The sequence below is a fragment of the Papaver somniferum genome, chromosome 6 (genome assembly GCF_003573695.1).
Source record: "Papaver somniferum cultivar HN1 chromosome 6, ASM357369v1, whole genome shotgun sequence".
Taxonomy (NCBI): domain Eukaryota; kingdom Viridiplantae; phylum Streptophyta; class Magnoliopsida; order Ranunculales; family Papaveraceae; genus Papaver; species Papaver somniferum.
The window spans coordinates 49,887,060-49,959,148 of record NC_039363.1 but is presented as its reverse complement, the minus strand read 5'-3'; the positions used below and the strand labels follow the sequence as shown (position 1 = coordinate 49,959,148).

The following is a 72,089-nucleotide window of genomic DNA, read 5'->3' as shown; positions in this document are numbered from 1 at the left end:
GACTTATGCACATATGAGTTTCCACAACAATACTTATGTCCATCAATGATTATGTAATCTAAACTCTCATTCCAACCATTGAAACATTCTTAGAGGACGTTATATAGTTGTTACACCATTTCTCGTCAAAGCAATTTTCAAAGTGATTGAAACATATCATGACTTTCGTCACTAGGTAAAGATAAACATGGTCGAAGCGAAACAATTACCAACACATATTTCGAGACATAGATAGGCGAGGTATACTCGGCTCAAAATACCAAATGTGTATAATCCAAGTCTATGTATATAGCGTACGACTTTTTGTCTCAAGAAGTAGGAGATAGAGTAGATATACTTTTGAGTGACAGATAAGTTCAAGTCTTCACATACCTTTTCGTCGAGAAATTCCACCGGTTCCTTGAGTAGTTCTTCTTCTTGTATGATGAATCGCCATGAAGTCCTTGAGCTCAACTGCACTTTATATCCTAGTACGAGACTTAGCTATAGTAGACTAGAAATCAAGACTTATAGTTTTGATCACTAACATTAACAAACATGCTTGAGATAGCAACGCATGCGTGTTCGACCGAGCAATGCTCTAACAATATCCCCCTTTGTCAATTTTAGTGACAAAACTGTCAATACATATGGAATACAAAAACGATAAAGAAACTTTAGTATCTCCTATTCCACATGTCTAATCTTCAACATTCCTCGAAATCTTCGTCACTTCCAAGTACTCCAATGATCCCAAAGGTTGTAAGTTTATCATCACCGTTGTTGAAGATCCGTAGCTATAACAATGAGAAAACATCGTTATTGATCATTGTTATACAGTGTCATAGTATTATTACACAGTCTCAAAGTCCAACTGTATCACAACTTCAACAATAATACTATGGTGATATGTAACACTCCCCCTTAGTCAATTCTCCATCTCACATGGAAACCACTCCCCCTTACACAATGATCCGAAAATCATATGTATTTATAGTGTGAACTACATATTAATTCTCTCCCTTTTTGTCAATAAAATTGGCAAAGGTACAAGAACGGGATCATAATGAAATTTCCGTAAGAGACATTTCATGACTAAAAGAAAAAATACATACCATCTAATTTAGATGCAATCATATAGCCGAAGCTAATATCATTCATCAAGGAGTTTAAAGATACAAGATAACCCCTTTAAAATTCCACAGCCGCACACCCCTCAAGATATGACCACTAAGCACAAGTTCAAAAGAACTCTCCCCCATTTGATGTCATTCCCAAGGGAACAACAAGAGCGACCTTAATTTCAAAAGAAAAGAAGGATTTTTATTAGACGCCAAAAACCATGAGAATGATTTTCTATATCCAAAAACTCAATCAAATTAATCACAAGTAAACCCATGATTAATTTAATCGGAATACGCAATCAAATTAAACACAAAAGTGATCAACTTAATTGATCATGCTCGACATAAGAGAACTTATGAAGCATACGACTAACATACCCATCAAAAAATGAATAGTATAGTCGTTCATATACTTAGAATAAGAGGAATCTTACGGAGTATGAAAATACTCAACTAGATTAATTACAAGAGAACCAATAATTAATCTAATTGGAATACACAATCAAACTAATTACAAAAGTAATAAATTTAATTGTCATTTGTTTTGCTCGACATAAAAAGACTTATGGAGCAATAACTAAATAACCAAACAAGATGATTAATTTAGTTCAAGAATGCTCAACATAAAGTACCTTACGGAACAACCAACAAAGCTAATCAAACAACAATCAACTTGGTTGTATCGTGCTCAACCTAAGACACATTACGGAGCCTCACAGTATTACATAAAATATGGATCACTGAAGATCAATACTATGGAATACACAAGGATTCATTCTATCTTCCATCACTATTTGCATAACGATTTTTAATAGACATAATCCTTGAACACAAAAGATTTTAACCTATCTTCCATCAAAAAATTGACAATATAGGCTTAAATTTTGTATATGTCAAAAGTCTATTCATCCTTAAATCAATACATGAATACCGATCATGAACGACTTTACTTTTAACAAAATATGGGACAACATATTTCACGGACGTAAACACCAATATCCCATAACAAATTGCAATGTAACATATCATAAAGATTAAATACTGCAAACCATCATCCTCCAAATATTTTTAAAATTTAATACCAATAAACCTAAAAAAAAAAAATCAAGAAGATGAAAAATAATAGCTATGTGTAGTCACAATCATTGCTATTCAAGCACTAGTTATTCTTCTAACTAAACCAAAAAGAAGACGTACTAGGCAACAATATCTTTGATAAATTCCTTATCATTCCCGAACTCCTTGTCGTCAACAACCATTGGAATATAAGGTTCGTGGAGGAAGGAGTCAATACCAACAAACCGTCTTGGCTGATGATGTCGAACCAAGGCCTTCTGAATTTCCAAAGATCTTAAAACGCAAGCCTTTATTTCACTAATCTCCTTTCTTACTTCCTTCAAATCATCAAGAACATCGGAAAACTTCCGAGAGTTAGAAGGGACAACCCTTGGATTTCTTGTATTCCTACTCTTTCTTTTCAAGGAAGGAGTTACTGGAGATTTCTCCTTTTCCTTGATTGATGGCTTAACAATCATATTAACATCTTTTCCATCCAAAGACATGATGCTTAGAGAACAGTTATAAACAATTGTTTTCATGTGAGTGGAATTCACAATCTCATTAAGCAGTCTCAAGATATAAAAGATATCAGAGAGGAAAAAGGAATGTAGGGTTCACAACCTTTAAACAGGTTCGTGGACGCCCAATTCTAAACCCTACAAAGAGTAGAATTGTCGATAATAACCCTTTACTTTATTTGATAGACAGGAAAAACAAACCTAAGAAAAAAAAACTTTCCCTAAAGCCTGAGCGGTACACAATCTTATCTCTTTTTGATTAGGCACATGAGACAAGATTTACCAAACAACACAATTAATTTGTGCTGTGGTGAACAACAATTTGTCCACCATTTTCTTCTTGAGAGGAATCCTCGGACTTCTGTCTATCAAAGAGATTTGACCATACCTTATTCTCTAATGGTCTTATCTTGTCTTTGGAAACCAACTTCTTAGACGAAGATAAAATCCTACATACCTCAGCAGTCTTCTGAGCAAGTTTAAGCTTCCTTGACAATCAATTTGATCTTCGTTGAACTTTGTTGGCGTGCCTTACTTGATGTTTTTACTTGTAACATCTTGATAGTTCATGACCCTTCTGAGAACAAAACGATCACGTCAAACTTGGATAATATTCAGGCATCTGTGGTGTGAAAGCAGCCAGACACGTATTAGATCCTGAAACATTACAACAAGAGTTTTCAAAGGATGGGTCAATTGATTCTTCCAGCTTGATTGGATTCTCTTCTTCACCGAAACCATCAAGGTTGATATATGTATTGATACAATTATCAAAATTAATGTTTTCACATAGAAGATCAACACTTGATTTCCTATCTTCATCAGAATCATAGATTTCAGACATCTCATCAAGTGTTACAGCAAGACCTTTGTTCCCAGTGTATTTTCTACGATTTGGGCACTCGTTTGCAAAATGACCAAAACCTTTACACTTAAAGCACTGTGGCATATCCTCATCATCAGCCTCGTCAGCATCCCTGTTTTTAGGAGGGACGTGATTGTGAGGTTTATCTGATGACCTAGTTTTGTCTCTTGAAAACCGTTTACTTCTCTTCAATAGAATATCCCTAAACTGTCTTGTGATCAAGGAGACTGATTTATCAAGATCTTCATTCGAAAAATCACCCTCAGACTGATCATCCTCAGAGACATAAACACCTTTACTTATATAAAGTAACTTAGTGTTCTTCTGTGCTTTAAAGGCAACATACTTTCCGATTTTGGATGTATGCTCATGATCAAAGATCTTTAGTTTTCCAACCAATGTATTTCTGGAAAGATTATCAAGTTTATTTCCCTCAACGATGGCATGCTTCTTAGACTCGTATCTAGATGGCAGCGATCTGAGAATTTTCATCATAATGTCCTTTTTAGGAATAGTCTTACCCAATGCAAAAGATGCATTAAAAATTTCAGACACTTTGTGATTAAACTCATCAAATGTATCTTCATCTGCCATACGAAGGTTCTCCCAATCGGAATTAAGTTTTTGAAGACTAGCTTCCTTTTCACTGGAGTTACCTTCAAATACGGTTTCTAAGATATCCGAAACATCTTTATACCTAGTGCAATTTGACACATGGTGCTGAAGATTTGGGGTAATGGCATGTATGATGGTAATCAAACCGTCGGATTTTTGCTTTGCAGCAAGTATCTCGGCAGGATTATATTCACCAATATTCTTGGGAACGTTTACATCTCCAACTGCCCCAACGGGAGCATCATATCCATTAACAACATATACCCACGATTGAAAATCACGCGCTTGAAGAAAAGCTCGCATAGAAATTTTCCACCATAAATAATTAGAGCCATCGAAGACTGGTGGTACGTTAATAGAGATAGCACCTCTGATCATAGAGTCAGATCGCTACAAACACATACTTTTGAGGTCTTGAACGTGTTTTCCTGCTCTGATACCAATTAAAAAAGCGTGGGTCTAACAACAACACCCAATATTTCGCTTAGCAATTTGTATGGACAAACTCGAATATACATTTAAGAGAATCAACAAGACTCAATCAATTAAAAGTACATCAACGATTTTATACCTCTCTTGATTTGATTTCCTCAAACAGAAAATGCGAGTACTAATCAAATACAAGGAATAACTTGGATGGTACCAAAGACCAATATCCAAGGATCAATCAATGACAATCAACAACCAAAGGTTGGATTACTCTAATTTATGATCTAACGCACAACCTGTATTATTTCAATTATAAAGATAAAACAATATAATGCGGAAACTGAAATAACACAGACACCAGAAATTTTGTTAACGAGAAAAACGCAAATGCAGAAAAACCCCGGGACCTAGTCCAGATTGAACACACATTGTATTAAGCCGCTACAGACACTAGCCTACTCCAAGCTAACTTTGGACTGGACTGTAGTTGAACCCCAATCAGTCTCCCACTGATCCAAGGTACAGCTGTACTCCCTACGCCTCTGATCCCATCAGGATACTGCGCACTTGATTCCCTTAGCTGATCTCACCCACAACTAAGAGTTTCTACGACCCAAAATCGCAGGCTTTAACAATAAACAAATCTGTCTCACACAGACAAGTCTATCAAAGGATCAATCTGTATCTCACAGAAAAACCCTAAAGTTTTTGTTCCATCTTTTTATAATAATCAAGGTGAACAGGAACCAATTGATAATCCGGTCTTATATTCCCGAAGAACATCCTAGATAAATCAATCACCTCACAACAATCTTAATCGTGTGTTAGCGAAACAAGATGTTGCGGAATCACAAACAATGAGACGAAGATATTTGTGACTAATTTTTATATCTTGCCTATCGGAGATATTAATATCAAGCCAATCAATCAAATTGTACTCGTACGATAGAAGATGCAAGATCAGATCACAAAACTACGATAAAAGTAGTATCGGTCTGGATTCACAATCCCAATGAAGTCTTTAAGTCGTTAACCTGGTCTTAGAAGAAGAAAACCAAAGGTTAAAGGAGAAACGACTCTAGCACGCAAACTAGTATCACAGTGAGGTGCGGGGATTAATTTTGCAGAGTTGTTAGATGTACCCTTATATAGTCTTTCAAATCAGGGTTTCTCCTTGGTCACAAAGCAAACAATATCCACCGTTAGATGAAAACCTGATTTAGATTCAAGCTAATATTTCTCAACCGTTAGATCGAAAACTTAGCTTGTTATACACAAATGAAATGTACGCTTCTAGGTTTGTTAACCGTACCCAAACGTTACATTGTTGGCTCAACAATAGTTAACCAAAAGGTTAGCCATATGAGCATTTCATACCAACCATATTCTTCTTCACCATAACTAGTTCAAGTGACTCAAATGAACTAGTTAGAGAGTTTTTCAATTGCAAGGAAATCTTATGTACTACACAAGACACAATTGAAGCCAAGATGATTTGATTCACTTGAATCGGTTCATGAACTTTATAGCCACGGTTTACAACTTGAATTCCTTAGTCTTTATAAGTTTAAGTTCAGAAATCATTTTCAGATATATAACCTTCTTAAGTTCGCACACTAGGTTCGCGGACTTAAGAAACCGGGCAGAGTTTACAAACTCCAGCAGAAAATCTCGCCAAAGACTTTCCGCCGGTTTGCGGACTGGATTCACGGACTAGTACTCACATAACAAGTTTGTCAACTCTAACAGAATTTCTTGAGATGAGAAGTTCGGCAGTTCGCGGACTGAGTTCGAGGACTTGGCAACAAGCCATTCTTCTGGTTTCTCTTGATCAACAAAGTTCGCAAACTTTGTTTCAAGGAATATGACTTACGCACATATGTGTTTCCACAACAATACTTATGTCCTTCATAGGTTATGTAATCTAAACTCTCATTCCTACCATTGAAACATTCTTAGAGGACGTTATATAATTGTTACACCATTTCTCGTCAAAGCAATTTTCAAAGATATTGAAACATATCATGACTTTCGTCACTAGGTAAAGATAAACATGGTCAAAGCGAAACGCTTACCAACACATATTTCGAGATATAGATAGGAGAGGTATACTCGGCTCAAAATACCAAATGTGTATAATCCAAGTCTATATATATAGCATACGACTTTTTGTCTCAAGAAGTAGGAGATAAAGTAGATAGACTTTTGGGTGACAGATAAGTTCAAGTCTTCACATATCTTTTTATCGAGAAGTTCCACCGATTCTTTGAGTAGTTCTTCTTCTTGTATGATGAATCTCCATGAAGCCCTGGAGCTCAACTACACTTTCTATGCTAGTCCGAGACTTATCTATAGTAGACTAAAAATCAAGACTTATAGTTTTGATCACTAAAATTGGCAAACATGCTTGAGATAGCAACACATGCGAGTTCGACCGAGCAATGCTCTAACATCTACGACCCAAAATCGCAGGCTTTGACAATAAACAAATCTGTCTCCCACTGACAAGTCTATCAAATGATCAATATGTCTCCCACAGATAAACCCTAAAGGTTTTGTTCCGTCTTTTGATAATAATCAAGGTGAACATGAACCAATTGATAATCCGGTCTTATATTCCCGAAGAACATCCTAGAGTTATCAATCACCTCACAACAATCTTAATCGTATGGTAAGGAAACAAGATGTAGCAGAATCACAAACAATGAGACGAAGATGTTTGTGATTATTTTTTATGTCTTTCCTATCGGAGATATCAATCTCAAGACAATCAATCTGACTGTACTCGTACGATATAAGATGCAAAATCAGATCACACAACTACGATAAAAGTAGTATCGGCCTGGCTTCATAATCCCAATGAAGTCTTTAAGTCGTTAACCTGGTTTTAGAAGAAGAAAATCAAAAGTTAAAGGAGAACCGACTCTAGTATGCAAACTAATATCACACGTAAGGTGTGGGGATTAGTTTTGCACAATACTAGATGTCTCCTTTATATAGTCTTTTAAATTAGGGTTTGCAATCAATGTTAGCTTAGTAACAAAGCATTCAATATTCACCGTCAAATGAAAACATGATTTAGATTCAAGCTAATATTTCTCAACCGTTAGATCGAAAACTTAGCTTGTTATACACACTTGACAATGCATGCTTCTAGGTTTATTAATCGTAAACAAACGTATGCACTTGTTGGTTCAACAATAGTTAACCAAAAGGTTAGCCATATGAGCATTTCATATCAACCATGTTCTTCTTCACCATAACTAGTTCAAATGACTTAAAAATGAACTAGTTAGAGAGTTGTTCAACTGCAAGGAAATCCCATGTACTACACAAGACACAATTGAAGCAAAGATGATTTGATTCACTTGAATCGGTTCATGAACTTTTATAGCCACGATTTTCAAACTGCATTCCTTAGTCTTTTTAAGTTTAAGTTCAGAAATCATCTTCAGATATATAACCTTCTCAAGTTCGCAGACTAGGTTCGCGGATTTAAGTTACCGGGCAGAGTTTACAAACTCCAGCAGAAATTCTCGGATTTGAGAACTTCGCTGGTTCGTGGACTGGGTTCGCGGACTTAGCTTCACGCAAGTAGTTTGTCAACTCCAGCAGAAATTCTCGGGTTTGAGAACTTAGGCAGTCCGTGGACTGAATTCGCGGACTTGGATCACGCCGTTCTTCCGGTTCTCTTGATCAACAAAGTTCGCAAACTTTGGTTCAAGGAATAGGACTTATACATAAATGCCTTTCCACAACAATGTTTATGTCCACCATTGGTTATGTAATCTAAACTGTCATCTCAATCACTGAAACATTCTTAAAGGACGTTATGTAGTTGTTACATCATTTCTCGTCAAAGAAATTTTCAAGATGATTGAAACATATCATGACTTTCGTCACATGGTAAAGATAAACTTGGTTAAAGAGAAAAGCTTACCAACTCATATTTCGAGATATAGATAGGCGAGGTATACTCGGCTCGAAATACCAAATGTGTATAGTCAAAGTCTATATATATAGGATACGACTTTTTGTCTCAAAGAGTAGGAGATAGAGTAGATATAATTTTGAGTGATAGATAAGTTCAAGTCTTCACATACCTTTTTGTCGAGAAGTTCCACCAGCTCCTTGAGTAGTTCTTCTTATTGTATGATGAATCTCCATGAAGTCGTTGAGCTCAGCAACACTTTCTATCCTAGTCCGAGACTTATCTATAATAGACTAGAAATCAAGACTTATAGTTTTGATCACTAACATTGACAAACATGCTTAATTCTGAGAGTTTTTAAAACTGGACTAGGTCCCGGTTTTTTTTTTGTATTTACGGTTTACTCGTTAAAAAATATTTTTATGTCATTTACTTTACTTATAATTGTTTAGTTATAATAAAGTAAATTACACTTGTATGTTATCCAAGCACTTGATATTGATCTTATAGTTAAATTGGTCTTGTACCTTAACTATTATCTAGTGGTTATCTTGTTGTTGTATTGTATCGACTTCTTTGTAAATAGACAATCACACAAGGGATAAGACTTATAGGTTGATATCGAAAAGATTGTGGTGTACTTGGTACCCTTGTCATTCAATTGGTATCAGAGCAGGCAAACAGGAAAAGATATAGCAATTTGTGTTTGGTGAGTTCCAACCTATAAGACTATAATATAAAATGGTTAATGAAGAACCTAAAGATTCAGTTAACGTATCACTAGGTTTTGAGATACTATGTCCACGGTATACTCATAAAGAAGTCGGTTTGCTTTTCCTCATTGTTTAACAGTTCAATGTTGTTAGTTCATTCCATGAACAAACTAAAGGGAATATTAACGAAAAAATCTTAATAAGGAAACAAACACCTGCAGTGCACGTTTCATATTCGGAAGCAAAACACACGATTGAGTTTTTCATTAATCTTACTGAAAAATACAATCTGAAAGATAAAGTTTATTTTCCGCTATCCAAGAATATTATCAAAGACACGTTGATAAAAACCATGTCTCATGGGAAATCCTTGCTTCAAGATGTACTTTAATGTCATTTACCTATTGATAGGATGATATCTACTTGTATTTATGACAGTCAAATTCAAGAAGAGTTCCTAAAACCCCACCTTCTTGAATTCGAATCTAAGTTATCTGATGTTCACTCAAGAATCAGAAAACTTGAAGAGTTGTTAGTCAAGACATGTTGATCTAAAAAAAGCTCATGTGATTCTAGTGTTAAGGATCGCTTGACTAATGATAAACATCTAGATTGAAATAGCCTTATCACCTGTAACAATCAGAAGAAAATTGTTTCAGAATTTAATCCACTGACTATTGTTCAGTTGCTTAAATCAGTTCTCAACAACTGTAGCAAAAGGAATTATTTTTCTAGAAGATACAAAAGTTGGCGTAAAGACAAACAAACTAGTGAGTTTAAATCATATAGTTTTGTCAATGATCGTGTATCAAATTCAACTGATTTTGTGAAACAATTTCCTTAGATGTTGTCTTCGGAATCCAAAATATTGCAAGGTAAACTAAAGAGTCATGCTACTTAATGATCAAGGGTTTACAAATCACACTTACAACTTTGTTCCTTTTTGGATAGTTTTGTCAGTTAAATCAGATTTTTTATGCAATGATTTGCAATGTTAGGAAACAATTAACCACAAGGAGTTGATCCATAAAAATAGATGTCAAATAACATCAGTCAACTCTTGTAAAGTTGGTGTGGTTAGAAAAGACACACAAAAGACTTGCAAGTATACAAGGCCAAGTTTTAGTATAGAGAGTAAGCAAGGGATCAGTCCACAGGGAGTGGGAGCATACGAGAAATTTTCCTAAGCTAGCAATGGAGACAAGGCACTATGGCAGTGAGCAAGGCAAAGTAATATGGCAATTGCAAAGAACCAAAACAGTTAACAAAGCAAAGATGACAAAACAGCATGGAACCAAGGCTGTGAGCCAAGGGCAGGGGTGAGTTTGTGCACTGATTTCAATGCACAACATGCTTCAAAATACAAGAAATAAACAGCAAGATAGCTAAGAAATTTAGCTGAGCAGGGAGCAAAATAAGACTGAAATTGTAAGTGACTGAAATAAGGTATTGTGGTCTAAGCTAAGGCTTAGAGTCCACCTTTGTGTCCTAGCCAAACAATGTGATCCTAGGTTGAGTTGAATATCCTATGCATACATCTAGAATGGGAGGAAAACTAATTTGCTCACTAGTTTTCCCCTAGCATTGACTGTCTTTTGACAGAACAATCAATCACAGGCACTATGAGCATTAGTCTCTTCCCATTGCTCAATCAAAACAGACATCAAGATAACTATCCTAGCAATTCACCATTTGACAATGCACTAGGCTTCATCTGAGCCTCATCCTAATGCAGTTTAGCTCATGCTAAACATGTAACTAGCAATAACATTCATTGAGTATGATAATTCAAGCAACATTCAACATTCGAGATAATTGAAAACAACATGCACACATTCACTGTTAACTGCATAAGAAGAACTGAAATTGGAATTGCATCAAAATAAATTTGTTTCCATTCTCTACTGGCTAGTCCAGAGATGCCGAATTTTACAACCCCTAACACCCTTTTATAGTTACAGCCAAAAAAAATCCAAAATCCCCAAATCAGTGAAATTAGGGTTTTACAAAAAATCCTTACCTAATCTCTGAAAACGATTGATAGCTCTCACCCATGCTTCCTTGTCGTCTGCTGATGCTACCCATGCCTTCGATTTATCCTCTAACCTCACCTATTTCATCAACTCCTAACCTAGGGTTCCTGTGAGATGAAACGATTAGGAGGTGATGTAATAAGTGGCTAGAAAAGTAGGTCTTGGTTGTTAGAAGTGATGATGGCTCGAGTGGTGGTGATTGAGTGATTTGGGGGAGAAGATGGTTGAGTGATTTGGGGGAAGAAGATGGTGGTGATGGAGACAGCGTCGTGTTGCAGAAGAGGGGAAGAAGGAGATGGCTCGATGGGTTTTGGGCTAGGGTGTGTTTGTTTTGGGTATAGGGTTAGGTTGTTCGAGTGTGAGGCGGGTACAACAAATCTTGATGTCTGCGAAGCTGAGCCGTGGGATAATATCTTCGGGACGGATCTAACGGCGAGATGGAGACATATCAAGAGCGACCGTTGGATGCTGATACAACGAAACTGACGGCTCAAGATGGAGTTAGGTGCTGTAGTGTTAGACAGGATCTTCAGACTTTGATGTAATGGCGATGCTGCGACCGTAGGATGCTGAGATGATCCAATCTGACGGCTAGAAAGGGAAACGGGTATGGATATAGGAAATGGACTTGGGTGAGGGTTTGGGCATTGGGTATGCCAAGCCCATATCTTCTTTAAGAACAATTCTTCCTCTTCAAGCCCACTTCTAGCCTTTTGGTCTTGTGCACAACATTCTTCGCGGCTTCCTTGTGTAATTCCTCCCGGCTTTTCACTATTTCTGCTCTTTTCGCTCCGCTATTCATCCAAACTTTATTTATTACCTAAAAATGCAAATTAATTAATAAAAATATTTATTCTTGAAAACAATGAAAATACAGAATATGGGATAAAATGTAGAATTAATGCACAAAAGATGAGTTAAATGCCAGAAAAATATATAGAAATATGCACTTTTTAGCACTCATCAAATACCCCCAAACTTGAATTTTACTTGTCCTCAAGTAAAACAAAACTAAGGAAATCCTACTATACCATTGTCGCTGGTCTCTCGAATGCATTTAGCGTATGCACTAAGCCTTTTAAACCACTAAGTGTCCCTAGTGGACGAGTGAAGTCTCGTGAAGGTTTGCTTAGAACGTACCTACAAAGTTCTAGGTCAAAATAAGCTCAGATTCCATCAAATGTGATATGTGCAAGTCAGTTTAAGCTCACAGCAAAATGGAGATGTCAATTAGCTATCTAAGGCACAATCCTAGCACTGATAACAACTAAAGACACGTGATAAGAGTGTAAAGTGTATCTACACATGTTTCTAGAATGACCTGAAGTTATGACTACTAATCACCAAGAGATAGTTTTTAGGCTAAGAACCGAATTCTAAGCCAAGCTAGCTGTCCGGCTTTACGAGAATTGTGAATGTTCACCCAATGAGTTGGTGATATTTCAGTTTACCCGCGTTATACATCGATGGCTGCACCCTCCTTGCTTATTACAAGACTATTTACAATAAAAGATAACTCTTTACATGACTCTTATTTACATTGATTACTCTCTTTATTTTGGAACAAGAGAGAACTATTGTCTTTAACATGACAAAACATAGAATAAATAAATACTTGATACTTTTTTTTTTTTTTGATTTTTTTTTTTTTGATTTTTTGATTTTTTTTTTTTTTTTTTTTGAAGAAAAACTTTGATCTTTACAACATCATGACACTTTTGATACATGAACAAAAAGAAAAACATAATTACATGACTCTTAGCAAGAGGTGGCCCTTATCGAATGCATCCGGTCAAATTCTATGGTTGCTTTTCTTAACGTATCCTCCAACTTCTATCCCAGCCACCAAAGAACAAGCTAGTCAAGTCTCATTCAGTATTCTAAAGTGATTGGCAATCTAACTTCCTATCAAACACCTTGAAGATCGAGGCTATACATGTATTGGTAGATCGTGCGCGTGCAAGTTTCTTATCACTATGTGAATTGTGCTAGAATAAGGGTGCCTAAATATCTAGACTAAGACTCCTAATAATTACATATTTGCACAAGAGTCAACATTTCAAGGTAAATGAGCTCCATTTTTATGATTTTTTTTTTTTTTTTGAATTTTTAAATTTTTCAAAAAGAAGGAGTTCTTGTTTTCAATTATGGCATATTATCGTGGTATCTACTCTATACCCCCAAACCAAAACTAAACATTGTCCTCAATGTTTAAAAATATGGAAAGAATTAAAATGCAACATATGGAAAGGGACATGCTGAGTAGAGTAAAAGGAGAGAGAATACCCGATTTCGGCGAAAGCAGAATTAAAACTCCGTGATCCAAGGAAAAACTCCAACAATTCGGAGTCACAATGGATGAGCACAAAATATATACAAAAGGAAATTTAACTAACACATATCTACAAGAAAATTTGGTTTTAATGGGATTGGACTTTTTGGGAAAAATTTGGTTTTGTCGGGAGTGAAAACTTTTTGGTTTTTAGGGAAAAGGTTTTTTGGTTTTCAATGGGGAAGAAAACGCAGACTTATGTACAAGGGTGGACCAGCTTAGTCCACATGACTGGGTCCTACAGGTTGGTTGTTTCAGTGTCGGGTGGGAATGGTTCAAGGAATGGTTTTAATCTCTGCCCGTTGACTTTGAAAATGTTCTTGTTGGAGACATCTTCAAGCTACAGCTCCATGAGGGAAAACTGTGCGTACTAGGTACGGTCCCTTCCATCTGGAACGCAGTTTTCCTGGAAAAAGATGTAACCGGGAGTCATACAGCAAGACTTTCTGACCAGGAGTGAAGGATTTGCTAGAATACGCTTGTCATGAAATATCTTATCTTCTGCTTAATAACCTGGCACTGTCATAAGCCTCATTTCTCAATTCTTCCAACTCGTTGAGTTGAAGTTTCCGTTGAATTCCAGCTTCGTCTAGAAAAGTTCAGTTGCTTGATTGCCCAATAAGCTCGATGTTCTAACTCCACAGGAAGATGGCACGGCTTTCCATACACTAGACGATAGGGGGACATGCCAATTGGTGTCTTATACGCTGTTCTATAGGCCCACAAAGCATCATTCAATCTTATTGACCAATCTTTCCTAGACGGGTTAACCGTCTTTTCTAGAATGTGCTTGATTTCCCTATTAGACACTTCCACTTGTCCACTGGTCTGAGGGTGGTACGGAGTAGCAACCTTGTGAGTTATTCCATACTTGCGTACTAAAAACTCGAAGTGCCTATTGCAGAAATGTGAACCACCGTCACTGATGATAGCTCTCGGGGTACCAAAACGTGAAAATATGTTTTCCTTTAAAAAGGAAAGTACCACCTTGTGGTCATTTGTTCTGGTTGCGATGGCTTCTACCCACTTGGAGACGTAGTCAACGGCGACTAAGATGTACAACTTGCTGTCAGACATGGGAAATGGACCCATGAAGTCGATCCCCCAAACATCAAAAATCTCAACAATCAGAATAGGATTCAATGGCATCATTTTCTCCTTGAAATGCTTCCCAGCTTCTGACAACGTTCACAGGCAACACAGTAATCATGGCAGTCCTTGAACAACGATGGCCAATAGAACCCACACTGCAAGATCTTTGCAGCGGTTTTCTTGGCACTGAAATGGCCTCCACAGGCTTGGTCATGACAGAAAGATATCACATCTTTCTGTTCGGTGTTGGGGACACATTTCCTAATGATTTGGTCTGGGCAGTACTTAAACAAATATGGGTCATCCCAAAGGAAATGTTTAACTTCAGCCAGGAATTTAGAGCGGTCTTGTCTCGACCAACGTGAGGGCATCCTACCTGTAGCGAGGTAGTTAACAATATCAGCAAACCAAGGAAGGTCTGAGATAGACATCAGTGTTCATCTGGGAATGATTCTCTAATCAGCTCAAATTCATCAATAGACTCTAAAGTCAATCTAGACAAATGATCAGCAACCACATTCTCACAACCTTTCTTATCACGGATTTCGAGATCGAATTCCTGTAATAATAGTATCCATCGAATAAGGCGAGCTTTAGCATCCTTCTTGGAAAGAAGATACTTCAAAGCCGCATGGTCTGTGTATATGATGATCTTAGACCCTATCAGATAAGATCTAAACTTGTCTAATGCGAAAACGACGGCAAGCAATTCCTTCTCGGTAGTTGAATAATTGAGTTGGGCATCATTAAGGGTTTTGCTAGCATAGTATATCACATATGGTAGTCTATCAACTCGCTGTCCTAAAACAGCACCAACAGCATAATCAGAGGCATCACACATAAGTTCGAACGGAAGCTTCCAATCGGGTGGTCGGACTATAGGAGCGGTGGTGAGAAGGGTTTTTAATTCCTCCCATGCCTTCACACAAGCAGCATCGAAATTGAAGGCAACATCTTTGGAGAGAAGACTGCACAGAGGTCTGGAGATTTTGCTGAAATCTTTGATGAATCGCCGGTAAAAACCAGCATGACCTAGAAATGATCTGATCTCCTTCACAGAGCGAGGTTGTGGTAGATGTTGAATGAGGTCAACTTTAGCTTTATCCACTTCAATTCCTTTTTCTGAGATGATGTGTCCTAGAACTATTCCTGAATTCACCATAAAATGGCATTTTTCCCAATTTAGAACAAGGTTCTTTTCTTTACATCTGGATATCACTAGGGCAAGATGCTTCAAACATTCGTCAAACGAGGAACCAAAAACAGAGAAATCATCCATAAAGATCTCGAGAAAACTATCTATCATGTCAGAAAAAATGCTCATCATGCAACGCTGAAAAGTAGCAGGTGCATTACACAACCCGAAGGGCATACGTCTATAAGCAAACGTCCCAAATGGACACGTGAATGTAGTTTTTTCCTGATCTTCCGGAGCAATGTGAATTTGGTTATAACCGGAAAAGCCATCTAGAAAACAGTAGTGACTGTGTCCAGACACACGTTCTAGCATTTGGTCAATGAAAGGGAGCGGGAAGTGATCCTTCCTTGTTACTGTGTTCAACTTCCTGTAGTCGATGCATACTCGCCATCCTGTGGTTGTACGAGTAGGGACTAATTCATTCTTGTCGTTCTGAACTACAGTAATGCCTGACTTCTTAGGCACAACTTGAATGGGACTAACCCAGTTGCTATCGGGAATTGGGTATATGATACCCGCATCAAGCAGTTTCAGGATTTCTCCTTTGACTACATCTCTCATGTTAGGATTAAGTCTCCTTTGCATTTCCCTAGATGGTTTGGCACTCTCTTCGAGATTAATGTGGTGCATGCAAATGGTAGGACTTATTCCTTTGAGGTCTGAGATGGTCCATCCTAATGCCTCCTTGTGTTCCTTAAGTACTTCTAAAAGCTTACTTTCCTGTTCCGTGTCTAAACATGATGAAATAATGACAGGTAAAGTATCATAAGAACCTAGGAATGCGTACTTCAACGTACTAGGCAATGTTTTCAATTCAAGCTTGGGTGGCTCAACAATGGATGGAATGAGCTTGGAATCAGAGAGTAAGGGTGGTTCCACTTCATATTTCCTTTCAGTGACGTCCATTTGAGGTACAGATTCGAGCAGAGATAGGACGTCACTACAGTATGCATCATCATAGGAATCTGAGTTAAAGTTCTCCATACATGCTTGAAAGGGATCGACGGATAGAATGTTAGTCAACGAATCTTGTATTAATCCTTCAATCATATTAACTTCATGCACATCATCATCATCAAGATTCACAGGTTGTTGACTAATATCGAACACATTCAATTCTATCGTCATGTTGCCAAAAGACAGTTTCAACATTCCGTTACGACAATTAATAATCGCATTGGACGTAGCTAAGAAAGGACGTCCTAAGATGACTGGAATGTGACAGTCTGGGTTTTGTACAGGTTGAGTGTCTAAGACAATGAAGTCTACGGGAAAATAGAATTTGTCAACCTTGATCAAAACGTCTTCGACCAATCCACGAGGAATCTTGACAGATCGGTCTGCCAGTTGTAGAGTGATAGATGTTGGCTTCAACTCCCCAAGACCTAACTGCTCATAAACAGAATATGGCAGAAGGTTAACACTTGCACCCAGGTCTAATAACGCTTTATTGACCGTGTGTTCTCCTATAGTGCAAGAAATTGTTGGACATCCTGGATCCCTAAACTTGGGTGGAGTTTTGTTCAGAATGATGGAACTCACCTGCTCAGCTAAGAAAGCACGTTTGTGCACATTGAGCTTGCGCTTTTGAGTACACAAGTCTTTGAGGAATTTGGCATAAGCAGGGATTTGCTTGATTGCTTCAAGAAAAGGAATGTTGATGTTGACTCTCTTGAACAGATCTAACATCTCATTGTAATGGGTACTTTTCTGTTGATAGATCAATCTCTGAGGAAATGGGGCAACAGGAGAATGAGTTGGCAAAGGGACATTCATAGCGGTAGAATTGTCAGGCTTTCCAACTTGCTCAGATTCTTTGGTTTTCTGGGGTTGTGGAGACAGCGTGGAATTTGTATCAGATTCATTAGGTTCGCCCACTTTGTTCTCGATGACTTTACCACTTCGGAGGGTGGTAATGGCATGTACTTGATCGGGAGAGGTTTCCTTGCAGGATGATGAGCCTGTTTGAAATATACTCTTTGGATTTTGTTGGGGTTGGCTCGGAAGTTTACCCTTTTCTCTCTCACTTATGGAATCACAGATTTGACCCATCTTTTGATCAAGACTTTTCTGACTTTGCACCAGACTCTGGACAATCTCCTCGATGTTGGATAGTCTCTTGTCGGTATTGTGTTGAGGATATGATTGTTGAGGGTTTGATTGTTGTTGAGGGTTTCTCGGGTGTTGATAACCTTGATTGTTCTGATATCCCTGATTGTTTTGATAGCTCTGATTGGGTTGAGATGGTCCTCCCTGAGTGGGTCCTTTGGACCATGAAAAGTTAGGGTGGTTTCTCCATCCTGGATTGTAGGTCTGTGAATAGGGGTTATGCTCTTGTTTTTGAAACATGGCATGTGCCTGTTCAAGCCTAGATTCCTGGACTGCAAGCAATTCGGGACAATTTTGGAATTGATGGTTGGGATCGTTACAAGCGGCACATACAGACGAAGCGACATGTTCTCGGAGAGTAGTGGTGGAAGGTTTTGAATTTTTATGTAGTTCTAACTCTTCTAATCTCCTAACTATTGATGCCATGTTTGCTTTTCCCTCGAAATTTGCTTCAATCCTAAAAGCCTTAGCTTCTGATGTAGTCTTTCTGGGTTCACGGATGGATTCCCACTGTTGCGTCTTTTCAGCTACTTCAATCAAGAAGTCCCAAGACGCATCAGCAGTTTTGTCTACGAATAGACCATTGCACATCGACTCAACAGTTGTTCGGGTGGACACATCTAGACCTTCATACAAAATTTGCACAAGTCTCCATTTTTCAAAACCATGATGGGGACATTGGAGCAATAATTCATTGAATCTCTCCAGGTATCTAGCTAAGGTCTCACCCTCTAATTGCACAAAGCTATTTAGACTTTGACGAATTGTCGCAGTCTTGTGATTTGGGAAAAACTTTTTGAAAAACTCCTTTATGAGGTCATCCCATGTCATGATGGATTGAGGCTGTAAAGCATACAGCCAGGCCTTTGCCTTATCTTTCAGGGAGAAAGGAAAGAGCCTTAACTTTAGGATTTCATCGGGCATTTGAGTGAAACGCAGAGTTCCACAAATCTCCTCGAATTCTCTCACATGGTGATAAGGGTTTTCATTCTCAACACCTCTAAAAATAGGAAGCATTTGTATTGTGCTCGATTTCAGCTCATAATGGCCATTAACCTCGGGTAGCACAATACAAGAAGGTTGACTGGTTCTCGTTGGGTACATATAATCCTTGAGTGTACGGGGTTCTCCCATTGTTTCTGGTTGATCTGGACTGTCTCCCTCAGAACTTAGAATTTGATAGGTTCGTCTGGGTTAATTCTAACAAGTCTGTTTGTTTGGTCTCTGTAGGTCACAATCATGTCCTAGCAGGTACCTTAACTAACATTTTAGTCAGAGCAATCGGAAACAATTTTGGACCACAAAAAGGCCCAATATTTTGGTTTAAAATGGGTTTTGATGATTTGGTTTTGAGTGGGTTTTGGTTTTAATAAGGGATTTTGTTTTTGGTTTAAAATTGGGCTTTGGAATTTTTTTTTTTTTTTTGAACTAAACCTAGCATAAATTAGCACAACCCATAAAAGAAAATAAAAACAATAATAATAATTAAGACAAGCCCATAAAAGAAAAAGAAAAAGAAAAATAAAAAAATAAAGACAAAAAAATAATTACAATCCCAAATAAAAAAAAAGAAAATAAAGGAAAATAAAAATTATTACAATCCCAAATAAATAATTAAATTAATTATTACAAGCCCGAATTTGAATTTAAATGAGGCCCAAGTGGGTTAACTCATGGGTTAGGCTTACTTGATTTTTGGAGGGAAGCCCAAAAATAGGCTTTTGGTCCCCTTTTAGTTGCACAGCCCAGTTGGGCTTTAGGATCGTCCTAAGTAGCTCACGCCCAAGCCCAGCAACAGTTGGAGTTGGTTCAGCAACACGAGCCCAGGAGGATCAGCTGCGAAGCCCAGGAGCAGAAGATCACGAGCCCAGCAACAGAAAAAGGCAGAGCCCAGCAGCAGCAGGTGACTAAGCCCAGTTGCAAAGTTTGGCGAAGCCCAGCTCAGGTGGCCAGCAACACAGCTCTGCAGCAACTCAGTGGCACCTGCAATGATAGTGAAGAAGCTCAGACAACTCAGTGCAATGATCACAGTGCAATCATTGTAGTGCAATGATAGCAAGGCAGAACTGCAATGATTGCACAAGCAGTGTGCAATGATAGTGAAGAGGCTAAACAGAAGTTGCAATCATTGCAGTGCAACGATTGCAGAGGTTATGCTGCAATGATCTGGTGCAAGTATGCAATGATTTGCTGCAATGATTGCAGGTCAGGACAGCAAAGGAAATCAGCAGCAGCAAGCACCACTCCCCGGCAGCGGCGCCAAAAACTTGGTGTGGAACGACACACAAAAGACTTGCAAGTATACAAGGCCAAGTTTTAGTATAGAGAGTAAGCAAGGGATCAGTCCACAGGGAGTGGGAGCATACGAGAAATTTCCTAAGCTAGCAATGGGACAAGGCACTATGGCAGTGAGCAAGGCAAAGTAATATGGCAATTGCAAAGAACCAAAACAGTTAACAAAGCAAAGATGACAAAACAGCATGGAACAAGGCTGTGAGCCAAGGGCAGGGGAGTTTGTGCACTGATTTCAATGCACAACAGCTTCAAAATACAAGAAATAAACAGCAAGATAGCTAAGAAATTTAGCTGAGCAGGGAGCAAAATAAGACTGAAATTGTAAGTGACTGAAATAAGGTATTGTGGTCTAAGCTAAGGCTTAGAGTCCACCTTTGTGTCCTAGCCAAACAATGTGATCCTAGGTTGAGTTGAATATCCTATGCATACATCTAGAATGGGAGGAAAACTAATTTGCTCACTAGTTTGCCCCTAGCATTGACTGTCTTTTGACAGAACAATCAATCACAGGCACTATGAGCATTAGTCTCTTCCCATTGCTCAATCAAAACAGACATCAAGATAACTATCCTAGCAATTCACCATTTGACAATGCACTAGGCTTCATCTGAGCCTCAGCCTAATGCAGTTTAGCTCATGCTAAACATGTAACTAGCAATAACATTCATTGAGTATGATAATTCAAGCAACATTCAACATTCGAGATAATTGAAAACAACATGCACACATTCACTGTTAACTGCATAAGAAGAACTGAAATTGGAATTGCATCAAAATAAATTTGTTTCCATTCTCTACTGGCTAGTCCAGAGATGCCGAATTTTACAACCCCTAACACCCTTTTATAGTTACAACAAAAAATTCCAAAATCCCCAAATCAGTGAAATTAGGGTTTTACAAAAATCCTTACCTAATCTCTGAAAACGATTGATAGCTCTCACCCATGCTTCCTTGTCGTCTGCTGATGCTACCCATGCCTTCGATTTATCCTCTAACCTCACCTATTTCATCAACTCCTAACCTAGGGTTCCTGTGAGATGAAACGATTAGGAGGTGATGTAATAAGTGGCTAGAAAAGTAGTCTTGGTTGTTAGAAGTGATGATGGCTCGAGTGGTGGTGGTTGAGTGATTTGGGGGGAGAAGATGGTGGTGATTGAGTGATTTGGGGGAGAAGATGGTGGTGATGGAGACAGCGTCGCTGTTGCAGAAGAGGGGAAGAAGGAGATGGCTCGATGGGTTTTGGGCTAGGGTGTGTTGTTTTGGGTATAGGGTTAGGTTGTTCGAGTGTGAGGCGGGTACAACAAATCTTGATGTCTTGCGAAGCTGATCCGTGGGATAATATCTTCTGGGACGGATCTAACGGCGAGATGGAGACATATCAAGAGCGACCGTTGGATGCCTGATACAACGAAACTGACGGCTCAAGATGGAGTTAGGTGCTGTAGTGTTAGACAGGATCTTCAGACTTTGATGTAATGGCGATGCTGCGACCGTAGGATGCTGAGATGATCCAATCTGACGGCTAGAAAGGGAAACGGGTATGTATAGGAAATAGACTTGGGTGAGGGTTTTGGGCATTGGGTATGCCAAGCCCATATCTTCTTTAAGAACAATTCTTCTCTTCAAGCCCACTTCTAGCCTTTTGGTCTTGTGCACAACATTCTTCGCGGCTTCCTTGTGTAATTCCTCCCGGCTTTTCACTACTTTTTCTGCTCTTTTCGCTCCGCTATTCATCCAAACTTTATTTATTACCTAAAAATGCAAAATTAATTAATAAAAATATTTTATTCTTGAAAACAATGAAATACAGAATATGGGATAAATGTAGAATTAATGCACAAAAGATGAGTTAAATGCCAAGAAAATATATAGAAATATGCACTTTTTAGCACTCATCAAATACCCCAAACTTGAATTTTACTTGTCCTCAAGTAAAACAAAACTAAGGAAATCCTACCTATAACCATTGTCGCTGGTCTCTCGAATGCATTTAGCGTATGCACTAAGCCTTTTAAACCAAAGTGTCCCTAGTGGACGAGTGAAGTCTCGTGAAGGTTTGCTTAGAACGTACCTACAAAGTTCTAGGTCAAAATATAAGCTCAGATTCCATCAAATGTGATATGTGCAAGTCAGTTTAAGCTCACAGCAAAATGGAGATGTCAATCTAGCTATCTAAGGCACAATCCTAGCACTGATAACAACTAAAGACACGTGATAAGTGTAAAGTGTATCTACACATGTTTCTAGAATGACCTGAAGTTATGACTACTAATCACCAAGAGATAGTTTTTAGGCTAAGAACCGAATTCTAAGCCAAGCTAGCTGTCCGGCTTTACGAGAATTGTGAATGTTCACCCAATGAGTTGGTGATATTTCAGTTTACCCGCGTTATACATCGATGGCTGCACCCTCCTTGCTTATTACAAGACTATTTACAATAAAAAGATAACTCTTTACATGACTCTTATTTACATTGATTACTCTCTTTTATTTTTGGAACAAGAGAGAACTATTGTCTTTAACATGACAAAACATAGAATATAAATACTTGATACTTTTTTTTTTTTTTTTTTTTTTTTTGATTTTTTTGATTTTTTTTTTTTTTTTTTTTTTGGAAGAAAAACTTTGATCTTTACAACATCATGACACTTTTGATACATGAACAAAAAGAAAACATAATTACATGACTCTTAGCAAGAGGTGGCCCTTATCGAATGCATCCGGTCAAATTCTATGGTTGCTTTTCTTAACGTATCCTCCAACTTCTATCCCAGCCAACCAAAGAACAAGCTAGTCAAGTCTCATTCAGTATTCTAAAGTGATTGGCAATCTAACTTCCTATCAAACACCTTGAAGATCGAGGCTATACATGTATTGGTAGATCGTGCGCGTGCAAGTTTCTTATCACTATGTGAATTGTGCTAGAATAGGGTGCCTAAATATCTAGACTAAGACTCCTAATAATTACATATTTGCACAAGAGTCAACATTTCAAGGTAAATGAGCTCCATTTTTTATGATTTTTTTTTTTTTTTTTTTTTTGAATTTTTAAATTTTTCAAAAAGAAGGAGTTCTTGTTTTCAATTATGGCATATTATCGTGGTATCTACTCTATACCCCAAACCTAAACTAAACATTGTCCTCAATGTTTAAAATATGGAAAGAATTAAAATGCAACATATGGAAAGGGACATGCTGAGTAGAGTAAAAGGAGAGAGAATACCCGATTCGGCGAAAGCAGAATTAAAACTCCGTTATCCAAGGCAAAACTCCAACATATTCGGAGTCACAATGGATGAGCACAAATATATACAAAAGGAAATTTAACTAACACATTATCTACAAGAAAATTTGGTTTTTAATGGGATTGGACTTTTTGGGAAAAATTTGGTTTTGTCGGGAGTGAAAACTTTTTGGTTTTTTAGGGAAAAAGGTTTTTGGTTTTCAATGGGGAAGAAAACGCAGCTACTTATGTACAAGGGTGGACCAGCTTAGTCCACATAGACTGGGTCCTCCAGGTTGGTTGTTTCAGTGTCGGGTGGGAATGGTTCAAGGAATGGTTTTAATCTCTGCCCGTTGACTTTGAAAATGTTCTTGTTGGAGACATCTTCAAGCTCTACAGCTCCATGAGGGAAAACTGTGCGTACTAGGTACGGTCCCTTCCATCTGGAACGCAGTTTTCCTGGAAAAAGATGTAACCGGGAGTCATACAGCAAGACTTTCTGACCAGGAGTGAAGGATTTGCGTAGAATACGCTTGTCATGAAATATCTTCATCTTCTGCTTATATAACCTGGCACTGTCATAAGCCTCATTTCTCAATTCTTCCAACTCGTTGAGTTGAAGTTTCCGTTGAATTCCAGCTTCGTCTAGAGAAAAGTTCAGTTGCTTGATTGCCCAATAAGCTCGATGTTCTAACTCCACAGGAAGATGGCACGGCTTTCCATACACTAGACGATAGGGGGACATGCCAATTGGTGTCTTATACGCTGTTCTATAGGCCCACAAAGCATCATTCAATCTTATTGACCAATCTTTCCTAGACGGGTTAACCGTCTTTTCTAGAATGTGCTTGATTTCCCTATTAGACACTTCCACTTGTCCACTGGTCTGAGGGTGGTACGGAGTAGCAACCTTGTGAGTTATTCCATACTTGCGTACTAAAAACTCGAAGTGCCTATTGCAGAAATGTGAACCACCGTCACTGATGATAGCTCTCGGGGTACCAAAACGTGAAAATATGTTTTCCTTTAAAAAGGAAAGTACCACCTTGTGGTCATTTGTTCTGGTTGCGATGGCTTCTACCCACTTGGAGACGTAGTCAACGGCGACTAAGATGTACAACTTGCTGTCAGACATGGGAAATGGACCCATGAAGTCGATCCCCCAAACATCAAAAATCTCAACAATCAGAATAGGATTCAATGGCATCATGTTTCTCCTTGAAATGCTTCCCAGCTTCTGACAACGTTCACAGGCAACACAGTAATCATGGCAGTCCTTGAACAACGATGGCCAATAGAACCCACACTGCAAGATCTTTGCAGCGGTTTTTTGGCACTGAAATGGCCTCCACAGGCTTGGTCATGACAGAAAGATATCACATCTTTCTGTTCGGTTGGGGACACATTTCCTAATGATTTGGTCTGGGCAGTACTTAAACAAATATGGGTCATCCCAAAGGAAATGTTTAACTTCAGCCAGGAATTTAGAGCGGTCTTGTCTCGACCAACGTGAGGGCATCCTACCTGTAGCGAGGTAGTTAACAATATCAGCAAACCAAGGAAGGTCTGAGATAGACATCAGCTGTTCATCTGGGAATGATTCTCTAATCAGCTCAAATTCATCAATAGACTCTAAAGTCAATCTAGACAAATGATCAGCAACCACATTCTCACAACCTTTCTTATCACGGATTTCGAGATCGAATTCCTGTAATAATAGTATCCATCGAATAAGGCGAGCTTTAGCATCCTTCTTGGAAAGAAGATACTTCAAAGCCGCATGGTCTGTGTATATGATGATCTTAGACCCTATCAGATAAGATCTAAACTTGTCTAATGCGAAAACGACGGCAAGCAATTCCTTCTCGGTAGTTGAATAATTGAGTTGGGCATCATTAAGGGTTTTGCTAGCATAGTATATCACATATGGTAGTCTATCAACTCGCTGTCCTAAAACAGCACCAACAGCATAATCAGAGGCATCACACATAAGTTCGAACGGAAGCTTCCAATCGGGTGGTCGGACTATAGGAGCGGTGGTGAGAAGGGTTTTTAATTCCTCCCATGCCTTCACACAAGCAGCATCGAAATTGAAGGCAACATCTTTGGAGAGAAGACTGCACAGAGGTCTGGAGATTTTGCTGAAATCTTTGATGAATCGCCGGTAAAAACCAGCATGACCTAGAAATGATCTGATCTCCTTCACAGAGCGAGGTTGTGGTAGATGTTGAATGAGGTCAACTTTAGCTTTATCCACTTCAATTCCTTTTTCTGAGATGATGTGTCCTAGAACTATTCCTGAATTCACCATAAAATGGCATTTTTCCCAATTTAGAACAAGGTTCTTTTCTTTACATCTGGATATCACTAGGGCAAGATGCTTCAAACATTCGTCAAACGAGGAACCAAAAACAGAGAAATCATCCATAAAGATCTCGAGAAAACTATCTATCATGTCAGAAAAAATGCTCATCATGCAACGCTGAAAAGTAGCAGGTGCATTACACAACCCGAAGGGCATACGTCTATAAGCAAACGTCCCAAATGGACACGTGAATGTAGTTTTTTCCTGATCTTCCGGAGCAATGTGAATTTGGTTATAACCGGAAAAGCCATCTAGAAAACAGTAGTGACTGTGTCCAGACACACGTTCTAGCATTTGGTCAATGAAAGGGAGCGGGAAGTGATCCTTCCTTGTTACTGTGTTCAACTTCCTGTAGTCGATGCATACTCGCCATCCTGTGGTTGTACGAGTAGGGACTAATTCATTCTTGTCGTTCTGAACTACAGTAATGCCTGACTTCTTAGGCACAACTTGAATGGGACTAACCCAGTTGCTATCGGGAATTGGGTATATGATACCCGCATCAAGCAGTTTCAGGATTTCTCCTTTGACTACATCTCTCATGTTAGGATTAAGTCTCCTTTGCATTTCCCTAGATGGTTTGGCACTCTCTTCGAGATTAATGTGGTGCATGCAAATGGTAGGACTTATTCCTTTGAGGTCTGAGATGGTCCATCCTAATGCCTCCTTGTGTTCCTTAAGTACTTCTAAAAGCTTACTTTCCTGTTCCGTGTCTAAACATGATGAAATAATGACAGGTAAAGTATCATAAGAACCTAGGAATGCGTACTTCAACGTACTAGGCAATGTTTTCAATTCAAGCTTGGGTGGCTCAACAATGGATGGAATGAGCTTGGAATCAGAGAGTAAGGGTGGTTCCACTTCATATTTCCTTTCAGTGACGTCCATTTGAGGTACAGATTCGAGCAGAGATAGGACGTCACTACAGTATGCATCATCATAGGAATCTGAGTTAAAGTTCTCCATACATGCTTGAAAGGGATCGACGGATAGAATGTTAGTCAACGAATCTTGTATTAATCCTTCAATCATATTAACTTCATGCACATCATCATCATCAAGATTCACAGGTTGTTGACTAATATCGAACACATTCAATTCTATCGTCATGTTGCCAAAAGACAGTTTCAACATTCCGTTACGACAATTAATAATCGCATTGGACGTAGCTAAGAAAGGACGTCCTAAGATGACTGGAATGTGACAGTCTGGGTTTTGTACAGGTTGAGTGTCTAAGACAATGAAGTCTACGGGAAAATAGAATTTGTCAACCTTGATCAAAACGTCTTCGACCAATCCACGAGGAATCTTGACAGATCGGTCTGCCAGTTGTAGAGTGATAGATGTTGGCTTCAACTCCCCAAGACCTAACTGCTCATAAACAGAATATGGCAGAAGGTTAACACTTGCACCCAGGTCTAATAACGCTTTATTGACCGTGTGTTCTCCTATAGTGCAAGAAATTGTTGGACATCCTGGATCCCTAAACTTGGGTGGAGTTTTGTTCAGAATGATGGAACTCACCTGCTCAGCTAAGAAAGCACGTTTGTGCACATTGAGCTTGCGCTTTTGAGTACACAAGTCTTTGAGGAATTTGGCATAAGCAGGGATTTGCTTGATTGCTTCAAGAAAAGGAATGTTGATGTTGACTCTCTTGAACAGATCTAACATCTCATTGTAATGGGTACTTTTCTGTTGATAGATCAATCTCTGAGGAAATGGGGCAACAGGAGAATGAGTTGGCAAAGGGACATTCATAGCGGTAGAATTGTCAGGCTTTCCAACTTGCTCAGATTCTTTGGTTTTCTGGGGTTGTGGAGACAGCGTGGAATTTGTATCAGATTCATTAGGTTCGCCCACTTTGTTCTCGATGACTTTACCACTTCGGAGGGTGGTAATGGCATGTACTTGATCGGGAGAGGTTTCCTTGCAGGATGATGAGCCTGTTTGAAATATACTCTTTGGATTTTGTTGGGGTTGGCTCGGAAGTTTACCCTTTCTCTCTCACTTATGGAATCACAGATTTGACCCATCTTTTGATCAAGACTTTTCTGACTTTGCACCAGACTCTGGACAATCTCCTCGATGTTGGATAGTCTCTTGTCGGTATTGTGTTGAGGATATGATTGTTGAGGGTTTGATTGTTGTTGAGGGTTTCTCGGGTGTTGATAACCTTGATTGTTCTGATATCCCTGATTGTTTTGATAGCTCTGATTGGGTTGAGATGGTCCTCCCTGAGTGGGTCCTTTGGACCATGAAAAGTTAGGGTGGTTTCTCCATCCTGGATTGTAGGTCTGTGAATAGGGGTTATGCTCTTGTTTTTGAAACATGGCATGTGCCTGTTCAAGCCTAGATTCCTGGACTGCAAGCAATCGGGACAATTTTGGAATTGATGGTTGGGATCGTTACAAGCGGCACATACAGACGAAGCGACATGTTCTCGGAGAGTAGTGGTGGAAGGTTTTGAATTTTTATGTAGTTCTAACTCTTCTAATCTCCTAACTATTGATGCCATGTTTGCTTTTCCCTCGAAATTTGCTTCAATCCTAAAAGCCTTAGCTTCTGGTGTAGTCTTTCTGGGTTCACGGATGGATTCCCACTGTTGCGTCTTTTCAGCTACTTCAATCAAGAAGTCCCAAGACGCATCAGCAGTTTTGTCTACGAATAGACCATTGCACATCGACTCAACAGTTGTTCGGGTGGACACATCTAGACCTTCATACAAAATTTGCACAAGTCTCCATTTTTCAAAACCATGATGGGGACATTGGAGCAATAATTCATTGAATCTCTCCAGGTATCTAGCTAAGGTCTCACCCTCTAATTGCACAAAGCTATTTACTTTGACGAATTGTCGCAGTCTTGTGATTTGGGAAAAACTTTTTGAAAAACTCCTTTATGAGGTCATCCCATGTCATGATGGATTGAGGCTGTAAAGCATACAGCCAGGCCTTTGCCTTATCTTTCAGGGAGAAAGGAAAGAGCCTTAACTTTAGGATTTCATCGGGCATTTGAGTGAAACGCAGAGTTCCACAAATCTCCTCGAATTCTCTCACATGGTGATAAGGGTTTTCATTCTCAACACCTCTAAAAATAGGAAGCATTTGTGCTCGATTTCAGCTCATAATGGCCATTAACCTCGGGTAGCACAATACAAGAAGGTTGACTGGTTCTCGTTGGGTACATATAATCCTTGAGTGTACGGGGTTCTCCCATTGTTTCTGGTTGATCTGGACTGTCTCCCTCAGAACTTAGAATTTTGATAGGTTCGTCTGGGTTAATTCTAACAAGTCTGTTTGTTTGGTCTCTGTAGGTCACAATCATGTCCTAGCAGGTACCTTAACTAACATTTTTCAGAGCAATCGGAAACAATTTTGGACCACAAAAAGGCCCAATATTTTGGTTTAAAATGGGTTTTGATGATTTGGTTTTGAGTGGGTTTTGGTTTTAATAAGGGATTTTGTTTTTGGTTTAAAATTGGGCTTTGGAATTTTTTTTTTTTTTTGAACTAAACCTAGCATAAATTAGCACAACCCATAAAAGAAAATAAAAACAATAATAATAATTAAGACAAGCCCATAAAAGAAAAGAAAAGAAAAATAAAAGAAAAATAAAGACAAAAAAATAATTACAATCCCAAATAAAAAAAAAGAAAATAAAGGAAAATAAAAATTATTACAATCCCAAATAAATAATTAAATTAATTATTACAAGCCCGAATTTGAATTTAAATGAGGCCCAAGTGGGTTAACTCATGGGTTAGGCTTACTTGATTTTTGGAGGGAAGCCCAAAAATAGGCTTTTGGTCCCCTTTTAGTTGCACAGCCCAGTTGGGCTTTAGGATCGTCCTAAGTAGCTCACGCCCAAGCCCAGCAACAGTTGGAGTTGGTTCAGCAACACGAGCCCAGGAGGATCAGCTGCGAAGCCCAGGAGCAGAAGATCACGAGCCCAGCAACAGAAAAAGGCAGAGCCCAGCAGCAGCAGGTGACTAAGCCCAGTTGCAAAGTTTGGCGAAGCCCAGCTCAGGTGGCCAGCAACACAGCTCTGCAGCAACTCAGTGGCACCTGCAATGATAGTGAAGAAGCTCAGACAACTCAGTGCAATGATCATAGTGCAATCATTGTAGTGCAATGATAGCAAGGCAGAACTGCAATGATTGCACAAGCAGTGTGCAATGATAGTGAAGAGGCTAAACAGAAGTTGCAATCATTGCAGTGCAACGATTGCAGAGGTTATGCTGCAATGATCTGGTGCAAGTATGCAATGATTTGCTGCAATGATTGCAGGTCAGGACAGCAAAGGAAATCAGCAGCAGCAAGCACCACTCCCCGGCAGCGGCGCCAAAAACTTGGTGTGGTTAGAAAAGACACACAAAAGACTTGCAAGTATACAAGGCCAAGTTTTAGTATAGAGAGTAAGCAAGGGATCAGTCCACAGGGAGTGGGAGCATACGAGAAATTTTCCTAAGCTAGCAATGGAGACAAGGCACTATGGCAGTGAGCAAGGCAAAGTAATATGGCAATTGCAAAGAACCAAAACAGTTAACAAAGCAAAGATGACAAAACAGCATGGAATCAAGGCTGTGAGCCAAGGGCAGGGGTGAGTTTGTGCACTGATTTCAATGCACAACATGCTTCAAAATACAAGAAATAAACAGCAAGATAGCTAAGAAATTTAGCTGAGCAGGGAGCAAAATAAGACTGAAATTGTAAGTGACTGAAATAAGGTATTGTGGTCTAAGCTAAGGCTTAGAGTCCACCTTTGTGTCCTAGCCAAACAATGTGATCCTAGGTTGAGTTGAATATCCTATGCATACATCTAGAATGGGAGGAAAACTAATTTGCTCACTAGTTTGCCCCTAGCATTGACTGTCTTTTGACAGAACAATCAATCACAGGCACTATGAGCATTAGTCTCTTCCCATTGCTCAATCAAAACAGACATCAAGATAACTATCCTAGCAATTCACCATTTGACAATGCACTAGGCTTCATCTGAGCCTCAGCCTAATGCAGTTTAGCTCATGCTAAACATGTAACTAGCAATAACATTCATTGAGTATGATAATTCAAGCAACATTCAACATTCGAGATAATTGAAAACAACATGCACACATTCACTGTTAACTGCATAAGAAGAACTGAAATTGGAATTGCATCAAAATAAATTTGTTTCCATTCTCTACTGGCTAGTCCAGAGATGCCGAATTTTACAACCCCTAACACCCTTTTATAGTTACAACAAAAAAATTCCAAAATCCCCAAATCAGTGAAATTAGGGTTTTACAAAAATCCTTACCTAATCTCTGAAAACGATTGATAGCTCTCACCCATGCTTCCTTGTCGTCTGCTGATGCTACCCATGCCTTCGATTTATCCTCTAACCTCACCTATTTCATCAACTCCTAACCTAGGGTTCCTGTGAGATGAAACGATTAGGAGGTGATGTAATAAGTGGCTAGAAAAGTATGTCTTGGTTGTTAGAAGTGATGATGGCTCGAGTGGTGGTGGTTGAGTGATTTGGGGGGAGAAGATGGTGGTGATTGAGTGATTTGGGGGAGAAGATGGTGGTGATGGAGACAGCGTCGCTGTTGCAGAAGAGGGGAAGAAGGAGATGGCTCGATGGGTTTTGGGATAGGGTGTGTTTGTTTTGGGTATAGGGTTAGGTTGTTCGAGTGTGAGGCGGGTACAACAAATCTTGATGTCTTGCGAAGCTGATCCGTGGGATAATATCTTCTGGGACGGATCTAACGGCGAGATGGAGACAGATCAAGAGCGACCGTTGGATGCCTGATACAACGAAACTGACGGCTCAAGATGGAGTTAGGTGCTGTAGTGTTAGACAGGATCTTCAGACTTTGATGTAATGGCGATGCTGCGACCGTAGGATGCTGAGATGATCCAATCTGACGGCTAGAAAGGGAAACAGGTATGGATATAGGAAATGGACTTGGGTGAGGGTTTTGGGCATTGGGTATGCCAAGCCCATATCTTCTTTAAGAACAATTCTTCCTCTTCAAGCCCACTTCTAGCCTTTTGGTCTTGTGCACAACATTCTTCGCGGCTTCCTTGTGTAATTCCTCCCGGCTTTTCACTACTTTTCTGCTCTTTTCGCTCCGCTATTCATCCAAACTTTATTTATTACCTAAAAATGCAAAATTAATTAATAAAAATATTTATTCTTGAAAACAATGAAAATACAGAATATGGGATAAAATGTAGAATTAATGCACAAAAGATGAATTAAATGCCAAGAAAAATATATAGAAATATGCACTTTTTAGCACTCATCAAAAGTCTACTGATAACTGCGAAAGATCATGTTCGTTTTCTGTTGAACGATCAAAAGCTCATTCCAAAAACTAACATTGTTGTGTGAAACTTCCTCTTCTGGTACTCATTTTCAAATAAAGGAGGAAGCTTTGAAAGAGCGCAAAAGGATTATATTAACATTTTCTGTATAATTTTTAAGGATCAGACTATATCATGAATATTCTGAGTTATTTCCTGATTTCTTAATTTCGGTATCATATAGTACTTATTCCCTTGATAATATTGGTCCAAGCTTTGAGATAATAAAAGAGTTCATGATATATATACAACGATATCTTTTATTTTCAGACTTTCTGAGAATATAATTTTTGGAAAATCTTCACTGATTTTTATTTCTGAACTTAACTCCACCCGGTTTAGGTATCAAGTAAATACTGATCTATTCTGGTATATCAAAAAACTTGGAACCCGGGTTTTTCACTTAATATAAAATACTTGAACAAAGTTTCTGTCCCACAATAAGATACTGTTCATCACGGGTGAAGATACTATTGATACCAATTCTAAACTACAGAGGCTTGAGACGTATTTACCAACTGAAATTAAGTGTTATTTCTCGAGAGAACATAAGAGAGATCAGTTATCTCTTGAACTTATGTTTATGCTTACGTGAGACTCGGAAATCGCTCGTGAGCAACTGGAAGCATCTATAAAGAATGAGGAATGGCTAGAACCGAAAATTTTGAAGATGATTGTGGGTCTTAATTTTTTGAAGGCAAGATTCAATCGGCTGAAAGAAAAGAGGAATCTCAAGAGTTTGAACGCTGAATAAATTAATCTCAGTAAATAACCAATACACTGCTAAAGATTAAGAGAAATGATGTTATGCTTAATCTTCTAATAGACTATCAATTGTTGATCTATTTCAATTCTTGTATAAAATATATTGACAACTATCAATAATAATTTTTATTTTTAAATATTGTGTTATGGTTGATAGTTTGTGGATCTTGTGATTCTTACATGTCTCTTTGCTTTCGATTGATGATATATTGTTTCGGTTTGGATCAAACCCTAATATTTCCGATCTCATATTATGTATATTTCTTATGATGTTGTGACTGTTTTATATAAGTAGGTTTCATGTCTAATTATGTAGGATGCTTTTATCAATTGATCATAAGTAGATATGATTAAACTCATGTGTGAAGTCACGATTATACTATTACCGGTTTATGTTTCATAACTTGTGTATGTAGTATACATATGAGTTTCAATTTTAGTCTTTTACATTGGCAACGTAAAAATTAAGACTTTGTCGGCCTTTCTATGGTAAAGGTTGTCTTGTTTGTTATTCTTTTGTCTTTCAAGGAATAACAGCTCGCAGGGGGGGAGTTCTATATTGAACTGGTGCTTAAACGTCATATCATTGTGGGGAGAGTTGTTGTGGAAACCGAGGGAAGATTTATTTTAATAATCTTTCTTGATATGAAAACTTGATCGGATCGGGTCTTAGTTTGTCATATCGAAGAGTAAGGTAACGATTTATTTGTTTGTTAATCATTTTCCTGTTAAGAAAAGCTTATTTAAATTACATATTATTGCTTTTGCTTAACGCAATTGGAGGTTCAATTGTTTTAGTTCAATTGATTCCTGATAAGAAAAACCGAGTCAATTCTGATCTTAGTTTAAGCTTATCAAAACTAGGCATGATTGTTCAAGTCCAATCGGATCCTTGATAAGAAAACTAGTAACCTACTTTTTCTTATCTAAATAAGATAAAGTTATTTATAAATAATTGAATCCTGATAAGCAGCGGAGTTAATTCTTATTCTTTTTTTAACTTATCAAATCAAAGAGAAAATTGCTTCGGGAAATTGTTTCCATGATAAGTTGTAGGTAGTTTCAGTTTTAGTATTGGTATGTTAGACCTTCGTTCTTAACTCTAATAGGTTGTATGGGTTCTTATGAACTTGTAAGATCCTTTCGGTTTGCTATTGTATTCTTTTCATGAATTTTTCAATTTTGTTACAAAAAGTATATGTTCTAAAAAGAATATTTCTAACAAGAGAGTAAAGCATAGACTAGGGGGAAACATATCATCTTGGTGTGTAGTATAAATAGTTTCGGATTGAATATATACTTAGCTTTATTTTAGGCAGAGTAAACCTTTTGTTATTCAAATGCATCAACAACAACATTTATTTTGAATATGTGCAGGTTATTGAGCTGTTGAAATTTGGAATCAAGCGTATGAAGGATGAGTTAAGAGAATGTTATGTAATGTAATATTTATATCTTTTAATTCGTGTATTATCCATATATAAAATAGAGCTTTGTAACTAAAATTGACAAAATGGGTAGATTGTTAAAGCATTGCTCTGTTGAACCCACCAAGTATTAGTATGTCAAGGTTGGTTGTCATATTTTAGTGTCAAGACTCATAATTGGCTTGATTAGATTACTAGATTCAACTTAGTTAGGTTAGACTAGGAAGTCTAGAAATGTTGAGACATACAAGTATTAATCTGAAGTCCTGAAGATTCCAAAGACGTATCGACATTGACGATAACATCATCCTTCCACTTGAGGTTAGTAATACATGACTTGAATTGTTTCCATTTCTATATCGTAAGCTTTCAAGTCGTTTTTGATTGAGAACATAACATGTGAAGTTATATATATATGAAACTCTAGTATAATAGACTTCATCATCATATTGTGATCAAAGTTTCAAGGAACAATATCTTATCTTATCTTATACTTACTAATATAAAGAAAATATGTCTTTTTGGTAGGAAACCCTCGAAATTACCAAGTTTTCCTCATTTAAATTAATAAGCTCTATTATCTCATGTAAATTCAATAAAAATAAAGGGTAAAACCCTACATTAAATAAATAAATATGTTCATATTTATAGAAATTCCATTGTTTTAAAAATAGATAAAAAAACTTAAAAACTTAACATCTTTCGGAATATACACATGATTTTTAACAAATGTATATGTTTAAAAAGTTCTTTGAATTACCTACGTAACGAGTACAAACAAAAATATTAAATTTTTTTTTACTCAAAAATTTCAATAATTTCAAATTTCATATTGTTGAATGAGGTAAATTCAAGCATGTGCATCATACATGTGTTCTTACTAGTATCAATAGTGATAAGTGCTTTATATTAGTAAACTAGGTTGTAACCCGCACAGGCTTTGATTTGTTTTGGATATTGCCGTATTTTGCTTTGCTACTCGGTGTCTTCGACTTACGTCCTATTGGAAATATTTCTATAATTTTTATTTATAGTGAACATAGAAAATGACATTTTCTTTTTTATTATAAATACAAAACTGTGTCATTTATATTATTGCTCAGTGTTATTGGCTTTCCCAATCGTCCGATTTATTGTAGTGGCTTTGTCAATGAAATTGATACGGTGCATTTTTTCTATGCACACTTTCTATTTTACCGTTTTCAATGCCTTCCAAAAATGCTGAATATGAGTTTGTCACCGCCGGATATGAGCACGAACCTCGGATTTAAACAAATCCATAACAGACCGATAATAAAAGTTAATGAATCCCTTTCGCAGGAGCCTATCAAGGGTCCGTTTTTGTGTATCTATCGGCTTTGGATTTCTTTAAAATTCTCGGTCCGTTCCGACTATTTTGTCAAACATGGGCTTCATGTAATACACATGTTCAGATTGTTTTCGGAAACCATGTTTAATATTCCCGTATTAGAGCCATAAATTTGGAATAAATATAAACATTTTTGAAAAACGTTTTGTATATATAATCATGTGGTACAGGACCACATTTCCTTCCTTCTCCCATTTCCTGTTATTTGAGATCGGAACCTAAACTCCAAGTTAAGGATCCCTCTGTGTTAACCTCATGCCAGCTCGAGTGCATTTCAGTTTTCTTTTTATGTTTCATGTTATCCACCAATATAGCACTGGCAACTATTTTAATATTTAGCATTATGGATGTCATTACCGATTTTCAAAAGTTCACCATATACGTGCTTTTCTTTCAAATTGCATCCGGCACTCGGGTGGTGTATACCGAGTTTAAAAGTCATTTTTTACACCACCTTCCCTTCCCATGAGCGAAAAAAGGAATCCAAGTATAGTAGAGGGCTCTGTTATTATGTTTCTTTCTAGTCACTTCCCTAAATCGGTGTGTTTTTATTGAGATAAAACAAAGGGAATGCTCAACTGAGGGCGCCCGCCTTTAAAGTTTTTATACACTTCGCCGTGATGTTGGTTGCATGTCTGATACTTGAACTTCATTTTTGTGATTTTAAACCCAAATCGAATGGCGAAGTAATGATTTTAAACCCCAAATCGAATGGCGAAGTAATTGATGACTTCGGCAAATACAAAAACCGGAGCTTGTTCAATCAATTTATTTTGTGGTCTCGATGGCCTAAAGAAGTGGCGGGGAATTGTCTCATGGACCATTTCTAAAAAATATTTTCTCCAAGTTCATACGTACATAGACTCCGAATCTTAGCATCTCGACAGGGTGTGCATGACGATGAATTGGCATGCTATAAAGTATACATACACTCTTTAAAAAGAAAATTGGGTTTTGTTGGTGCTTAATCAAAAACACGACTGTTTAACTCGTTAAAAATTTCAGTTATTGGTTTATGGATAATTAACTTTGTTTGTTTTGTAGCCTCTGTGTTCTCCGTGAGAAGTATAATCAGTCGTGATTTTGTAGCAATTGTTCACTTGCCTTTTCCTCTTCAGACAGTCGTGTCTTCTCCAAAATTCCATGAATACAATGGGTAAGATGGAGAGAATCATTGTAGTCGCAGCAGTCGTGCTTTCAGTATCTATCTTAGTCAGTATGATAAACTTTACCTTATCTACATCAAACTCGTTCAATTTGTGTCCTCAGTCCTTTAATTACTCAACAAGAAGAATCTACAAAGCTCCAAAATCATGGCAAGAAGATGCAAGTTCTTTTCGAATTCCTGGAACTCATAACGTGCATTTAATGCATTCCAATAGGATTGAATCTATCAAGAAAAAATCACAGCCTTATTTTAAGCCGAGATCTTCTGAACCGTTCCAAAGAAAGGGTATACTTGTTCTAAGGAAAGTCTATACAAAAAAGTCAGCCACAATAACTCAAAATAGATATGTCCAGGTTTTTTTAGTTAAGAATATCTCTGGTGATTTATTTGGCTACATCTTTGAAGCTATATTTCCTACCAAGATATCCGAATCAAAGCAAAGTCAGGAAGCAGTATACAAGAATTCTCACAGCCTCATGGCTTCAAGCTCTCAATCACAACTATCTACTATTACCAAAAAAATGGAAGGAACAACAATCAGCAAAAAAAATTCCATGCCACCAAGAAGAACTCTTAACACAGTGGAAGAAATCAAAGTAGCAACAACTAACTGGGTAATAGTCTTATTGGGAAAATAATTGAAAAGGATCCATTGGATCTTAAAAAAATCAAAAAAGAGCTGAATGTATCCTGGAGAATGTTTAAAAAGTGGGAAATGAAATCAATGGAAACAAATGTATTCGTTTTCAAGTTTGCTAAAGAAGGTGATGCAGCTGAAGTTTTGAAAGAGGCACCTTGGAATGTTCTGGGCTATCTAATGATTCTCCGAGACTATGATTCCACAAAGGATATTACGAAGTACGATTTCACTCATCAAATATTCGGTGTGCAATTTAGAGAACTAAAACTAGAGCATCTTGAAGATGGAATGATAAACAAAATGTGTGATGAAATTGGAAAGAGAATAGGTGTAGAAACAGGGATTACTAAACCTAAAGTGAGTAAACTCCGGAAGGCTAACGTTGAGGTTGATATTACTCAACCACTGAAAAGGGGTACCTGGCTCCTTACAGCATCACTAGAAGAATGCTGGGTGGTTTATCATTATGAGAAACAACCAAGAAGGATATGCCCCAAATGCTTTGTTATCCAGCATAATGATGCGCTTTGTGAAGAATATGCAGAACAACATAGAATACTGAGAATGACAACAGAGGAATGGAATCGATACTATGCAGAACATAAACATCTAATTGAAGGAGTGGAAGAAAACCTCGGAGAAAAAATAACTGGAATGGAAGAGAGAAATGGTATTGGGCTTATTCTTAGTGTTGGGCCTAATAACTCTGAAGAAGTTGAAGAAGACTCAAGAAGGTTTAAACGATCTAGACCGGATGAACCAACAAATCTCTCTTCTTCTACTCGTTAAATTACAACTGACTATGAAAATCCACTGTATCAATCCAAGTCTTCTGGCCAAATAGTTTCTCAAATCTATCTAGAGGGTAAATATTATCATACTATGGATAACAATGATTCTCAGATATGTCGAGATTTAATCATGGAAGGAGTGGAGGAAGAGGAAAAAGACGGTATATCGTCGGTTTGCTACCCAGCTTCTGGAGTTATACAGTCGGCTACAATCCAGGTTAGTCACCGACCAATATTTGAAGATTTCATTTCCCCTAAGTGTTTTAATTTTACAAATTTCAGTGTTGATTGCAGTTTGGATTGTGATTGTTTTTCTAAGGTTCCCTTTGTGATATTCGATTGCGGTTACAGGATCCTAAATTATTATTTCTATAGTATATTTAGGCTAATTGTTTCAATTTCTAGATTCAATTACTTAAGATACTGTTTTGTCTTGTCTACTGATAATTGCATTTCAAGAGAAAATCATTCCCTCATTTATCACTATTACAGTTTGTCCTTTGGTTGTTACTTTCTCCCTGATAATTCTTATCATATTAATATGAGATTCCTTCTATGGAATGTGCAAGGTTATGGGAACAAAGACACTAGATCCCATCTAAGAACCCTTGTTAATATGAATGACCCGGCTATCATCTTTCTCTCGGAAACCAAGTCTCAATTTAAAAAAATGACCTATTTGATTAGACCCCTAAATTATCCAAATTCTAGAATAGTTAATCCTATAGGACTAGATAGAGGGTTATGCCTTCTTTGGAAAGACGGTCTTGATCTCAAAATTCTCAGTGTCAACCACAATGTCATCAACTGTGAACTAAGTGTAGATGCTAGAACTCGAGTAATCTTAACTTGTATGTATGGTGCTTTACCAAATGGTAATAGAACTGACCAGTGGAACTATATTAGACAATTCAGTAGAGATATTAATAAGCCCTGGATACTAGGAGGTGATCTAAACTTCATTATACACAATTCTGAAAAGTCTGGAGGCAATATTGTATCTCAAACTAATATAGATCTGGCGAATGATTTCTTGGGCTACCTAGGGCTTCAATCAATTTCCTTTACTGGAAATATGTATACTTGGTCTAATAGGAGATATGGTCCTGATCTTATTCAGGGACGACTGGATAGAGTTTTAGGAAATGATAGATGGTTTAACATGTTTGAAAATAGCCACTCATATCATTTAGCACCTATAGCTAGTGACCACAGTCCCGTTATCTTTACTACTTCTAGAAATGAGAACCCCATTAAAAGACCAACTAAATTCAATAAGTGTTGGTTGAGAGACCCTGGTTGTAAGGAGATAGTCGCTGCTAATTGGAAAATGAATGTTCAAGGCTCGAAGGCTTTTAAGCATAAACAAAATCTGAAAAATGTAAAAATTGCTCTTAGAAATTGGAACAGTAACTCATTTGGACATATTCAAACTAAGATTAAAAATATAAGTAATCAATTAGATCATCTTTATGCTCAGGGCATTCTAGATAACAGTGATTCAAGGATTAGTGATCTAACTAAAGACCTAGAATACTGGAAAAATATAGAAGAGGAATTCTGGAAACAAAGAGCAAAAGATGATAAAATACAATTTGATGATAGGAATACAACATATTTCCATACTAGAGCTAATTACAGGAAAAGAAGAACTCGGATTGAAGCCTTACAAGACCCAACAGGTACGTGGATTACGGATAAAACTGGCATTGCTGATACTCTCTTGCATTATTTTGCTTCTATGGCTAGAACTAGTAACCCTACTAGAGATAGACATATTTTTGAGAATATACAACCCAGTATTTCTTATCTTGATAATCAATTGCTTGTGCAAATTCCTACTCATGATGAAATAAAGGATGTTGTCTTCAAAATGAAACCATGGACATCCCCTGGTCCTGATGGCTTTCCACCTGGCTTCTACCAACAAATGTGGAACATTGTTGGTAAAGATACAGTGGAAATGGTGCAGTCCTTCTTCAGTAGTAAGTTTTTGCTAAAAGAGAACAATCATAATTTTATGTCCTTGATCCCCAAGGTAAATTGCCCTAAAAATGCTAGTGATTTTAGACCCATAAGTCTGTGTAACACATCTTATAAAGTGATCTCAAAAATACTAGCAAATGGGCTTAAACCCCTCTTAAGAAAAATCATCAGTCCATATCAAGCTGCTTTTGTTCAAAATATAATGATGACAGACAATATTGTAATTGCACATGAAATAGTTGACTCTATGAAAAAGCATAAATCGAAAAAAGGTCTAATGGCTATTAAACTAGATATGAGTAAAGCTTTCGATAGGATTGAATGGTCATTCTTGTATGACTTCTTAAAGTCTCTGGGTTTCAATGATGTCTTTTCTCACTTAATAATGCAGTGTGTATCAACAGTATCCACTTCAATCATGCTTAATGGTTCACCAGGTAAGGTCTTCCATCCTAGTAGAGGTTTGAGACAAGGTGACCCCTTGTCTCCATACCTCTTTATTATTTGTATGGATGTCCTCAGTAGAGCTCTTACCCAAGCTGAGAATAATAATCTTATTAAAGGCATTAAGGTTGTTAAAAACAATCCTTCCTGTCCTTCTGTTTCTCACCTGTTTTCTGCAGATGATATTCTGATCTTCACCAAAGCCAATCCTAAGGAGGTAAGACATCTTAACTCTATTCTAGAAATTTTTAGCAAGGCTTCTGGACAAGCCATTAATTTTGACAAGTCAGGACTAGCTTTTAGTCCTAAAACTTGTCATAATGACATCACAGCTATAACAAATATACCCTGAAAATTAAGAAAATGGGACTTCAAGATAAATATCTTGGAGTCCCTCTCCTGTTACAAACCAATAAGACCAATTCTTTTACTGGCATGATTGAAATATATGAGGATAGACTATCAGTCCGGAAATCTAAACATTTCAACCAACCAGCTAGAACTGTTCTTTGTCAGACTGTCCTAGGGTCCCTCTCTACGCATCAGATGTCTGTTTTCCCCATGCCAAAAAAAGTTACTGATAGAATAGACTCTATTCAGAGAAAATTTTTCTGGCATAAAGATAACAGCACTAAAGGCATTTACCTTAAGAAATGGACTAATGTAGCTGATTCTAAACATAGAGGTGGGTTAAATATTAGGCAGGCTGTTATTTTTAATCTTGCCTTGTTAACTAAATTAGCTTGGAGACTTCTGCAGGATGAAGATGCTCTTTGGCACCAAATATTAAAGTTCAAATATTTCCCTACCTGTAATCTACTCTCTGATGTGGTTTGTAGCAAAGGTAGCTGGATCTGGAGGGGTATTGATAAGGGATTAGCCATTATCAGGAAAAACTACTGTTGGGAGCTAGCTATTGGTAAGGAAATTAACATATGGAAGGATGTTTGGGTTCCTAGTTTAGGTAAACGTGTACCTAGTGATATGTTTTCCTCATCTTTCATGAAAGTTAGTCAACTAATTGATAAGGATACTAAAAACTGGAACTTATATATGCTTAATAGCTTGTTTCCACCTGATGTTGTAGAACACATAAACAAAATTAGAATTCCTGCTATTGGAAGAGACCAAATTAGATGGACAGGAACTAGGAATGGTTTGTTCTTTGTCAAGTCTGCTTATAATATTTTGCTTGATGAATCTCAGCAGAATATGACTTCATCGTCTGTTAATTTTCCCTGGAAAAGGTTTTGGAGTGTCCAACTTCCTCCAAAAGTTTTACACTTTCTGTGGAGATGTATTCAAGACTGCTTACCTACTAAAGATAAGTTTGTCAAGTATGGTCAAGATTTTGATACAAGCTGTCCCATGTGTGGTATTGAAACAGAATCTATGCAACACCTCTTAGTTAACTGTTCTGTGGTTCATAGAATCTGGTTTGCCCTCAATCACTCTATCACAGGTATGTTAAGTAATAATAGTCTCATTGATTGGCTAACAAACATCTTTAGCTCTAACAATTTCTATGATGAGACTGTGCAGGAAAATCTGAGAGCAATAAGTTGCACTCTATGGTACCTCTGGAAAAGTAGATGTTGTATAGTGTTTGATAACATGCAGTTCAGGCCAGCTGAATTCATTGTATCTGTTAAAATTTTTATCACAGAAGTAGAAACCGCAGCTATATCTAATAGACCAGCGATGATTGATACAGAAACAATTACTACAGTTTAGGAACCTCCAACTGAACCCAGCATAAAAATTAATTTTGATGTCAGTTTTGTTAATAAATTGCAACCCATTGGAATTGGACTGATAATAAGAAATGGTGCAGGTCAATTCATTGAAGCCAAAGGAATGCAGACCTCGAGATCAGATGAGGAACAAGGAGAAGCAATTGCTGCATTAGAAGCTGTAAAGTGGGCTCTTCAGAAAGGAATCCAAGATTTGCACCTGGAAGGAGATAACTTGAATGTCATTGAGTCAATAAATGGTGCTTTAGGGAGAATAAACTGGACAACAAATAGTGTTATCCAGGACTTTCGTAGCTTGCTTAGCAGTTTTGTCAATTGGAAATGCACTCATGTTAAGCGAGATGCTAATAGTGTGGCAGATAAAATTGCAAAAACTGCAAGAAATCAGTCTATGAATGTTTGGTACACTACTCCTCCAAATTATATTCTAGAAAATCTAGAAAAAGACCTTTGTTCTACGATTTAATGAAATGAATTTCTTTTCTTATCAAAAAAAAAAAAAAGTATACATACACTCTGCCGTAAAATAAAAAATGATATCTGTGACAATGTACTGTGTCCCTAGACTTGTTGTGTATGCAACAATCGTAAATATGGTTTCAGCCGAAGTTTGCCACCTTCTAAAAAAAGCTGGGCTGCCAGTTTCCTACTATGAATGTATCAGACTATCAGTCAATACTCAGATCATTGTTTCCACGCGGCATATGAACACTCTACACAAATGCAATCTCAAAGTTGCAAGCCACTACTTAGCTATGCTAAACCAAATCTCCCATATTTATTTACACTTAATTTGAACATTAAATACTCAATCACCATGGTTAACCATGTAAAAAAATGGGAATATTTACACCCAATCCAGAAATGGTTGGTTCCTAGTCAAACCCAAATCCAGAAATTTGAACAATGCTGTGCTACATACAACTAACCATCGTCGAATACCATGTTCAGCATATTAGTGTCAACCTTTCAGTCTGAACCAGACTATATCCATCCTATCTTGGCTCTAACTCTCCAAATCACGGAAATTTCGAAGCAGCCTATTAGTGTCTAAGCTTTAATGATCCTTCAACAACATTTTTCTTTCCTGTAAATTTATTCCTCTACCAACTAATACTACCACTCCGAACCCCAGGAATACGTACCTAAACATCATATATTTCAATAATCTCGAACGACTCTTTTGCACAACACATTTCTTCAACATCATAATAATTTTGTGCCCAAAATTAACTGAGAAGTTAAAGTTATTCTGTTGATGCTTACCTTGCAAAATCATAAAAAGGTTAAAGATGTCAGACAACTGGTAAAATAAGCAAATGCACAAAAACAAATTGCAGCGATGTGAGAAACAAAACGAACAGATTTGAATAGGGGAGATGAGTTAAATATTATGAGCTGTTTAAAGATCATTTTCAATAATCCTATAAAGTCATCACATATTTCAAAATACTTGAGGTTAATCAAAAATCCTCACAATATTAAACTGATGGAATTTAATCACAAAATCAGCATATGACATTAACTGATAAAATTTTCAAATCTACATGTAAGCAACCCAATCTACCGTGTCCAGTAATCATATGAAACAAATGCATGATTAATAACATAAAATAAGAGGATAAACCATAAACGGAAGAAGACAGGAATTCAGCCTTAGGCCGTATCCAGTAGTAGGACCAACCCACGCATACTTGGAAGAAGCCCGAATCAGTAGAAACCTTATTTCTTCTTCCCCGAAAATAGCTGAATTCCCACCAAAAGACTACAATTTCCACTAAATAATGAAAATGTACAACAACAGAAATTCGGAACTGTTAGTGAAAATATAAAGATACCAATAACTAATCTATATACAATATAATATAGAAAATAAAAACAAACCTCTTCAGTCGACGACAGTGAGGGAAAATGATTTTGAGATTTTACACCATAGGCTGCTAAAATGAGTATAACTAATATTGAACTCCATTGAATACCCAGAAGACGAAACGGTGGTGACAATTGTCCTTTATTTTTCCAGACTATAGATCTCCTTTCAAGTAGAAAAACACATCATTGGCTTCATCTAGGGCGTTCTTCCATTTTTTAAAATGAAAAACATGTATTGGAGAAGAGAACTTACTGTCCGTGAGTGTGTGCAACTGATAGGCTAGTGCCTCCACCGAGTTTCCTTCCCTTCTTCTGTATCTGTCTTATTCATTGTTCTACGTTCCACGCATGCAGTAATTCACCACTACCATCACCATTCCCAATTAACATGTAGATCATTAAGTAATTAGCATACCAATGTCTTGAACCTGTTAAGAAGCATACCAATGCATATCACCACTACCATCACCATTCCGAATTAACGGGTGGAGACTCATTACGTATATGGAGAAAAATGTTCGATGTATTAAAGCTTGTGTTTATATATAACAGTTTTAAACAAAATTGTAGAACGTACAACATTAGAATGCTAATCGTAGGACCAATTAGTTTCAATAGAATTTGGAAGTGAGAGATGGATGATGCCTGTTGATACCTGCAAAATGCATAGGTCAACAAATGATATACACATGAGCCATTATCAAGATTAGGGCAAAAGTATATATACCCATTTAAAATCCAAACGTTGTACATAAGATGTTGGTCTCATCTTTTCTCCAATGCTGCCACTATAAAATGATTAATGACTACATTCCTGAACATCAAAACAACCTTCCACTATAAACCCAAATATATATGCTGCAATTAGAATAGGCATATTTCATGCTAATGTATGAAATAAGAACCCTAATTTATGATTACCCATATGTATAAAACCTAAATTAGGGAAAGAAATAACTAAGCCCTGATTTTATAAAACCAAAATCAGAGAGAGTCATACCTGGATTAAAAGATTGGAACAAAGAAACAGGGAAAAGGGATTGAAGGCATAACCGTACAAATCACAGTATATATTCTAGTGAAGAAGGTGGGGGATAGTTAGAGTTTATAAATGAGATTTGTTTACATTGATGGCCAAGCAACATTGAAACGCTACTGACATTAATTTGAAGAATAACGTAGTCTTCCATATTTGAATGAAAATAAATGCGGATCAACGATGAATAAGATTAGAGGGTTATAAATATTTAGTGCAATCTGACCCGTCCTTTACATGTCCAAACTGTGGATCTCCGTCCAATGTGTATAACGGGAGAGGAAAATACAAATACATATTAGTTGATCGATATGGACCATCCTTTATGTGTCCGAACTATAGCCGTCGATATAGGAAAACACCATTGTGCCTTATAATATAAAATTGAATTACGAAGTATAATACTTATATTTTGAACTTCGTAATTGAGTCATCGCCATTAATCTTTGAACATAGGTTTGATGTCATACCTAAGAAACTATGTTTAATTACATGAGTTTAAGGAAGTAGATATACGAACTTGTTTCGTAGTCGAAAGGAAATCGAAAGGATTGATGGTCTGGTTTTCATTGAAGATCTGAAGGTTGGACCAATCGTAACCTATATAGGGAATCAAGGTAGAACCGATCCTAACTTATGTTTGGAGTCAAGGTATACCTATCCCTACCTATGTTGGGAGTCATGGTAGAACCGATCCTAACTTGCTTTAGGGGTCATGGTAGAACCGGTCCCAATAGGCAAAACAAATTTCTCAAAGTCATAAAAATTGGGTTTGAAAAATAGGAAAGTTTAAGATGTCGACATAATGAGTAATTTGAACATGCACTGAAAACTTATTTTTTAATTGTTTAAAGATGTTCCTTGATACTCAAGGTGAGATCCCAAACCGAAATAGTAGAGAATCTTTTTGAGATTATCAAAATGAATATGTTTTGTTTTACCAGCAAACAAAACATATCTCTAGAAACATATATTGGTTAAGTGCTAGCTAGTATTGAGTTGTCCATGAAGATTTCTGTTATATAGTCAGATATTGGTTGGAATTCATAAAACCGAATTTAGGTGCTTTATTGCATATCTTAAGAATATCTTCAGTTATGGAAATTCCTTCGTGTCTTAAGTACCTTGATCTATAAATAGTGAAGTTTGTTTTTCTTACAAACTTATCCCGAGCCAGGCAAACTTCATCTTTGTAGTTTCTGGTGTAGCCGACTAATAGTATTCTCATAATACTATCTTAGAGAGGAGAGTAGCCTAATTAGGTGAAACATATTACATCCGCTAGTTTGAAGATTTCTTTAGGATCAAGAAACGTCTACTAGTATCGTTGGTGGGAAACTAGAATCATATTGTGATTTTAGTTGTCGACTAGTGATTTGATTTACTAACGGTTGTTAACTCTTGATTGCACCTAGTTTAATTATTCTTGAAAGCCTTTTCTTCTGACATAAGGCCACTTAAACTAGATCAAGGGATTAACGTTTACTTGTGATTATCCGTTGTTAACATACTTCATTTTGTGAGCTATCGATCAAGTTTGTTATTGTGCATATACGGAAGAATATTGAAGATTGAAGACAACAAGATTTTTCTTATTAGTTTTGTATCTTCGTGATTTGCTTCGTGCATAAACTTGATCGTATGGGATTCGAATAAATCTAGTTTATCTTTTGATAGACTTATTATTACTAGTCGTATTTAGATCAACAAGCTATCATTTGTTGGTACTCTTCAGTATCCCAATTTGGAAAATCTGTTTGACTCGATCTGGTTAACTTGTTTAATTCAGATCTTGGAAGATCTAAAACCCGACAAAGGAGTTTAATCATTTTTAAATATAAAAGCCTTTGTCATGTTCAACTATAATATCACTAATTGATTTCCCGATATAGGAGAGTGGTTACCAAAAATATTAGTCCTTTATTATTTGAAAGACAGTCAGAAGTTGAGTGCTTCTTCAAAGAGGCTGAAGGACTCTATCTTATGATTCACGTGCATTTTCCAGATTGGTTGTAGGCGTAGGGATACCGAGTAAACTAGGTAACTAGGTGTAGTTTACTTGGTCTCAACTATACGAAGTTGTTAGTATCTTTGTATAACGTCTTAATTCTGAAAGTATTCTAAACTGGACTAGGTCTCGGGGTTTTTCTGCATTTGCGGTTTCCTCATTAACAGAATGTTGTTGTGTCATTTACTTTACTTCCGCATTATAATTGTTTAGTTATGAAAAAGCGTGGGTCTAACAACCACACCCAATATTTCGCTTAGCAATTTGTATGGACAAACTCCAATATAATTTCTAGAGAATCAACTAGACAGTCAGACTCAATCTAGACAAACAGTATATCAAAGAGTTTATATCTCAATCTCTCGATTTAAATCTTACTCAAGCAAACTGCGAGTCTCAATTTAAATACAAGAGAGATAAACTTGGATGGTACCAAAGACCAATATTCAAGTGTCAATCAATTTAAATCAACAACCAAAAGGTTGGATATTCTAATTGATTGAACAACGCACAACCTGTATTATTTCAGTTATATAAACAAATATAATGCGGAAAAGAAATAACACAGACACCAGAAATTTTGTTAACGAAGAAACCACAAATGCAGAAAAACCCCGGGTCCTAGTACAAATTGAACACACATTGTATTAAGCCGCTACAGACACTAGCCTACTCCAAGCTAACTTCGGACTGGACTGTACTTGAATCCCAATCAGTCTCCCACTGATCCAAGGTACAGTTGTACTCCCTATGCCTCTGATCCCAGCAGGATATTGTGCACTTGATTCCCTTAGCTGATCTCACCCACAACTAAAAGTTGCTACGACCCAAAGTCGAAGACTTGACAATAAAAAATCTGTCTCACACAGACAAGTCTATCAAAGGATCAATCTGTCTCCCACAGATAAACCCTAAAAGGTTTTGTTCCGTCTTTTGATAATAATCAAGGTGAACAGGAACCAATTGATAATCCGGTCTTATATTCCCGAAGAACAGCCTAGAGTTATCAATAACCTCACAACAATCTTAATCGTATGGTAGCGAAACAAGATGTTGCGGAATCACAAACAATGAGACGAAGATGTTTGTGATTACTTTTTATATCTTGCCTATCGGAGATATCAATATGATTGTACTCGTACGATAGAAGATGAAAGATCATATCACACAACTATGATAAAAGTATTACCGGTCTGGCTTCACAATCCCAATGAAGTCTTTAAGTTGTTAACCTAGTTTTAGAAGAAGAAAACCAAAAGTTAAAGGAGAACCGACTCTAGCACGCAAACTAGTATCACACATGAGGTGTGGGGATTAGTTTTGCACAGATACTAGAGTTCCCCTTATATAGTCTTTCAAATCAGGGTTTGCAATTAAGTTACCTTGGTAACAAAGTAATCAAAATCCACTGTTACATGAAAACCTGATTTAGATTCAAGTTAATATTTCTCAACCGTTAGATCGAAAACTAAGCTTATTATACACACTCGACAATGCACTCTTTTAGGTTTGTTACCGTACCCAAACGTATGCACTTGTTGGTTCAACAATAGTTAACCAAATGGTTAGCCATATGAGCATTCCATATCAACCATGTTCTTCTTCACCATTAACAGTTCAAATGATTTCAAATGAACTAGTTAGAGAGTTGTTCAATTGTAAGGAAATCTCATGTACTACACAAGACACAATTGAAGCAAAGATGATTTGATTCACTTAAATTGGTTCATGAACTTTTAAAGCCACGATTTGCAAACTGCATTCCTTAGCATTTTTAAGTTTAAGTTCAGAAATCATCTTCAAATATATAACCTTCTCAAGTTCCCAGACTAGGTTCGCGGACTTAAGTTACCGGGCAGAGTTTACAAACTCCAGCAGAAATTCTCGGGTATGAGAACTTCTCCTGTTCGCGGACTGGGTTCGCGGACTTAGTTTCACGCAAGTAGTTTTTCAACTCCAACAGAAATTCTAGGGTTTGAGAACTTCGGCAGTTCGCGGACTTGGCTCACGCCTTTCTTCCGGTTCTCTTGATCAACAAAGTTCGCAAACTTTGGTTCAAGGAATAGGACTTATACATAAATGCCTTTCCACAACAATGCTTATGTCCACCATTGGTTATGTAATCTAAACTGTCATCTCAATCACTGAAACATTCTTAGAGGACGTTATGTAGTTGTTACATCATTTCTCGTCAAAGAAATTTTCAAGATGATTGAAACATATCATGACTTTCGTCACATGGTAAAGATAAACTTGGTTAAAGCGAAAAGCTTACCAACTCATATTTCGAGATATAGATAGGCGAGGTATACTCGGCTCGAAATACCAAATGTGTATAGTCAAAGTCTATATATATAGGATACGACTTTTTGTCTCAAAGAATAGGCGATAGAGTAGATAAAATTTTGAGTGATAGATAAGTTCAAGTCTTCACATACCTTTTTGTCGAGAAGTTCCACCAGCTCCTTGAGTAGTTCTTCTACTTGTATGATGAATCTCCATGAAGTCCTTGAGCTCAACTACACTTTCCACCCTAGTCCGAGACTTAGCTATAATAGACTAGAAATCAAGACTTATAGTTTTGATCACTAACATTGACAAACATGCTTGAGATAGCAACTCATGCGAGTTCGACCGAGCAATGCTCTAACAATCTCCCCCTTTGTCAATTTTTGTGACAAAACTATCAGTACATATGAAATACAAAAATGATAAAGAAACTTTAGTAGCTCCTATTCCACATGTCTAATCTTCAACATTCCTCGAAATCTGTGTCACTTCCAAGTACTCCAATGATCCCAAAGGTTGTAAGTTTAGCACCGCTGTTGAAGATCCGTAGCTATAAAAATGAGAAAACATAGTTCTCGATCATTGTTATACAGTGTCATAGTATTATTACACAACGTCAAAGTTCAATTGTATCATAACTTCAACAATAATACTATGGTGATATGTATCACTCCTCCTTAGTCACTACTCCATCTCACATGGAAACCACTCCCCTTTACACGATGATCCGAAAACCATATGTATTTGTAGTGTGACTACATATTAATTCTCCCCCTTTTGTCAATAAAATTGGCAAAGGTACAAGAACGAGATCATAATTAAATTTCCGAGAGAGACATTTCATGACAAAAAGAAAAATACATACCAACTAATTTAGATGCAATCATAAAGCCAAAGCTAAATGCATGCATCAAGGAGTTTAAAGATACAAGATAACCCCTCTAAAATTCAACAGCCGCACACCCCTCAAGATATGATCATTAAGCACAAGTTCAAAAGAACTCTCCCCCATTTGATGTCATTCCCAAAGGAACAACAAGATCGACCTTAATTTCGAAAGAAAAGAAGGATTTCTTTGGACATAACAAATCACATACAAGTATGAATTTGAATCCAAAATACTCAATTAAATTAACCACAAGAGAATTCATGATTAATTTAACCGGAAATGCTCAACATAAGTGAACTTATTGAGACTCACAGTAATACATAAAATATGGATCAGGGAAGATCAATACTGCGGAATACACAAGGATTCATTCTATTTTCCATCACTATTTGCACAATGATATACAGTAGACATAATCCTTGCAAGCAAAAGATTTTAGCCTATCTTCCATCAATAATTGACATAATAGAATGAATCCTTGTATTTTGTCAAAAGTCCATTCATTCTTTTATCAATACATGCATATTGACTTATGAAAGACTTTACTTTTGACAAGGTATGGGACAATCATAGTTCACAGACGCAAACACACATATCCCATAACACATTGCGATATATAAAACCATAAAGATTAATACTGCAAAAATCATCTTCCAAAAAGCTTAGAATTTAAATAAATAAATCTAAAAGCATGAAGATGAACACGTTTGGCAATAGTTATGTGTAATCACAATAGTAGCTATTCCAAACTCTAGTAATCCTTCTCAAAAACAAGAATAAATTCCCATAAGAAGTTTCCTAGGTATCAAGACAAACTCGTAATGCACATACAAGATGATTTGTCCTTAGAGGGTAGAATCAATCTTTTTCTCCCGGATTTATACCAAGAATAGCTACCACAGGCGTATAAAAAGATTTTCTTAACAAATAGGATACAAAGTCATTAACGACCATGTACCATAGTTTACATAAAATGATTGTGAACATTCAAGAATCCCGTAGTAAAGCATACTACTGCCCATTATTGAACTTTCTTCTTTGTGATCCACCAACAACATTCTTGTAAAAGCTACAAAAGAGCTTATAATAGTAGTAATCCAAGAATCCAAGTGCCCAAGTCCAAGAGAAATGGAACAAGTGTGACGAAATAGAGATGAACACTCAAAACAAGAGATGGGACTAATACAAATCTTAACTCATCCAAAATCAATAATTTTCATCTCTATTTTAAAGAAAATTCAAAGAGGAAGAGAATGTAAAAATAATGAGTTCATTCCGAGTTCGGACGAAGAAGTTACGGCCAAAACAAGTCGACCGAATATTGACGACTACACGCAAATATGCATACGGGTTTGCAAACGAATTTTCAAGTCCGCGAACTTAAACCCCTGGATTTGATTTTAAAAGATGGTAAGCATACCAGGTATGTGTACTATAGAGTCCAAACATCCCGAACTACTATTTTCAAACCTAAACATTTAAGAACCGTAAACACAGATCAAGTTAGGTAGAAATGAACGATAATCAAGGTACATACATCATTATAAGTACTCTAAAAAACACAAGCCTTGCTCAAGTTTATAGACATACCTTTTTATAAGAATCCAATCAAATTCTACAGCCTTACCGAACATAATTTGTGCTCCCCAATTCTCGTGCTTCCCTCACCCTATACATAACAGAGCGTTCATTGGTGAGGATGCACTTACAACACAATCAAGTTGTGTTGAGGTGAACAATATCTTGCTCACTACAAGTGTCTTTTGAATTATCATTGAAGGAGATCGCTTGTAGAACCTTTCACATCCAAATCCATATTTCCAAAGAACTTGTTAAGTTCCAATATCATGCATACTTCCTTCTCCATAGTCATGGAATTTTCTGGGAGATCATTCCTTTTCACACACAAAACATCATCGAATTTCTTTGGTATCCACTTCTGAGTGCGTTTAGGAACAATTGGAACTTCTTCCCATTAATCTCTTCTAGAATTCTCGGAAGAGAATTGGATTGACTATTCTTTTGCAAGTTAGTCTTTCTCCAATTGGGAGCATCGGATCTTGTTTTCGTCTTCAAGAAGTTATCCTTTTGATAACCATTGCGATTGTGAAAAGGATTCGTATGACGTTTATAGGCAAATCTAGGTTTATCACATCATTGATTCCTTTGCCTAAAGGTTGGACAATTACAACCTGTAACGTTAAGGGGATTAGTCTTAACTGGTGTGTAGGGAAAAGTAACCTACAAACTAACCTGCAAGTATACAGGGTCAATTGTAGTTAGTGATGGGAAGAAAAGGTTTGTCCACAGAGACTTGGGGTGAATTGAAGTTTCCTAGATAGCTGAGCTAGTGACAGACAGTGAACTAAAGAACCAAAGAAAAAATCAGTGGCAAAGAATAAGAAAAACTAAGAACAATTTAATCAAAACAAAACATGGAAAAGAAATTGTGGAGGGGAAGTGCAGGGGATAAATGAGAGTTTCCTTTACCTAGCCAGTTCACCTAGGTTAAGTTCTTGTCAAATATCTAGTTAACCAACCTTACAGCCTTAGCTAACCCCTAGTATTGGCTGTCTGTTTAAAGCACAACCAATCACAGACTAACTAGGCAGTGGCTCACTAACTAATGTAGCTAATGAATTCCTTAGAACCACCACAGACCCCTAGCATTAGTGGTCTTCTTACAGCACCACTAATCACAAATCAGGTGATCTTTCAAGAATCCAACTAGCCTAAACTGTTTTAAGCTCAGCAAAAACCATCCTAATAGCTAACCATCATGGTTCAGTTATTTTCTCATCCTAGAGGGGAATTAGAACATGTTGCAGTTAAGAGACCTCATGGTTGTCAAGCATCAAACCTCAGAATAAGAACATGTGAGATGAACAGGGGACTTACAAGCTCATGTGTAGAAACAAACACACAAACTAATTAAGACAAACATAACATGGATAATACAATTACACAGAACACAACAGGAAATAACATAACATAACAAGCATAACAAGAGCATTGCACATTAACAGGAAACAAGCATAACATGACATGAAACTAAGCATAACAGGAAACAAATAACATGAGCAAGAAACTGAACTTTGAGCTGTAACTGAAAATTGAAATTTAACAGGACATGAGAGTCCTGGATGTAGGCTAGTCCAAACATAACTTTCTAACACAACCCATCAACCTAATTTATACACAATATCTTTTTCCCCCAAAACAGTGAACTAGGGTTTGGTAAAAATTGAAATTGGGTGTTACCTAATCACTGATAGCACTCAATAGCTTCGACCCAATCTTCCTTGTCATCTTCTCTTGCTTCCCATACCTCCAATTGCTCTGTATCATCAACTAATTTCACCAACTCACTCTTAGGGTTCAGTGGTGAGAGAATGGGCGAAATTAATTGTTTGATAGAGATTAGAACGTGATATAGGTGATGGGTCGAGTGTGTATGATGGTGGAGGTGTGGTGGTGGCAGTGGAGTTGGTGGTGATGATGGTGGTGCGGTGGCAGACATGGTTTGCAGCAGGGTGATGGTTCTGCAGAGGGGTGGGTGGAGGAGAAGGTCGACTGGTTGGGAGAAGGGGTTGTTTGGTTAGGTGGATGGTGCTCGGTCACTAGGGTGTAAGGCGGGTGTATCTAGTTTTGATGTTCTGTGACTCTGAGCTGCGAGATGCGAAGATGGTAGGTAGATCGGACGGTGATGCGGAGGAAAGCGATGAGCGACCGTTGGATTATATGATACAACAAAATGAACGGTACTTGATGGAGTTAGGTACTGTAGTGTTAGGCGGAGATATCAAACTTTGATGAACAGCAAGGGAGCGACCGTTGGATTCAACTACCATCTAATCTGAAGGCTTGGAATTTCAGCGCTGTGGTGCTTGGCAGAGACATCAGATTTTGATGATCAGCAAGGAGCGACCGTCGGATGCTTCTGAGAAATGATCTGATGGCTGAGAACGGAGGCGCTTTTGTGTGTAGAAAATGTGGTTGTGCGCACCATTCTTCGCGGCTTCCTTGCGTAATTTCTCCCGGCTTTTCACTACTTTTCTGCTCTTTTCGCTCCGCGACTCATCCGAACTTTATTTATTACCTAAAAATGCAAAATTAATTAATAAAAATATTTATTCTTGAAAACAATGAAAATACAGAATATGGGATAAAATGTAGAATTAATGCATAAAAGATGAGTTAAAATGCCAACAAAAGGGATAAATATATACAATATTTGGCACTCATCAAATACCCCCAAACCTGAATTTTACTTGTCCTCAAGTAAAACAAAACTAAGGAAATCCTAACTATACCACTGTCGCTGGTCTCTCGAATGCATTTAGCGTATGCACTAAGCCTTTTAAACCACTAAGTGTCCCTAGTGGACGAGTTGAAGTCTCGTGAAGGTTTACCAGAGGTGTGCCTACAAAACCTAAGGACAAAATATAAGCTCAGATTTCATCAAACGTGACATGTGCAAAACAGTTAAGCTCACAGCAAAATGGAGATGTCAATCTAGCTATCGAAGGCACAATCCTAGCACTGATAACAAATAAGGACATGTGATAAGAGTGTAAAGTGTATCTACACATGTGTAAAGAAAGATCTGAAGTTATGACTACTAATCACCAAGAGATAGTTTCTCAGGCTAAGAACTGAGGTCGAAATCTAGCTAGCTGTCCGGACTTTACGAGAATTGTGAATGAGTTGGAGGTATTTCACAATTTCTCGCGTTGTACATCAATGGCATACACCCTCCTTGCTTATTACAAAGAAACAACAAAAGATGACTATTTACATGACTCTTATTTACATTGACAAATCTCTTTTTATTTTTGGAACAAGAGATGATGGAATTGAACAATACTTGATTTTTTTTTTTTTTTTTTTTTGTATTTTTTTTTTTCTCTTTTTTCTGAATATATACATCGTTTTTTTTTTTTTTTTTTTTTTTTTTTTTTTTTTTTTTTTGAACAACACTTTTGATACATAACAAAAAGAAAAAAGATTACATGACACTTTGCAAGAGGTAGCCCTTTTTGATGCACCCAGTTAAATTCGATGGTTGTCTTTCTTAATGTAACCTCCACCTTCTATCCCAACCAACCAAAGAACAAGCTAGTCAAGTTTCGTTCAGTATTCTAAAGTGATTGGAAATCGTAACTTCCTATCCAACACCTTGAAGATCGAGGCCATACATGTATTGGTAGATCGTGCGCGTGCAAATTTCTTATCACTATGTGAATTGTGCTAGAATCAGGGTGCCTAAATATCTAGACTAAGACTCCTAATAAAAATACATATTTGCACAAGAGTCAACATTTCAAGGTAAATGAGCTCCATTTTTATGATTTTTTTTCAATTTTTTTAATTTAATTTTTTTTTAGAATTTTGATTTTTCAATTTTTTTTTTTTGGAATTTTTCAATTTTTTTCAAAAAGAAGGAGTTCGTTTTCAATTATGGCAAATTATCATGGTATCTACTCTATACCCCCAAACCTAAACTAAACATTGTCCTCAATGTTTCAAAATATGGAAAGAATTAAAATGCAACATATGGAAATGGACATGCTGAGTAGAGTAAAAGGAGAGAGAATACCCGATTTCGGCGAAAGCAGAATTAAAACTCCGTTATTCAAGGCAAAAATCCAACATATTTCAGCCGAGATCATATTGGATTAGCAAAATATATACAAAAGGAAAAAAAAGTGTTTTTAAAATTTTATCTACTGGATTATATACAAAAAAATTCACCATACACCAAAAGTCTAAAGAGTTGAGGATCAACCCAAAAGAAAAAGTGTAGAGACATGGAAAGTTTTAAAACACTAAAATTGGACTTAAATGGGAGAAAAATAAAACTTTTTTTTTTTTTTTTTTTTTTTTTTGAAAAGAAAATGAAATTTGGTTTTTGAATTGGGAGCACGCCCACTGTTGTCCTCTAATGGAATGAAGGCTGCGGTCTACGAAAATCCAAGTTTTAATTTTGAAATTTTAATTTGGCCCAGTTGGTTAAGGCCCGACGTTTGTTTTAAAACTTTGGTTTCGAGGTCCACTTTTGAGTGGAAGCAAGTCCACAATCAGTTATAAGCTCAGCTGGGTTTAAACCCAGAGTCCAAAATATAAGTCCAATGGAAAAATTTAAACAAGCCCACAATTAAAATACAAGCCCACAAATTAAACAAACAAGCCCACAAATAAATTATTACAAACCCAAAATAGAAAAATAAAAAGCCCAAAAAATTGGGTTAATTATTACAAGCCCACAATTAAAAAAAAATTGGAAGCCCACAGGTTGGGTTCTCTCAAATGGAATGGGTTTAGGCTTACCTTTTTAGCACAGCCCAGCTGCTCTGATATTGTTGCAAAAACCCAGTTGGGTTTTGGTTCTTTTCCTTGGTGGCGTCCCAGCAGAGGAAAAACAGGTTCAGAACAGCAGGTCCAACAGCAAATGAAGTGAAGCAGATGCAGATGCAAATGCTATGCAATGAAATGCAAAAATAGCTAAAAAAAACACAGATAAAACACAGCACCAATCCCCGGCAACGGCGCCAAAAACTTGGTGTGTAGGGAAAAGTAACCTACAAACTAACCTGCAAGTATACAGGGTCAATTGTAGTTAGTGATGGGAAGAAAAGGTTTGTCCACAGAGACTTGGGGTGAATTGAAGTTTCCTAGATAGCTGAGCTAGTGACAGACAGTGAACTAAAGAACCAAAGAAAAAATCAGTGGCAAAGAATAAGAAAAACTAAGAACAATTTAATCAAAACAAAACATGGAAAAGAAATTGTGGAGGGGAAGTGCAGGGGATAAATGAGAGTTTCCTTTACCTAGCCAGTTCACCTAGGTTAAGTTCTTGTCAAATATCTAGTTAACCAACCTTACAGCCTTAGCTAACCCCTAGTATTGGCTGTCTGTTTAAAGCACAACCAATCACAGACTAACTAGGCAGTGGCTCACTAACTAATGTAGCTAATGAATTCCTTAGAACCACCACAGACCCCTAGCATTAGTGGTCTTCTTACAGCACCACTAATCACAAATCAGGTGATCTTTCAAGAATCCAACTAGCCTAAACTGTTTTAAGCTCAGCAAAAACCATCCTAATAGCTAACCATCATGGTTCAGTTATTTTCTCATCCTAGAGGGGAATTAGAACATGTTGCAGTTAAGAGACCTCATGGTTGTCAAGCATCAAACCTCAGAATAAGAACATGTGAGATGAACAGGGGACTTACAAGCTCATGTGTAGAAACAAACACACAAACTAATTAAGACAAACATAACATGGATAATACAATTACACAGAACACAACAGGAAATAACATAACATAACAAGCATAACAAGAGCATTGCACATTAACAGGAAACAAGCATAACATGACATGAAACTAAGCATAACAGGAAACAAATAACATGAGCAAGAAACTGAACTTTGAGCTGTAACTGAAAATTGAAATTTAACAGGACATGAGAGTCCTGGATGTAGGCTAGTCCAAACATAACTTTCTAACACAACCCATCAACCTAATTTATACACAATATCTTTTTCCCCCAAAACAGTGAACTAGGGTTTGGTAAAAATTGAAATTGGGTGTTACCTAATCACTGATAGCACTCAATAGCTTCGACCCAATCTTCCTTGTCATCTTCTCTTGCTTCCCATACCTCCAATTGCTCTGTATCATCAACTAATTTCACCAACTCACTCTTAGGGTTCAGTGGTGAGAGAATGGGCGAAATTAATTGTTTGATAGAGATTAGAACGTGATATAGGTGATGGGTCGAGTGTGTATGATGGTGGAGGTGTGGTGGTGGCAGTGGAGTTGGTGGTGATGATGGTGGTGCGGTGGCAGACATGGTTTGCAGCAGGGTGATGGTTCTGCAGAGGGGTGGGTGGAGGAGAAGGTCGACTGGTTGGGAGAAGGGGTTGTTTGGTTAGGTGGATGGTGCTCGGTCACTAGGGTGTAAGGCGGGTGTATCTAGTTTTGATGTTCTGTGACTCTGAGCTGCGAGATGCGAAGATGGTAGGTAGATCGGACGGTGATGCGGAGGCAAGCGATGAGCGACCGTTGGATTATATGATACAACAAAATGAACGGTACTTGATGGAGTTAGGTACTGTAGTGTTAGGCGGAGATATCAAACTTTGATGAACAGCAAGGGAGCGACCGTTGGATTCAACTACCATCTAATCTGAAGGCTTGGAATTTCAGCGCTGTGGTGCTTGGCAGAGACATCAGATTTTGATGATCAGCAAGGAGCGACCGTCGGATGCTTCTGAGAAATGATCTGATGGCTGAGAACGGAGGCGCTTTTGTGTGTAGAAAATGTGGTTGTGCGCACCATTCTTCGCGGCTTCCTTGCGTAATTTCTCCCGGCTTTTCACTACTTTTCTGCTCTTTTCGCTCCGCGACTCATCCGAACTTTATTTATTACCTAAAAATGCAAAATTAATTAATAAAAATATTTATTCTTGAAAACAATGAAAATACAGAATATGGGATAAAATGTAGAATTAATGCATAAAAGATGAGTTAAAATGCCAACAAAAAGGGATAGATATATACAATATTTGGCACTCATCAAATACCCCCAAACCTGAATTTTACTTGTCCTCAAGTAAAACAAAACTAAGGAAATCCTAACTATACCACTGTCGCTGGTCTCTCGAATGCATTTAGCGTATGCACTAAGCCTTTTAAACCACTAAGTGTCCCTAGTGGACGAGTGAAGTCTCGTGAAGGTTTACCAGAGGTGTGCCTACAAAACCTAAGGACAAAATATAAGCTCAGATTCCATCAAACGTGACATGTGCAAAACAGTTTAAGCTCACAGCAAAATGGAGATGTCAATCTAGCTATCGAAGGCACAATCCTAGCACTGATAACAAATAAGGACATGTGATAAGAGTGTAAAGTGTATCTACACATGTGTAAAGAAAGATCTGAAGTTATGACTACTAATCACCAAGAGATAGTTTCTCAGGCTAAGAACTGAGGTCGAAATCTAGCTAGCTGTCCGGACTTTACGAGAATTGTGAATGAGTTGGAGGTATTTCACAATTTCTCGCGTTGTACATCAATGGCATACACCCTCCTTGCTTATTACAGAAACAACAAAAGATGACTATTTACATGACTCTTATTTACATTGACAAATCTCTTTTTATTTTTGGAACAAGAGATGATGGAATTGAACAATACTTGATTTTTTTTGTTTTTTTTTTTTTTTTTTTTGTATTTTTTTTTTTTCTCTTTTTTCTGAATATATACATCGTTTTTTTTTTTTTTTTTTTTTTTTTTTTTTTTTTTTTTTTTGAACAACACTTTTGATACATAACAAAAGAAACAAAAGATTACATGACACTTTGCAAGAGGTAGCCCTTTTTGATGCACCCAGTTAAATTCGATGGTTGTCTTTCTTAATGTAACCTCCACCTTCTATCCCAACCAACCAAAGAACAAGCTAGTCAAGTTTCGTTCAGTATTCTAAAGTGATTGGCAATCGTAACTTCCTATCCAACACCTTGAAGATCGAGGCCATACATGTATTGGTAGATCGTGCGCGTGCAAATTTCTTATCACTATGTGAATTGTGCTAGAATCAGGGTGCCTAAATATCTAGACTAAGACTCCTAATAAAAATACATATTTGCACAAGAGTCAACATTTCAAGGTAAATGAGCTCCATTTTTATGATTTTTTTTCAATTTTTTTTTAATTTTTTTGAATTTTGATTTTTCAATTTTTTTTTTTGGAATTTTTCAATTTTTTTCAAAAAGAAGGAGTTCGTTTTCAATTATGGCAAATTATCATGGTATCTACTCTATACCCCCAAACCTAAACTAAACATTGTCCTCAATGTTTCAAAATATGGAAAGAATTAAAATGCAACATATGGAAAGGACATGCTGAGTAGAGTAAAAGGAGAGAGAATACCCGATTTCGGCGAAAGCAGAATTAAAACTCCGTTATTCAAGGCAAAAATCCAACATATTTCAGCCGAGATCATATTGGATTAGCAAAATATATACAAAAGGAAAAAAAGTGTTTTTAAAATTTTATCTACTGGATTATATACAAAAAAATTCACCATACACCAAAAGTCTAAAGAGTTGAGGATCAACCCAAAAAAAAAGTGTAGAGACATGGAAAGTTTTAAAACACTAAAATTGGACTTAAATGGGAGAAAAATAAAACTTTTTTTTTTTTTTTTTTTTTTTTTTGAAAAGAAAATGAAATTTGGTTTTTGAATTGGGAGCACGCCCACTGTTGTCCTCTAATGGAATGAAGGCTGCGGTCTACGAAAATCCAAGTTTTAATTTTGAAATTTTAATTTGGCCCAGTTGGTTAAGGCCCGACGTTTGTTTTAAAACTTTGGTTTCGAGGTCCACTTTTGAGTGGAAGCAAGTCCACAATCAGTTATAAGCTCAGCTGGGTTTAAACCCAGAGTCCAAATATAAGTCCAATGGAAAAATTTAAACAAGCCCACAATTAAAATACAAGCCCACAAATTAAACAAACAAGCCCACAAATAATTATTACAAACCCAAAATAGAAAAATAAAAAGCCCAAAAAATTGGGTTAATTATTACAAGCCCACAATTAAAAAAAATTGGAAGCCCACAGGTTGGGTTCTCTCAAATGGAATGGGTTTAGGCTTACCTTTTTAGCACAGCCCAGCTGCTCTGATATTGTTGCAAAAACCCAGTTGGGTTTTGGTTCTTTTCCTTGGTGGCGTCCCAGCAGAGGAAAAACAGGTTCAGAACAGCAGGTCCAACAGCAAATGAAGTGAAGCAGATGCAGATGCAAATGCTATGCAATGAAATGCAAAAATAGCTAAAAAAAACACAGATAAAACACAGCACCAATCCCCGGCAACGGCGCCAAAAACTTGGTGTGTAGGGAAAAGTAACCTACAAACTAACCTGCAAGTATACAGGGTCAATTGTAGTTAGTGATGGGAAGAAAAGGTTTGTCCACAGAGACTTGGGGTGAATTGAAGTTTCCTAGATAGCTGAGCTAGTGACAGACAGTGAACTAAAGAACCAAAGAAAAAATCAGTGGCAAAGAATAAGAAAAACTAAGAACAATTTAATCAAAACAAAACATGGAAAAGAAATTGTGGAGGGGAAGTGCAGGGGATAAATGAGAGTTTCCTTTACCTAGCCAGTTCACCTAGGTTAAGTTCTTGTCAAATATCTAGTTAACCAACCTTACAGCCTTAGCTAACCCCTAGTATTGGCTGTCTGTTTAAAGCACAACCAATCACAGACTAACTAGGCAGTGGCTCACTAACTAATGTAGCTAATGAATTCCTTAGAACCACCACAGACCCCTAGCATTAGTGGTCTTCTTACAGCACCACTAATCACAAATCAGGTGATCTTTCAAGAATCCAACTAGCCTAAACTGTTTTAAGCTCAGCAAAAACCATCCTAATAGCTAACCATCATGGTTCAGTTATTTTCTCATCCTAGAGGGGAATTAGAACATGTTGCAGTTAAGAGACCTCATGGTTGTCAAGCATCAAACCTCAGAATAAGAACATGTGAGATGAACAGGGGACTTACAAGCTCATGTGTAGAAACAAACACAAAACTAATTAAGACAACATAACATGGATAATACAATTACACAGAACACAACAGGAAATAACATAACATAACAAGCATAACAAGAGCATTGCACATTAACAGGAAACAAGCATAACATGACATGAAACTAAGCATAACAGGAAACAAATAACATGAGCAAGAAACTGAACTTTGAGCTGTAACTGAAAATTGAAATTTAACAGGACATGAGAGTCCTGGATGTAGGCTAGTCCAAACATAACTTTCTAACACAACCCATCAACCTAATTTATACACAATATCTTTTTCCCCCAAAACAGTGAACTAGGGTTTGGTAAAAATTGAAATTGGGTGTTACCTAATCACTGATAGCACTCAATAGCTTCGACCCAATCTTCCTTGTCATCTTCTCTTGCTTCCCATACCTCCAATTGCTCTGTATCATCAACTAATTTCACCAACTCACTCTTAGGGTTCAGTGGTGAGAGAATGGGCGAAATTAATTGTTTGATAGAGATTAGAACGTGATATAGGTGATGGGTCGAGTGTGTATGATGGTGGAGGTGTGGTGGTGGCAGTGGAGTTGGTGGTGATGATGGTGGTGCGGTGGCAGACATGGTTTGCAGCAGGGTGATGGTTCTGCAGAGGGGTGGGTGGAGGAGAAGGTCGACTGGTTGGGAGAAGGGGTTGTTTGGTTAGGTGGATGGTGCTCGGTCACTAGGGTGTAAGGCGGGTGTATCTAGTTTTGATGTTCTGTGACTCTGAGCTGCGAGATGCGAAGATGGTAGGTAGATCGGACGGTGATGCGGAGGCAAGCGATGAGCGACCGTTGGATTATATGATACAACAAAATGAACGGTACTTGATGGAGTTAGGTACTGTAGTGTTAGGCGGAGATATCAAACTTTGATGAACAGCAAGGGAGCGACCGTTGGATTCAACTACCATCTAATCTGAAGGCTTGGAATTTCAGCGCTGTGGTGCTTGGCAGAGACATCAGATTTTGATGATCAGCAAGGAGCGACCGTCGGATGCTTCTGAGAAATGATCTGATGGCTGAGAACGGAGGCGCTTTTGTGTGTAGAAAATGTGGTTGTGCGCACCATTCTTCGCGGCTTCCTTGCGTAATTTCTCCCGGCTTTTCACTACTTTTCTGCTCTTTTCGCTCCGCGACTCATCCGAACTTTATTTATTACCTAAAAATGCAAAATTAATTAATAAAAATATTTATTCTTGAAAACAATGAAAATACAGAATATGGGATAAAATGTAGAATTAATGCATAAAAGATGAGTTAAAATGCCAACAAAAAGGGATAGATATATACAATATTTGGCACTCATCATTAACATATGATCTTGGTTTCACAACTTCTTGTGATGCCCAAACAAGAACATCATGAAGTTTCTCATTCCTTATACGGAAACGACATTTCCTTTCCAGGTGACCTTTATTTCCGCAATAGTGGCAAACATAAGGAACGTTCTTACCTCGATCCGTGTGTGTTGACTTTGGAGATTGATATACTTTGCTCTTTAAAACCTTAATTGCCTGTGAAGGTATTTCACTTTTGCCATCAGTGGAAACCTTTTGTCGAGAAGAATCACTAGCCTTGACAAATTTTACCTCTTTGCTAATACTTGGAGCATCTATTCCCTTATAGCCCAATCCTCGTGTATCACGATGATTTTTACTTGCTCCTAGCATAGTGGTTAATTTGCTTGAACTAGTATTGAACTTTTTCAAGTCATCTTCCAACATCTTGATTTTATCAAGAGCAACAGCTAAATCAGCCTCGAGGCATTTTTCTCGAGCGAGACAAGCACTTTCTCTGTCATCAAAACTAATTTGTTGAGAGTTAAACTTTGCTTCAGATTATGCAAGTTTCTCATCCAACAAAAAGTACTTTTGATAAAGATTATCACATTCAAGTAACTTCATACGTAGGTTTTCCTCAGAATCCTTGAGGATCGATTCGTTGGAACGATTCGAAAAATAAACACCTGCATAACATCTTCTCAATTTCTTGTTTTCTCGACAGAGAGGAGTCAGAAGAGGTGAAACATGAGAAGTTGTAATATTCTTCATATTCCACGAATCCAAGAACTTAACATACTCTGAGACTTCCTCATCAACATCTCTATCAATATCTGAATCACCTTCATCACAAAGTTCATCCAACTGTTCTTCTAGGAGAGTTTCCCAATCAACAGTTTTTACATCAAGAGAATGTTTAGATATTGACTTAGATGTGACAGTTCTCTCAGGTGAATCCAAGATTTTAGAATCATCTGGTAGTTTCTGAACTGGTACGTTATTAAAGATAGACTCATCCATAATCAGATCGCTACAAACACAGACTTATAAGGTTTTTAACGTGTTTGCCTGCTCTGATACCAATTGAAAAAGCGGGGGTCTAACAACCACACCCAATATTTCGCTTAACAATCTGTATGGACAAACTCCAATATAATTTCTATAGAATCAACTAGACAGTCAGACTCAATCTAGACAAAAAGTATATCAAAGAGTTTATATCTCAATCTCTCGATTTAAATATTACTCAAGCAAACTGCAAGTCTCAATTTAAATACAAGAAAGATAAACTTGGATGGTACCAAAGACCAATATCCAAGTGTCAATCAATTTAAATCAACAACCAAAAGGTCGGATATTCTCATTGATTGAACAACGCACAACCTGTATTATTTCAATTATATAAACAAATATAATGCGGAAAAGAAATAACACAGACACCAGAAATTTTGTTAACGAGGAAACCGCAAATTCAGAAAAACCCCGGGACCTAGTCCAGATTGAACACACACTGTATTAAGCCGCTACAGACACTAGCCTACTCCGAGATAACTTCGGACTGGACTGTAGTTGAACCCCAATCATTCTCCCACTGATCCAAGGTAAAGTTGTACTCCCTACGCCTCTGATCCCAGCAGGATACTGCGCACTTGATTCCCTTAGTTGATCTCACCCACAACTAAGAGTTGCTACGACACAAAGTCGAAGACTTGACAATAAACAAATATGTCTCACACAGACAAGTGAGAAATCTTACCAACTAATATTTCGATATATAGATAGGCGAGGTATACTCGGCTCGAAATACCAAATGTGTATAATCAAAGTCTATATATATAGCATACGACTTCTTATCTCAAAGATTAGGAGATAAAGTAGATATACTTTTGAGTGATAGATAAGTTCAAGTCTTCACATACCTTTTTGTCGAGAAGTTCCACCGGTTCCTTAAGTAGTTCTTATACTTGTATGATGAATCGCCATGAAATCCTTGAGCTCAATGATAGGTGTAGATTACACCGTATTTACTATCTAGAGTTTATGTTGTCTTTGCTATTTTTCTTGTAAATTATGTATTTTATGCATGTTTTGAGTTTTATAGGCACTTCAGAGTCATACGGAGGAAAAGAATAAGAAATCACCCAAATTGAGTCAAGAAGGGAAAAATAATCATTTCGCAGGCTTAACATTGTTTGGAGCCAAACCAAAGGTTAAGAGACGACTCTTTTGGAAGAGTTTTAAACACAAATTAGCTGAGGCTAAGGGGATGTCATCTGGGTGGTTCTACAATTGGGTGTCTAAATTCCACCCAAATCCAACCTACCCTAAATACGAGAGACATTGTCTTTTGTTCACAATCCCTCTTTCACCTGAAATTAAAGAAGCGGATGCTGCTGCTGGAACCGAGAGGAAGAAATCTGATGATAAACCAAATCGAGGGAAATGAAATTGATAGAAATCAGAGAAGGAGGAATTAGTGTTTGACCGAGATTGAGATTCAGAGAAGATCGAGATGTAGAAGATGCGGTTGTGTAAAAAGGGGATCTGATATTGACGTTCATGGGTTTCAAGTGGAGGAAAGTAGATGAGTTTGAATTAATGGGTTTCGTCTAGTATTGGTGATGGTTAATCTGAGCTCAACGGAAAAGAAAATCGAAGGAGGAATCGAGCTCACTCTTGAGCTGTTATGATATACAGGGAAAGAGGAGAAATTGGTGGTTAAAATTATAAGTTGATGCTGTTAAATCGATGGATACTGATACTGTGAAGAACAGATGAAGATGGGTATTTGAATATGAGATCAAAAAGACGAAAAAAAGTGATGGGTTTTGAGAGAACAGAAGAACCCAATTGATGCTGTTGATTTTCATGGGAATGAGGCTGAGTTGCTGATGAATCGAGAGGTGAGGAGGAAATGGGGTGGTTCTGATACTGCCATTGAATCTATTGAATCGATAAACAGGAAGAAAGAAGGCGTTATGATGCCAAGGTTGAATTGAAGAATGGGTTGTGATTGAATGATTGATTAGATGAATGTTAGGAATTGTGTACAGGAAATGGAGCTAAAAAATTGCCTGAGATTTGGCCTGAGAGTCGACCAGAAACAAAGGATAATCTGCTGAAATTTTCCTCTGACGAGTCGACCCAGTGGCTAGTTGAACCTAACTCAGTGAGTCAGATGAGTAAGCCCTGATTAAGACGAACTGACTGAATCTGACTCTCTCTTCTTTGACCCGGTTGACTAACAAAGACCGTCAGTTTGACCGTTACTTATGATGGTATCTGAATGGAATATTCCCTAACCAGAGGAGAATCTCAGATAATCAGCGGTGACTTTTCCGACATATTTCCGGTGATCCCGAGAGCTTTTCCGGCTACCTAATATGTGCATAATTTTGTGAGGAGTATGCTAGACTCATGGGTGTGAAGACTTGGACTTGGAATTAGATGAAGAATTTGGCTTGAATATGGAAAGAGAAGATTGAAGATTTGAGAAAGACTTGGATTGGAAGTTGAGCTATAATGGGAAAGGGATTCTATTCCTATGAGGATAGCAAGCAAATTGAAGCCTATAAATAGATAAGTTCTCTACTTTTCTCTACACACTTCTACACTTTTTGACACACACAACACTTCTCTTTTGTTTATTCTTTGTGTGAACTCCTTAGCATGTGTAGCTAATTTTCTTATTGATTGAGGATGAATTCCTAGTTCTTAACATGATTTGAGTTTTTGTTTTAAAATATACCTTGAAGTTTTTCACATGATTACAGTTTGTTTTTACTAATAGGAATGTTTATACATTCATGGTTGATTGATAGATTGTTTAGAGTGCACACTAAATTGATTTGTTAATTTGATCTAAAGCTAGTGAAAGTTAGGGGATAAGTAATCTTTTCTTGACTCTTTACACAAGTAGAAAACACGAGACCTTGCGGAGGGATTCCGTGGAGCAATTGTGTGTGAAAACAACGCTAGAAAGTGGACCAAGCGAACCGAGTTTAACTACTAGTACTAAACCTAAATTCATAAATCTTAATGCGTTTTGGGAATTACATCTTGTAAGTGAACCTCAAGGTGGTTCTTTTGAATAAAATCTGATAGCTAAGCGGACCTGTTACTCAGTGAAACAAGGAATTTTGGGGTTAGCTAAGCGAACCTGCTATCCTATGGTTGATGATAATCTGTGAATGATAAAAAGGTGGAAAAGAACATAACTTGAATCATTATTTTGCAACGAAGAAGTATTCCTTGATCTAATCTCTCTTATTGGTTTAAACATACACTTTTAATTGATTTGTTTATTTTCTTTTGCTTTTCAAAACCAAACCTCCCCCCCCCCTTTCGTGACCACTTTACAACTAAAAATCTCTTGCTCCTCGTGGGAACGAACTTGACTACACTATATTACTTGTTAATTAGGTTGAAAAATATTAATTAATTTGTTGTGGTTACGACACGCATCACTCAACTACACTTTCTATCCTAGTCCGAGACTTAGCTATAATAGACTAGAAATCAAGACTTATAGTTTTGATCACTAACATTGACAAACATGCTTGAGATAGCAACGCATGCGAGTTCGATCGAGCAATGCTCTAACAAGTTATAATAAAGTAAATTACACTTGTACGTTATCCAAGCACTTGATATTGATTATATTGTTAAATCGGTCTTGTACCACAACTATTATCAAGTGGTTATCTTTTTGTTCTATTGTCTGGAATTCTTTATGCATAAATAATTGCACAAAATATATGACTTATATATTGATATTGAAAAGATTATGGTGTATTTGGTACCATCGTCATTTCAATGAGAAAAGGTCGTAAGGCGTTTGAATGGAATTTGTTAATGCGCAAACGAGAGGAATCATGGTAATTGACACATGTTGCACAACTACGATTTTGGATAGATGAATTTGATGAAGTTCAAGCATAGAAGGCACGACAACACCCAACAACAGTTGACATTGATTTTGATGACGAGGACTTAGGTGAGAGTGAAAATGAAAGTAACGCCATTACAATTGTTTAGTTTTAGTTTTAAATTATGGATGTAATTGTTAGTTTTAAATTCAATGTAATCCGCGGTTTTAAATTCAATATATGTTTTATCCAAATTACATAAATCTAACTAAAATAATTGAAATGATAATTATAAAATAAAAACAAACTATAAATCTTATGATGATTTCTTCCTCCAAATTCATCCCAATGGTTCGCAAGGAGATCCTCCATCAGTCTTAAATATAAACCTTTGTTTTGAATTCTCTCTTTTACCATTTTATAATAAGTTGATGGCACACCATGAAGGGGTTGAACTTCATTCCTCAAATGTTTTTATCATAACTTGCCCAACTGGTATCCCGTCGGGTCTCCTCGATTACCATATTATGAAAAATGATGCAGCTGAGCACAACCATGTTCATTTCTATTTGGTTTAAACGAACGATATTGACACGAACTATATGGAACTTCCTCTTCAAAATCCCAAATTATGTTTCAACATCCTTCATACAAGCTCATCTGTAACTTGTTAAAATACCTTCTACCATGGTTCCCCTTGTGTTCGGGTATCTTGACCACGGTGGATAAACTTCACCCGCAAGAAATGTCCTATGTTATAGTTACTATTATTGACAGTGAAATTTGCAGCCGAAGCATTTCTATACTTCAGTTCTTCAAACAAATGCGATTATGCAAAATATTGATATCGTCATTTTAACCCAGGAGTCAAAAAAAAATGCCATATCTAAGAATTATAAGAAGTCGTTGTTTCCATAACAACAGTCATTTTTGAGTAGTGGCCCTTATACTATCATTGCCATGAGTACATCCATGTTACACCTGATGCATGCAATCAAGAATATCTAGCATTCTGGAAAGTCTCTCTTCACATTTTCAACTAGTAGTCGTTCGACATCATCTTGTGTTGGTTTTCGTAAAAAACATGGACCAAAATGGTTGACTACAATTTCCCAAAACATAGTGAGGTTTTCATATATTGTTATTTTTCCATATGAATGCACTCATCATGGGCATCTAGTGACATACTATAACTTAGAATCTGTAGGGATGTAGTGACCTTTTGTTCAAGACGATGTCCTCGTACATTTCATGCATAAAATTGATAGTTGAATTTGGGATTTACCCTGCAAAGATCTCCGATAATCCTAATAACCAAAAGTTGCGGCACATAGAAGTGACGTTGAAACTATTCATCAGAGTACACATATCCATAATAAAATAATCGCGCATAATTTGTTGATGTCCTTTGTCTCGAAATATCCACATATATCTTATTGTCAATACATGCTCTTGGTTCTGGAGCTCGTGATATTTTCCCCATGTATAATTGTTAATAGAAAAAGAGTAGCGCAACTTTTTACGCTTCCTCATTTCCAAATCAGGATCCGCAAGGAAAAAAGTTATTGAAACGACTGGAAACAAGGAATATGTTGAAGATGAATTTATGCGAAAATAAAAAAAACAGAAAGAAGTTATGTGAGTTTATTGGTGGATGTAAGAAGATTTATAATTATATAGGTAGGATGTACATATATCCGTTTTTAATAAAAGTTAGAAATGTATCCATTGTCATCGAAGAGGTCGACAGTCGGCATTGGTGTGGTTTTGAGGCTCGCTCAATATGGGACGAGCGTCGCAATTAAAGCCGATCATCTCAATCTTCACCGGTCACTTTTTCCATTATGAGAAAATAAGTTTGTGCATCCACGTGGACCATCAAATATAAAATTATGAGGGTACAAATTACACCATAATCTTTTCGATATCCACCTATATGAAACACACCATTTATAATCTATTACAGACAAGCACTATCAAGGAGATTACTTTTCAACAAGGTAACCCTGGGTATATTAAATATCTTTTGACACTTCGAACAAATCTATTAGGATGAAACCCAAGTGCTGGATTAGCATACTAGTGTGTTTACTTTATTATAACCAAAACAATAATTATAATGCGAAAAGTAAAGTAAAATCACAAAACAAGATTTTTTTAATGAGGAAATCGCAAATGTAAAAAAAACCGCGGGACCTAGTTTAGTTTTGAATACTCTCAGTATTAACTCGTTATACAAAGACACTACCACCTTCGTATAGTTCATACCAAGTACACTAACTCAAAGTTACTCAATTCATTCAGTATCCTTGTGCCTACTACCAATCTGGTCTATGCACGTGAATCCTAAGATAGAGTCCATCATATTTAAGTTGTTTCACCTGCTGTGAATACTTCTAACACCAACTCCTTTGGATCGTTTCTGAAATGGTAATAGACTAATATGTTTTAGTAACCGCTTTATCAATCTCCTAAATCAACAAGTTAATCATAGGTATGTAGAGTTACAAAGTTTATTTTGTTTAATCAGTTTAAATTCCCTTGTACCGATTTAGATCAACTAACACATAAAAAACTATTAGAGATAATCAAATTCGGTTCCTAAAGAGAAACACCAAGTGAAAGATTGTCGATCTGTACAACAATCTATAAATAGTCTATCAGGATAAACGAGCTTGTCGCGTCCCAGCCAATCAATTGTGCACGAAGTATAATCACAAAGATCATAATACCAATAAGAAAATATTCTAGACTTTTAAGTACTTTGCATGAGCAACTTGATTTCCTTATGATCGATCACTCGGAGATCGGAGTCTATTAACAATGGATGATCACAAGTCATATCTTCATATCTTGAATCAATGATCAGATCTGAGGTCGTCGATCCTTGATCTAGTTTGAGTGACCTTATGTCAGAAGAGAAGGATCACAGAATAAACAAACTAGGTGATATCAAGGTTCAACTACCGTTAGTCAATCAAATCAATAATCGAAAACTTTAAATAAAAAAAGATTCTAGTTTCCCACCAACAGTACTGCTAGATGCTTCTTGATCCCGAAGAAGTCTTTAAATGTAGCGCACATAAGAGATTTCAGATAATTAGATTACTTTCCTCTTGATAGAGTATGATGTGAATACTATTAGTGGGCTTTCCTCACACCAACTACAAGATGAAGTACATATGTCATGGGATAAGTTTACAAGAAGAACGAACTTCGTTATTTATAATAACCAAAATAGTTTGGATACCAAGGAATTTCTAAATCCGAAAATATGCAAAGATATGCAATAAATACAATTTTTCAGTTTTTACTAAATTCTCATAGATGACAATTCAATATTGGCTAGTATACAAGTATAATTTACTAATACAGTATTATCCAGATATTTGCTTTATGAAAAAGAGGGGGTCTAACAACCTCACCCAATATTTTCTTTAGGCAATTTTTATGGACTAACTCCAATATAATTCCAAGAGAATCAATCAGACAGTCAGACTCAATCAAGGAAAATACATCCAGGAGTTATATCTCAATTTCTCAAATCAATCTGCAATCGAACAGATAGGAATCTATGAGCCGAATCAATATGAGGAATAACTTGGATTGTATCAAAGACCAATATCCAAGCGTCAATCAATTTCAATCAACAACCAAA

General features: G+C 37.1%; 1 long non-coding RNA gene across 3 annotated transcripts; it reads right to left on the bottom strand.

Moving 5' to 3' along the window:
* Positions 1-43,189: 43,189 nt before the first annotated feature.
* On the bottom strand, positions 43,190-45,591 carry LOC113285646. 3 transcript variants are annotated; one of them, XR_003328832.1, is made up of 7 exons: positions 45,447-45,591; positions 45,174-45,260; positions 45,024-45,101; positions 44,700-44,874; positions 44,459-44,609; positions 44,259-44,351; positions 43,190-43,840 (listed from the first exon to the last, which is right to left on the bottom strand). It is a non-coding gene; the product is annotated as an uncharacterized LOC113285646 (long non-coding RNA). The 3 variants fall into 3 exon arrangements; XR_003328833.1 differs by having other exon boundaries at positions 44,269-44,351; XR_003328831.1 differs by having other exon boundaries at positions 43,190-44,351.
* Between the last annotated feature and the right edge of the window lie 26,498 nt (positions 45,592-72,089).